The 69,260-nt window shown below is 49.0% G+C and overlaps 4 protein-coding genes across 7 annotated transcripts in view; 3 read left to right on the top strand and 1 right to left on the bottom strand.

Moving 5' to 3' along the window:
* Positions 1–17,847, bottom strand: part of kdm5a (lysine (K)-specific demethylase 5A) — a 24,660-nt gene extending 6,813 nt beyond the window's left edge. The window contains exons 1-23 of one of the 3 annotated variants that reach the window (XM_047023067.1): positions 16,309–17,847; positions 15,290–15,367; positions 14,562–14,684; positions 13,392–13,562; positions 10,512–10,724; positions 10,302–10,371; positions 9,904–9,992; positions 8,538–8,705; positions 8,080–8,199; positions 7,078–7,236; positions 6,691–6,872; positions 6,448–6,610; positions 4,510–4,629; positions 3,447–3,641; positions 3,180–3,361; positions 2,973–3,097; positions 2,605–2,755; positions 2,408–2,522; positions 1,910–2,086; positions 1,647–1,825; positions 1,423–1,561; positions 1,153–1,332; positions 184–729 (exon numbers count right to left, since the gene is read on the bottom strand). In XM_047023067.1, the coding sequence (XP_046879023.1) occupies positions 184–729; positions 1,153–1,332; positions 1,423–1,561; positions 1,647–1,825; positions 1,910–2,086; positions 2,408–2,522; positions 2,605–2,755; positions 2,973–3,097; positions 3,180–3,361; positions 3,447–3,641; positions 4,510–4,629; positions 6,448–6,610; positions 6,691–6,872; positions 7,078–7,236; positions 8,080–8,199; positions 8,538–8,705; positions 9,904–9,992; positions 10,302–10,371; positions 10,512–10,724; positions 13,392–13,562; positions 14,562–14,684; positions 15,290–15,367; positions 16,309–16,455 (3,792 nt within the window). In that variant the 5' untranslated portion in view covers positions 16,456–17,847. The remainder of the gene's footprint in view (positions 1–183; positions 730–1,152; positions 1,333–1,422; positions 1,562–1,646; positions 1,826–1,909; positions 2,087–2,407; positions 2,523–2,604; positions 2,756–2,972; positions 3,098–3,179; positions 3,362–3,446; positions 3,642–4,509; positions 4,630–6,447; positions 6,611–6,690; positions 6,873–7,077; positions 7,237–8,079; positions 8,200–8,537; positions 8,706–9,903; positions 9,993–10,301; positions 10,372–10,511; positions 10,725–13,391; positions 13,563–14,561; positions 14,685–15,289; positions 15,368–16,308) is intronic. The other 2 variants (XM_047023066.1, XM_047023065.1) reach the window with 2 other exon arrangements.
* Positions 17,848–22,974: 5,127 nt separating this feature from the next.
* Positions 22,975–30,995, top strand: trim24 (tripartite motif containing 24; the record flags this gene model as incomplete). Its single annotated transcript, XM_047023096.1, has 19 exons — positions 22,975–23,057; positions 23,442–23,767; positions 24,046–24,164; positions 24,505–24,652; positions 24,758–24,890; positions 24,988–25,104; positions 25,530–25,644; positions 25,889–26,035; positions 26,220–26,334; positions 26,692–27,080; positions 27,194–27,316; positions 27,937–28,048; positions 28,150–28,207; positions 28,415–28,547; positions 28,624–28,979; positions 29,174–29,303; positions 29,398–29,472; positions 30,308–30,481; positions 30,726–30,995. Coding segments are annotated over exons 2-19 (2,985 nt in total), but the record flags the coding sequence as incomplete, so codon positions are not given.
* A 1,912-nt stretch (positions 30,996–32,907) lies between these two features.
* atxn10 (ataxin 10) lies at positions 32,908–37,055 on the top strand. 2 transcript variants are annotated; one of them, XM_047023060.1, is made up of 11 exons: positions 32,908–33,049; positions 33,396–33,605; positions 33,707–33,792; positions 33,986–34,085; positions 34,528–34,695; positions 34,983–35,063; positions 35,318–35,459; positions 35,538–35,646; positions 36,078–36,250; positions 36,430–36,493; positions 36,689–37,055. In XM_047023060.1, the coding sequence occupies exons 1-11, from the start codon at positions 32,919–32,921 to the stop codon at positions 36,880–36,882; spliced, it is 1,458 nt and encodes a 485-aa protein (XP_046879016.1). In that variant the 5' UTR covers positions 32,908–32,918; the 3' UTR covers positions 36,883–37,055. The 2 variants fall into 2 exon arrangements, with proteins under 2 accessions (XP_046879016.1, XP_046879017.1); XM_047023061.1 differs by having other exon boundaries at positions 33,989–34,085.
* A 363-nt stretch (positions 37,056–37,418) lies between these two features.
* On the top strand, positions 37,419–41,648 carry cdpf1 (cysteine rich DPF motif domain containing 1). Its single transcript, XM_047023062.1, has 3 exons — positions 37,419–37,577; positions 40,962–41,073; positions 41,195–41,648. The coding sequence occupies exons 1-3, from the start codon at positions 37,468–37,470 to the stop codon at positions 41,330–41,332; spliced, it is 360 nt and encodes a 119-aa protein (XP_046879018.1). The 5' UTR covers positions 37,419–37,467; the 3' UTR covers positions 41,333–41,648.
* Positions 41,649–69,260: the final 27,612 nt, after the last annotated feature.

Raw genomic sequence — 69,260 nt, forward strand, 5'->3', positions numbered from 1 at the left:
AACAAATCCATCTCTCTCTCTCACTCTCTCACACTACAGACTCATCTGTGAACATCCCTCCTATCTCAGGGCCTTTTCCGATAATCGGCAGGAGAATCAATCCAGAGTTTACGAACGGTTACCAGTGTTTCCGCTATGTTCTATACACACACACTCGCGCGCGCACACACACACACACAGTACCTGCCAGCCCATGGCTCTCTCCGTGAGGCACTGCAGGGCCTCTCCCTCCGGCAGGCGGACCGGCAGCTTCTGCAGGGACACCAGCAGGGAGAGGATGGTCTCCAGGCGGGGCCGGCGCGAGCGCTGGCACAGGGGGCACAGGAACCTGGAGTCCTTGCTGCTCTGCCAGCCCTGCTTCTTCTGGGCGCCCGTCTTGGGCAGCGGCACGCAGGCACCGTGGAACCAGTCCTTGCAGAGTTCACACTGCAGCATGAAGCCCCCGGCCGTGCGGCGGCACAGGCAGAACCTCACCTCCTCAATGCGCTCGGCCAGGGCCATCTTGGCCAGGTTGGCGGAGCGCAGAGCGTGAATGGCGTGGGCCTCCTGCTGCTCCTGGGCCCTGAAGGCTGCCACCACAGAGGCCTGGTCTGGGGCCGGCTCCTCCATGCTGTCGTCCTGCTGGCTCTCCAGCGCCGCACTGCCATCCTTCTCCTGCAGCTCCTTTACACGCCGACGCTTGTTCTTGCTGTTGCCATAGACCCCAATGTCCACACGAGGGCTCAGGACCTAGGGGGGAGGAAAGGGGGAGAGATTTGGGTGAGAACCTTTGTTTGGACCATCCAGGTGAGCAGCAGGATGAGTGTGTTCTAACCTGCAGCAGGATGAGTGTGTTCTAACCTGCAGCAGGATGTGTGTGTTCTAACCTGCAGCAGGGTGTGTGTGTTCTAACCTGCAGCAGGATGTGTGTGTTCTAACCTGCAGCAGGATGAGTGTGTTCTAACCTGCAGCAGGATGAGTGTGTTCTAACCTGCAGCAGGATGAGTGTGTTCTAACCTGCAGCAGGATGAGTGTGTTCTAACCTGCAGCAGGATGAGTGTGTTCTAACCTGCAGCAGGATGAGTGTGTTCTAACCTGCAGCAGGATGTGTGTGTTCTAACCTGCAGCAGGGTGTGTGTGTTCTAAGCTGCAGCAGGATGTGTGTGTTCTAACCTGCAGCAGGGTGTGTGTGGAGTTCTTCTTGAGGAAGGTGCGAGCGGTCCTCTCCCTCCATGCCCGGGCTGAGGACACCTGGCTCTCCAGCTGCACCAGGGCATCCAGACGGACCGGGAGACTCCGCCCCCGAGACACCAGACCCTCCAGCTGCTCCAGGTAACCATAGCTGCTGCCACTCTACTCACACACAGTAGGAATGATATACTGCAGAGGTGTGTGTGTGTGTGTGTGTGTGTGTGGGGGGGGGGGGGGGGTTAGAGGTGCTACCTGTATGGCCTCAACCTTGCCAGCCCAGTCCCGGGCCTTGAGCAGGGCTGCCCTCAGAGCCAGCACGTTGGGCAGGTAAGCCGGGATGTTTCTAGCCTCCACCACGATGCTCTCCAGGGTCGCCATGCTGTGCCGGGGCCTGGGGGTACAGGTGTGTGTTACTCTATGTGTGTGTGCGTCTATGTATAGTGTGTGTGTATATCTATGATGTGTGTGTGTCTCACCTGGCCTGCAGGCATGCACGGGCCTTGTCCTCCCATCTCTCAGACACCGTGAGCAGCTCCTGCAGGTCGGCCATGGCCTTCTCCAGCGCTGGGTGCGGAGGCAGCCCAACCCCCGAGTCTATCAGACGCTTCATCATCTCCAGGGTCACACGCTGGGGGTCTGCCAGGGTCACACGCACCTGGGGCAGGGGGCAGTGTTACACCCCGGGTACAGCTCACTGGGTGGACAGAAACATACTTCATACATGCAGACACACACACACCTCGTCCAGCCAACGAGCCTGCTGCAGGTCTTGTTTGAGGCGGGGGAGCTGGGGCAGGTCCAGGTCCAGACTGCTGCCCAGGTCCAGCAGAGCCTGCAGCGTGACCGAGTCTGGCAGCGGCTCGTTCAGTGCCAGCTGGGACCGCTCCCGGAAGTCCTCCACCCTCTCCAGCAGCTCCTGGGAGGCACAGATCATCACTCAGTATGCACTGACCCTGCAATGCTAGTATGCACTGACCCTGCAATGCTAGTATGCACTGACCCTGCAATGCTAGTATGCACTGACCCTGCAGGGCTAGTATGCACTGACCCTGCAGGGCTAGTATGCACTGACCCTACAGGGCCAGTATGCAAGTCTTTGCAAGGACATTACGTAATCCATAATTCCTCCTAATATTCATGGATTTCGGGCTGGGCAATCATGGCCTAGTGTTGGAAAGTTAGAAATAAGTCTTTTCCACTGGCAATCGTGGATTTGTGAGTTAGGGGTCAGGGTTACCTTGACCTGCTGAGTCTGGTTTATGACGCAGGGCAGGCGGTCCAGCTGGTCTACGAAGCCCTTCAGCTCCTCCACTGTCAGCCTTGAGCGACCCCTGCTGGCCTGGCCCCCACAGCTACACACACACAGATATACTGAGACAGAGAAAGAGTGTGTGTGTGTGTCTTTCTGAGTGTTTGTGTGTCTTTCTGAGTTACCTGTGTCGGTGCTTGTGGCTGAGCAGCAACTGTGCTACAGAGGAGCAGGTCTCTGCATCCTTCACTGTGTCCCTAAGGTGACGCAGCACGCTGTTATCTGGATACCTGCGTTCCTCTGCATCCTCCAGCAGCACCCGCAGCTCCATCAGGTCTGGAGACAATGAACCCTCGGCATGAACCCACGGCATGAACCCTCGGCATGAACCCTCGGCATGAACCCTCGGCATGAACCCTCGGCATGAACCCTCGGCATGAACCCTCGGCATGAACCCTCGGCATGAACCCTCGGCATGAACCCTCAGCTGTTTCAGTGAGGGGAGATGGGAGGAGTGGGGGGAGGAGTGAGGAGGGAGGGAGGGGAACCCTACCTCTCTTATTTCGGGTATCTGCGGCCAGCGCCTCGCTCACACGCCTGGACCAGGAGTCATAGGACTGGGCCCTGGACCCCACCCCTAACACCATGGTGGGAAGGTCCTCCAGGGCATACCTGTACCTGCACACACACACACAACACGATCAAATCTGCATGATTTCTGGAGGCCCACAGCTCAGAGCATTTGGGATGAGAAGACTACCTGAGACACTTGCGGTCCATGCTGCAGTCACACAGCTGGGCGGCGTGGTGTAGACACGCCAGGCGCTCAGCACTGCAGGAGCACGTCACAGCAGACAGGAAGCAGGTGGTCTTACACCTCACACACTGCCGCTCATCATCAGGAAGCAGCTCAAACACCTCCTGCTCCGAAGACACCACCCCCTGGAAGAGAGGAGGAAGAGTCCACTAAATGACGCTTTCATCTACACAGCTCAACATGAATACCAGGCCAGCCGTCATCCCTCACCATCTGTGTGAGGGCGAGCCGCAGCCTGCTCTCCTCCTCCATGGTGCGGCTGAGCTCTGAGAACACAGCAGCCGCCAGCTCCACGTCCAGGCGCTCTGGCTCAGACGCCATCTTGCAGAGCAGCTCGTCATGGGAGAACACACAGTAGCGCTGCAGTCGCCGGTAGTGGGACACACACTGACGCCCCATTGGGAGCTGGGCACACACACACACAGTATGAACACACACACACAGCATTTACACACACAGCAAGCTAATAATAATACTACTAATAAAAGTATTATCATGCAGTGTTTCCGCTTTGTTTAATTTTCCGTGGTGCCCCGCCACGGTTACATTTCTGCCGCCACGGTAACAGAAATAGGGCTATACAAAAATGTTGGCAGTCTATCAGCAGTGATTTTTAGAAAGCATATCGGAGAATAGCACGGTCATAAGCTTCACAGCGCAGTTGAGATTGCGTGTGTGCGACCTTGAGAACTGTAGAGCTAAGTCGTATCACTTATGTTGTCAGTTAATTTAAGCCTGTTTTTGTATTAGTCTATAGTTCTTGCTCATTTAAATTAAGTTAACTGGTGATTTTCGTTGTTTGTAGGCTATTCTTCCCCTGCTAGCGAAATTGCACATGTCAATTCGATTGCTGCCCTGACTCACGTTTGTATTTTAGGTGCATTATTATGCTGAAGTAGTTAGTTAATAAATAGTGTGTATACTGTTGTTATTAGTTACAGAATGCTTAGCCTATCAAGATCAAATGAAGCAGACAGTGTACATGCTTCCCAGTGCCCCCTTAATCGATAGGCTAGGCTACTGACCATAAGAAGTTATTACGTCAATTATTAATTGGCAGCATTTATGCCATTAAGAACATACTTTATGACTGTAAGGTGTCATTGAGTAGCCTAACTTGATTTATTTAGGAGAAATAGGACAACAATATGTGCAATATTAAATGGGGGGGGGTGGTTTCGGACAGACCTGCCGCCACTGCTAAAAGAAATCCTAGAGGAAACACTGTAACGGTAATAATCATATACATTTTAATACTAGGAATGTTGCATACCCAGTCAGCAGTGCAGAAGTTGACAGCTTCAGCAAAGTTATATCCCTGGTTGAAGCCGCTGTGGTAGGCTCTGGGGAACGTGACCACAAACTCCCCAGCACACTGGTTAGTCCTGAACACCTGTTCACAGACACACACAGGTTAGTCCTAAACACCTGTTCACAGACACACACAGGTTAGTCCTGAACATCTGTTCACACAAACACACAGGTTCGTCCTGAACACCTGTTCACACACACACAGGTTAGTCTCGAACACACACACACACACACACACAGATTATACACACATACATATATAGTGACGAGCATAGTAATGAGTACAGTGGCGAGTATAGTGATGAGTGTAGGTAGTGATGAGTATGCCGAGTATTGAGTATGGTGGTGAGTATAGTGATAGAGTACAGGGTTGAGTACAGAGCAATGAGTAGAGAATGCAGTGCTGAGTATACAGTTTAGTGTTGTGTGTAGAGCAGGGATGGAAATTAGCACCCGGCACCAGACAAATGCGGGTGATTTTGTGTTGTGGCGGTTAAACTCGCTTCACCTACCGGCCACCGTGGCGGGTAAATTAAAATATTACACGGCTGTTCTTAATGCTGTAGCCCCACTCACTTGAATGGGGCTTCCCAACATTCTGCGGTCAATTATTTTTTGATAACAGACCGTTGCTATGCATAACTGACCGTTGCTATGCATAACTGACCGCTGTCAAGAGAAGTGGCCTTTTGCCTCAGATTCACGTCTTACGTAGCACTCCGCAACTTTTCAACCCCAGCGTACTCCGTTGCTTAGCGATGTCAGCTAATTTGAAGCCCAAAGAATGTTCAACGTCTATGAAGTTCAACGTCTTTGGTGAACTATTTCTCTGCTGATCAACACTACGAATGGTAACATATACATTTTAAAAAGACACACTGTGTTCAGTAATTTTTTGGGCAAGTAGCCGTGTAATAAGCGGGATAATGTTTAGAACGCCATTGTCATTATTGGCAAAATAAGCCCCTTCAGAGCAAAGCTACACCCATCCGCTTTGGGTGCTGTTCGCCCTGTATTGGAAGAAGAATGCTCAGGAAAGCACCTCTGAAACTTACTGGGGGTGGGGAGGATGGGTGGAGGAATGTAAGTTTGTTGTTTAATCTGAATTCTTAATGAAATGTATTTCAGTTTGTGGTTTGTGTAAGAGAGAAAGAGATAGTGTGAGTGTTTCATTGAGACTTGAGATTAAATATACTGCTAAAGTATTGTAGATCTTGTAGTATTAATTTTCACATGCAGTTACACATTGTCGGTTAAAAACAAGAAAGTGTCTGGTAAAAACATTGAGTGGCCGGTAGATTTTGAAATCCACCAGCCACAGTGGCCGGTAGATTTTGAAATCCACCAGCCACAGTGGCCGGTGGACAATTTTTTTTATTTCCATCCCTGGTGTAGAGTATAGTATGAGTGTAGAGTATAGTATGAGTATAGAGTATAGTATGAGCATAGTATGAGCATAGAGTATAGTACGAGTATAGCATGAGTATCGTATAGAGTATAGAGTATAGTATGAGTATAGAGTATAGTATGAGCATAGTATGAGCATAGAGTATAGTGCGAGTATAGCATGAGTATCGTATAGAGTATAGTATGAGTATAGAGTATAGTACGAGTATAGTACGAGTATAGAGTATAGCACGAGTGTAGAGTATAGCACGAGTGTAGAGTATAGTACGAGTGTAGAGTATAGTACGAGTGTAGAGTATAGTATGAGTATTGAGTATAGTACGAGTGTAGAGTATAGTATGAGTGTAGAGTATAGTATGAGTATTGAGTATAGTACGAGTATAGTACGAGTGTAGAGTATAGTATGAGTGTAGAGTATAGTACGAGTGTAAAGTATAGTATGAGTATTGAGTATAGTACGAGTATAGAGTATAGTATAAATGTGGGGCCGTACGGGGACTCCGTGCTGCATGAGCACGTTGGGGTTCATGATGGTGACCAGCTGGTGCAGCAGGTCTGGCTGGGAGTCAAACAGCTCTGGAGCCAGCTTCTTCATCACTGCCTCCAGCTGCTCCGCCGCCTGTGCTGGCACGCCATACCACGTCTTGGGCTCCCCCCTGCACAGGGAGGTCAGCGTTAGGATGTGTAAGTGTAGGTGTGTGTGGGTGTGTTTGTGTGTGTGGGTGTGTGTGTGTACCAGTGCAGGAAGTTGATGGAGTAGCTCCAGTGGTCCTCTATGTGCCAGCAGAAGGAGGAGAAGCACATGCCCACATACAACCAGGGAACCTTCATCCCAGAGATGTCTACGTTGATATGGGTCAGGACAGACTGCTCCAGTACTGGCATGTTGTTCAGGTTCCAACCAGAGTTAGCATACTCCTGGAGAGGGGGAGGGAGGAGGGGTGGAGGAGGGAGAAGGTGGAGATGGAAAAGGGTGGAGGGGATGACATACACTGCCAGCTACTGTCACGGTCAGTCCTGTGTGTGATAGTAAACATGTTGTTTGTGTGTGTACATGTATATGTTTCAGTATGTGTGTGTATATACAGTATATGAGTGTGTGCAGTTTGTGCGTGTGTGTCACCTCTTCGTCTCCAAGCAGCCTCCTCCTGCCGTCTCGTACTGGGAAGCCGCTGCCCACATCCTTGGAGCTGATATCAGCTCCGTACTCAACAATCACGTCCTCCTCGATAGAGCTCACCACACGCCAGAACTCCTTCTCCACCAACTCTGTGGGCACCATCTGAGGGCAGAGGTTAGGCAGTGCTTTACCATTTTGGTGCTCATTCAAGAACATGTTGTGCATTTGAAAGCTAAATCCATAAATCTGGTAAACATTTTTATCAAACACATCGGTCACATGGGTGATGAAAAAAGTCACACCTACACATATGCTTAAAGAGACAGTTTATCGTAGTTCACATATGGTGGAAACACAAAATTGATTAGAGCATACAGTATACCAAAAAAACATCTAATGGTAAACTATGCACCCTGAGTTCTGACATTTTATTTTTCTAGGCTCAAAAAGAACAGTTCTGATGCCCTTTCATATTGGAATGATTCTGGGCTGTGACCCTATAACCCTTGGCCCAGTGATCCTCAGGCAGGTGCCTCCTTGCAGCCTGTTAGAAAGTCTGATTTGACCTGGAATGTTCCAATCATGAGCCAAGTAGGATATTTTAAATAGAACAAAATCCAACAGTGCCACCAGTGAGAAAACTAACTTTGTTAGCAGTCATACCATGTGTCCGCAAAATGACTTGCTGTTGGACGCAGGCAGCCAAGACTGCTTCCAGTGCGTGTGACTGAGTGTGCACACAAACCGCAGGGGGACAGAGGGGGTGACTGACTGGGAGTGACAGATGCTTTGCTAAAGAGACGTTAGCGATATTTTATGTAATGAGAAGTGTACTCATAATTCCGGTTCATTTTGAAACTTTATGAAACTATGGTAAGACAAATTAGACTATGGCGGGCGCCACAGTCTAGCCAATGAATGGGAAACACTAACTTGGGTCGGGGACGTCCCCCCCTTGGGTCGGCCCTGCGTGTGGAAGATGCTGACAGACACTGAGACACATACGTGCACGGGCATGTTGAAGTAATCAGACTTGAAGTGGTCGGCCATCTCTCCGAAGCCCTGAAGGCTGTACTCCCGGACCGCCTGCTCAAACCCGAACGCCTCGCGAGGCTTGCTGCACTCCTGCACAACACAACACATTTATACAGGATATATACACACAGACACACAGTGTATACCAGCACCACAGTGTATACCAGCACCACAGTGTATCCCAGCACTACAGTGTATCCCAGCACCACAGTGCATACCAGCACCACAGTGTATCCCAGCACCACAGTGCATACCAGCACCACAGTGTATCCCAGCACCACAGTGTATACCAGCACCACAGCGCATACCAGCACCACAGTGTATCCCAGCACCACAGTGTATACCAGCACCACAGTGCATACCAGCACCACAGTGTATACCAGCACCACAGTGTATACCAGCACCACAGTGCTGCGATCGCCTCATACCTCGGCCACACACTTGGGGCAGCGCCAGTCCCCCCGGGGCACGTCCTGCAGGGGGGGAATCAGGCAGAAGGTGTGGTAGCTGTCGTCACAGCCGTCACACAGCAGCAGACGCTCCTCCTCGTCTCCACGGCCGCAGCTCAGACACATGTACAGGTCCACCTGGGGGACCAGCAGCAGCACAGGGACAGGTAAGCACACAAGTAAGCCTGCTATCACACAGGTAAGCCTGGCATGGGCGGATCTACAGGGGGGCAAGGGGGGGCAGCTGCCCCCCCCCCACTCCACCAAAAGTGAACAATTAAATGTTTTATTTTAAACGTGTTCTTAGCCCCCTGCCCCTCGTCTCTGCATCAAACGTGCAGAGCGGTGTTCACACAGTCTGGCTCGCACACAGCCAGCCTGCTGCGGTGCGTTGGCACTGCAGCCCGGCAAAGACTGGAGCCACTGAGCTGCCCCCGAACCTCTGAAGGTGAAGTCAGCTTCCCCAGGAGAAGTTTAAACATGTTTAACCTAAAGTTACATTGGTAGCCTAATGAATGTAACGTATGCTATAGACGATTCAGCATCAGCAAAAACAGCGAGTCTATTACGTTAGCCAAAAGTCAAATCGTTTCATTTGTAAGAGCACTCTGTCCTTTGAGTAGTATTGATTTTAGTAAAGACAAGAACAACTTAATATATAATATAAACTCTTGTTTGTATCCATAACGTTTACTGATGGTCGCTGTTTTGCCAACCTTATGTTACAACACACAATAATATAGTGCCAGTTTCTCACGTTTGTGAAATGTTAGCTGCAAAGTATAACAACTGTCGCCTTAAGCTTTCCTAAAAAAGATGGGTGATCATGGGTCATTTGTGGACTGTAATGATACGTTTTTAATTAGCCTATAATAAGTAAACCTTCTTGATTATTGTCTGCTGTTTTATACTTACAGTCTACTGCATCTTGGACACAAATATTGTACTTTGAATTTTCATTTTGCTTTTTATACTCTGACTTTTTAAAAGATGCAGTTTTGTCTCGTTTGAACATTGGGCTCAGGCCCATAGTGCCCGCTCATAAATTGGACCAGCAGATCGCCTGCTTTCTCTGTTTTTTTCACACACCGAATAAAACGTTATGTGTTAAGTTTGTTAACTACTATGTGACTGATAAGTAGGCCTAAGCTAATAAACACAGGTTAGCCTGCTAGCACACAGGTAACCATGCTAGCATACACCTAAGGCTGCTAGCACACAGGTAACCATGCTAGCATACACCTAAGGCTGCTAGCATACACCTAAGGCTGCTAGCACACAGATAAGCCTGCTAGCACACAGATAAGAGGTGCAGTGTTGACCCCACCCCCAGCTCAGTACTCACAAAGTTCACCTCCAGACTCTGCTTGCGAGGCTGCATCTTGATGGCGAAGGCCTTCAGGTGCCTCTGTCTCTTGTTGAAGGCATCGTCTCCTGACACAACAAAGCTTTACTTTGCTACTATGAAAATGTTTTCATCAAAACAGTCTAGTGTGTATTTCAGTGTCAGGATGCAGTGTGTCAGGCGCTGCATGCAGATCTCCCTCCCTTCGGGAGTTAGGGTGAGGGTCAGGGTGAGAGTCAGGGTGAGGGGTCAGGGTGAGGGGTCAGGGTGAGGGTCAGGGTGAGGGTCAGGGTGAGGGTCAGGGTGAGGGTCAGGGTGAGGGGTCAGGGTGAGGGGTCAGGGTGAGGGGTCAGGGTGAGGGTCAGGGGTCAGGGTGAGGGTCAGGGTCAGGAGTGTACCTGCAGGAAGGAGCTCCACCACTTTGTGTCTGGAGAACGACTGCAGGGTTTTGGGCTCCTTGTTTTCCCTCTGAGGAACCAGAGCAGCACACACACACAGAGATCCAGAGATAAACACAGAGAGATACACACACAGATACAGAGATACACAGAGAGAGAGAGAGAGATACACACACATACAGAGATATGCGAGCGCGCGCACACACAAACCTCAGACTTCAGCCTCCGAGACCTCCGCTCGGGGTGGGGGTCAGGGTGGGGGTCGGGGTGGGGGTCAGGGTGGGGGTGGTCCTTGTTCAAAGTCTGGTCACTCAGTCTCTCCGTCTCATCCTCATCTTCATCCTCATCTTCCTCCTCCTCTTCTTCCACCCTCTCGTTTAGCTCCTCCCCCTCCTCCCCCTCCTCGTACAGCCGCTGGATGCCCTGGACAGGATCAAACACAGAGATCACTCACCCTAACTGTGAGAGACAGCTGTGTTTTGGCCAGTGAGTGAACTCAGATTTCCTGTTACCCGTGTGTAATCTTGGGGAGCCCAAGGTTGCAGACATACTTTGTTTAGTGTGGTCATCTTACATCGTCATTGTGTTTAGTGTGGTCATCTTCCATCGTCATTGTGTTTAGTATGGTCATCTTACATCGTCATTGTGTTTAGTGTGGTCATCTTACATCGTCATTGTGTTTAGTATGGTCATCTTACATCGTCATTGTGTTTAGTATGGTCATCTTACATCGTCATTGTGTTTAGTATGGTCATCTTACATCGTCATTGTGTTTAGTATGGTCATCTTATATCGTCATTCTGTTTAGTGTGGTCATCTTACATCGTCATTGTGTTTAGTATGGTCATCTTACATCGTCATTGTGTTGAACGCTGAATCCAAAAGATTCCCCCAGATTTGAAAGACAGAGGTGCCTTTACAAACATGTTTCTTTCCATCTCACCACCATCACATTTCACAAGCGCTCACCACCATCACTGATGCGCGCCATCTTCACCACCATCACGTTGGAGATGAGAGAATAAGTATTGTTGTTAGTTTCCCCTCTCCTCTCCAGAACTGAATGTACAGCATGCATGTAGTCAGCGGTGCGCCATGGCATCCGGTTCATGTGTGTATTAACCCACAGTGGGCGTACCACACAGTTTGATGACATAGGGTTAGGGTTAGGGTTGTACCACACAGTTTGATGACATAGGGTTAGGGTTAGGGTTGTACCACACAGTTTGATGACATAGGGTTAGGGTTAGGGTTGTACCACACAGTTTGATGACATAGGGTTAGGGTTAGGGTTGTACCACACAGTTTGATGACATAGGGTTAGGGTTAGGGTTGTACCACACAGTTTGATGACATAGGGTTAGGGTTAGGGTTGTACCACACAGTTTGATGACATAGGGTTAGGGTTAGGGTTGTACCACACAGTTTGATGACATAGGGTTAGGGTTAGGGTTGTACCACACAGTTTGATGACATAGGGTTAGGGTTAGGGTTGTACCACACAGTTTGATGACATAGGGTTAGGGTTAGGGTTGTACCACACAGTTTGATGACATAGGGTTAGGGTTAGGGTTGTACCACACAGTTTGATGACATAGGGTTAGGGTTAGGGTTGTACCACACAGTTTGATGACATAGGGTTAGGGTTAGGGTTGTACCACACAGTTTGATGACATAGGGTTAGGGTTAGGGTTGTACCACACAGTTTGATGACATAGGGTTAGGGTTAGGGTTGTACCACACAGTTTGATGACATAGGGTTAGGGTTAGGGTTGTACCACACAGTTTGATGACATAGGGTTAGGGTTAGGGTTGTACCACACAGTTTGATGACATAGGGTTAGGGTTAGGGTTGTACCACACAGTTTGATGACATAGGGTTAGGGTTAGGGTTGTACCACACAGTTTGATGACATAGGGTTAGGGTTAGGGTTACCAAACAGTTTGATGACATACCAATGCCTCCCTGGTGTCTGTAAGTGCGAGTGTGTCTCTGAGTATATGCACTAATATGTGTTGGTGAGTGTGTGTGAGTGAGTGAGTATGAGTGAGTATCAGGGATGGAAATTAACATTTTTGTCCACCGGCCACTGTGGCTGGTGGATTTCAAAATCTACCAACCACTCAATGTTTTTACCAGACACTTTCTTGTTTTTAACCGACAATGTGTAACTGCATGTGAAAATTTATACTACAAGATCTACAATACTTTAGCAGTATATTTAATCTCAAGTCTCAATGAAACACTCACACTATCTCTTTCTCTCTTACACAAACCACAAACTGAAATACATTTCATTAAGAATTCAGATTAAACAACAAACTTACATTCCTCCACCCATCCTCCCCACTCCCAGTACAATTTACTCCTGCTCATCAGAAATAGATTCTGAAATTTCAGAGGTGCTTTCCTGAGCATTCTTCTTCCAAGACAGGGCGAACAGCACCCAAAGCAGATGGGTGTAGCTTTGCTCTGAAGGGGCTTATTTTGCCAATAATGACAATGGCGTTCTCAACATTATCCCGCTTATTACACGGCTACTTGCCAAAAAAATAAATGAACACAGTGTGTCTTTTTACAATTTATATGTTACCATTCGTAGTGTTGATCAGCAAAGAAATAGTTCACCAAAGACGTTGAACTTCATAGACGTTGAACATTCTTTGGGCTTCAAATTAGCTGATGTCGCTAAGCAACGGAGTCAATGGGGTTGAAAAGTTACCAGACTACTTGTGGAGTGCTACGTAAGACGTGAATCCGAGGCAAAAAGGCCACTTTTCTTGACAGCGGTCAGTTATGCATAGCAACGGTCTGTTATCAAAAAATAATTGACCGCAGAACGTTGGGAAGCACCATTCAAGTGAGTGGGGCTACAGCATTAGGAACAGCTGTGTAATAATTTAATTTACACGCCACGGTGGCCGGTAGCTGAAGCAAGTTTATCCGCCACAACACAAAATCACCCGCATTTCGCTGGTGGCGGGTGCTAATTTCCATCCCTGGTGTGTATGAGTGTGTGAGTGGATGAGTGTGTGTGTGTGGATGAGTGTGTGTATGAGTGTGTGTGAGAGTGAGTGTGCTCCACTCACGGTGAGCGTGGCCCCAGACTGGAACAGCTCGTATGGGTAGAGCAGCCTCTCGTAGTGGGAGCGCAGCAGAGAGCCACAGCCCTTCCCTGGAGGCAGGCCCATCCTGCAAGCAACCGCCGCCCAGCACTTCTGCTTACACACCGCCTCGAACCCCCCCTCCGCCTGCACCACCTGCAACACACAGCTAGGGTTAGGGCAGGGCTGAGCTGAGCTGGTCTGGGTTATGGCAGGGCTGAGCTGAGCTGGTCTGGGTTAGGGCAGGGCAGGGCTGAGCTGAGCTGGTCTGGGTTATGGCAGGGCTGAGCTGAGCTGAGCTGAGCTGGTCTGGGTTGGGTTAGGGCAGGGCTGAGCTGAGCTGGTCTGGGTTATGGCAGGGCTCAGCTGAGCTGGTCTGGGTTAGGGCAGGGCTGAGCTGAGCTGGTCTGGGTTAGGGCAGGGCTGAGCTGAGCTGGTCTGGGTTAGGGCAGGGCTGAGCTGAGCTGGTCTGGGTTAGGGCAGGGCTGAGCTGGTCTGGGTTAGGGCAGGGCTGAGCTGGTCTGGGTTAGGGCAGGGCTGAGCTGAGCTGGTCTGGTCTGGGTTAGGGCAGGGCTGAGCTGCGCTGAGCTGGTCTGGGTTAGGGCAGGGCTGAGCTGGTCTGGGTTAGGGCAGGGCTGAGCTGAGCTGGTCTGGGTTAGGGCAGGGCTGAGCTGAGTATTATTCTGTTATTCTGTAGCTAATAATAACAATATACCCACTATTTATTAACTAACTACTTTAGCATAATAATGCACCTAAAACACAAACGTGAGCAAGGGCAGCAATCGAATCGACATGTGTAATTTCGCTAGCAGGGTAAGAATAGCCTACAAACAACGAAAATCACCAGTTAACTTAATTTAAATGAGCAAGAATTATCGACTAATACAATAACAGCCTTAAATTAACTGACGGCCGCGTAAGAGCGTAACACGGCCAACATAAGTTAAACGACTTAGCTCTACAGTTCTCAATGACGCACACACGCAACCTGCGCTGTGAAGCGCGTGTCCGTGCTATCCTCCGATACGCTTTCTAACAATCACTGCTGATAGACGGCCTAAAATGTTGTACAGCCCTATTTCTGATACCGTGGCTAAAGAAATTTGGCCCGCCACGGAAAAATCTACATGGAGGAAACACTGGGCTATTTACCTTGCTAAGCTGATACAGATCCAGAATCTTCCTCTCCACATGAGGGACACGGAGCCTGGATCCCTGCAGCTCCCAGAACTTAGCAATCTGGTCCAGGAAGTTGAGCTTGACTCTGGTGAGAGCCTGGAGGGTTAGGGGAGACAGAAGACAAACCATCACTATTATTATTCATTTAGACGCTTGTGAGTGTGTGTGAGCGTGAGTAAGTGATGATTTGGGACTAGATGAGGGTTCACAGATAAATCAGGATGGGGACAGTATGAACACACTTCAGGTTCTCAGGGATGCTCACCAGGCTCCGACCAGCCTACCTCCAGGTGATACACCAGCCTACCTCCTGGTGATACACCAGCCTACCTCCAGGTGATACACCAGCCTACCTCCAGGTGATACACCAGCCTACCTCCAGGTGATACACCAGCCTACCTCCAGGTGATACACCAGCCTACCTCCAGGTGATACACCAGCCTACCTCCTGGTGATACTCCAGCCTACCTCCTGGTGATACACCAGCCTACCTCCAGGTGATACACCAGCCTAGCTCCTGGTGATACACCAGCCTACCTCCAGGTGATACACCAGCCTACCTCCAGGTGATACACCAGCCTACCTCCTGGTGATACACCAGCCTACCTCCTGGTGATACACCAGCCTACCTCCTGGTGATACACCAGCCTACCTCCAGGTGATACACCAGCCTGCCTCCTGCTGCTCTGGTAGCCTCTTACCTCCAGCTCGTTGAGCCTCTGAACTCGAGGAGTGAAGCGGAAGTTTCGTATGTCGCAGGCAAAGGGAGGCTGCCAGTCCTGAAGGGAGAGCAGGAAGGAGGGAGAGCAGGAGGGAGGGAGAGCAGGAGGGAGGAAGAGCAGGTGAGTAACTGAGCTCCAACATCATCCACACCACACACTGTGGTAACAACTATAGCAAGAATAATAATAATGTTTTCAATTAGAAGATGCTTTGATCAGAATCAACATACAGGTGGGGGCTTGAAACTGCGATCTCTTGATCTGCAATTAAATTTTCTACCACTTATCTATGCTTTATCAACTAGACCTAAATCCATCCCATAATTGTTCTATGTGGTGTCTAGGCAATGCACCATTACTCTGCACAAACCCCGGTCAAACTATTAAAAGATAAACAAAGGCTGCTTGTTGGATTTAATTGTTTTAATTTGAATCTACAAAGCATTAACAAACACCTAGAAAGTTATTCAATAATTTACTTTTACATGCATACCCATGTTTGCAACACAGGCCTTAACCCCTACTGTGGAATGAGTCTTATATTCTAGGTAGTTAGGTTTTGACATCTTGACTGAAGACATATGCAAGTGTTATTATCCATTGTCGCACTTCAACATGGACCACGAAGAAACATCAAGTTTAATACTCAATAATTATGTAGCAGTCGTTACAACATAGTCCCTATCGCGGTTCTGCTAGGAAATATCAGCAAGGCCAAAAAGAAAACAATAACAAAAGACTCTCCGTTGGTAATGTGGACCTAAAGCAGACGTTATATTATTTTCTATCATTTAAAGCAACCAACTAATTAAATATCAAATTAGATTTTTAGATTCGAATTTGGTCGTGTTTGACCTCCACAAGTGAAAACACAAAGCCGCACGTAAATTTCACGTAGGCCTAAAATCCCATGAATACACGAGAGGTAGGCAGGTCATGGAGACGTGTAATAAATGTATGAATTGATAAACGTTTCAAAAATACTAGTAAATGGTTACCTCTGGGGGTCTAATTTTGCAGATGCCAGTTTTCTCAGCAATTGGACGAATCTTGTTTATATATCCCAAAGGATCCGAAAAATCCTCCCAACTCGGCTCAAAAACTGGGCATTCAGGAGGTGGTACGAATTCAGCAAACCCTGACATGATGAGTCTCAGTTCAACAGTCCAGTTCACTTACAAAGAGAAGAAACTTACTGCCGTAATTTCTGTATGACATGGAAATATTGCTATTTAGCGTCTCGAGAAAAAAATAAACATAGTATTATAGCACTAGCACTATACTAAAAGGAAACAGCGGGCCAGGCCGACGGAGGCAGCCCCCAACACTCCCATGTACAGTAACGTCAAGAGGCTGATGGGCTACCTGGGACGCAGGGCTATTTCAGTCAAAAGCGCCATCATTCCCAGCGAAATTGGGACACAACTGGTGACATAATTATTCCAAGGAAACTTGACACGAAATCCTTTGTTACTGTTATTCAACGAACGAACTAATCATCCAGCGTAAATGTAAGGGTACTTTTGAAGTTTCCGTTGCAACATCAATTAGCTAGGTGCCAAGTAGCTCCTAGCCGATGTAGCTATTCCCACTGGTGCGTTCTTCAAAGAGCAGAGCATTTCTGTCAATTTTGAAGTGGCCCTCTTGCGTCAAGTTATCTGATAGATGTGTATGTTCCCGAAATTCTGCAGTCAAAATGTATTCTTATTCTCGTCCATTATGAAAAACGCAAGATGATGACGTCTCACAACAACTGGGTATAAAGCTAACGTGCTAAGTGTTAGCAAAGTCGGTCGCTAGCACACAATATTGATAGAACCTTGTCCGAACAGTCCATTCATTGAGGAACCTTATAGATCGCTAGCCTAGGTTAGCTACTATAGTTTCACGAATCAGGCTTGAACTAATTCAAAAAGTCGCATCTCCAATTCCACTGGCTGTGTACCAACAAGATAGACGACCCAAATGTATCGCCGTCCTTCCGCGTTTAGTTCCTCGATGCTACACTCCCGACAGCTGCCGACCGTGTGCTCGTTAGCTAGTTAGTCAAGATGTCTAAAGCTAACTGACGTTAGCTAGCATATAGCCACTTTATCACTTGCTAAGTAGCCTACTGACTGTTGTGTAGTTAGAACTAGCTAGACCAGCATGACCTCTCCACTCACTGTGTTGGTTTCGAAAGCGCAACTGGTACAACTTGTTCCAACATTTATGACTTGACTAGATAGCTATAATGTTCAAAGTAACAACTGTAATATATATGTATGAGCGTATATTCTCGCTGGCCAAAAATTTAGAACTTTATTTAAATGTCACGAGAGTTATTGTTTTTGCAGGAACCGCTTTACACCCATTGAATTATGTACATCGTCGGTCTTTCCGCCATTTGAACTATTAAAAAAGTAGAGCCAGATTAGGATTGCAAGATTACTATCTATTCATTGCTACGAATCTTAAACTGAGTAGGACCTAACTGCAATTTAACGCAACAATATTTTAATATGTATGATAATCACTAGAATACCACAATGGCAGCATTAATACAATATAAATAAAACCCTCACTGATGGCGTAAGGTCAAAGGGAACACTTCCTTATTGACAACCTGTTGTGGATCTCTTAAATTCGTAGATTCCCAACCTGTGGGCCGCTCGAGTAATACGTGGTCCGCCAAACCAATGAAAACTAAAGTATGAAAAATGAATAAATATCAAAATAATATTATGAACTGTTGGTAGGCTAAATGATTATTAAAATTCGTAAAAAAAAAAAAAAAAAAAGACATGTTGCCTTTAATTCATCACGACAGAAACGCCAATAGTTACGCTTCGCACGTTGACGAAAGACCAACTGATATTTCCACCTTAATTTGCATACGCCAACTTCACTATGCACGCATCACTTCCGCATATAGCATTATAAGCGAAGTCAATAACTTCCGGTAGCGAGCAGTTACGTTAGTTCTCAAACACAAAAAGCTGTTTTTTGGGGGGAGTTCTGGTTGTTTCCCCAAAATGACAATCAACAACAATGTACAAAGGATCAGTAGCGTAGCTTAATCATGACGAGCCCAGATGCTAAAAATATATATTCGGGCCCCTATTACCATCCATTGGCTATTTACCTTAAAAAGGAAATACTGTTGTTGGTAAGGCAGAGTGTTAATAGGTGTGTTCGACATCAACTGCGGCTGAATGGAACGACCGGCCAGAGTTGCCACTTGCTTTATGGCTCCGTAAAGTCGGACATTCCTGCTTCTCGGGGTTTGTGCCAGCTGCAGCCGGCTGTCGGCGCCACCGCGCTGCATGAAGTCGAACACACCTAATATTACTAAGTGTAGCAACACCGGTCTAATTAACAGATTGTCCACGCACGTTCTGCAACACAGATGTTCTCTGTAGTGAGCTCTCTCTGTTTCTCTTGCATCAGTGAACACAGTGAAAATTACAAGAAAATAAAAGTCAGGTTTTTGTTGTCCAATCACACTTTTTTATGCGTCATTACAGGAAGTGCATGCTTTGTATACTTTGTAACTGTCATCCTACTAACCGAAACTGGCGACAACATATAACATAACTTTTCAAAGGCAGCCTTCTTAATGCAAGAAAGCTTAGCTAAATAACAACAAAAAATAAAGGGAGATTGAGAGATCGTGGGAGATGGAGGGTTTGGCCAGGATGATGAGAAGGTCTGTTTTGGCGAGGTTCAGCTGGAGGTGGTGCTTGGTCATCCAGGCGGAGATGTCTGCGAGGCAGGCCTCGATCATAGCTGAGATCCCCGGATTAGTCGGAGGGAACGACAGGTACAGCTGTCGGTGTAACAGTGGTAGGAGAAGCCATTAGAGGTAATGATTGGTCCAAGTGAGGTTGTGTACAGGGAGAAGAGGAGGGGTTCAAGGATGGAGCCCTGTGGGACACCAATGGAGAGCTGGCGGGGGCCTGACACTTTGCCTTCCCAGGACACCTGGTAAGATCTTCCCGACAGGTAGGATGAGATCCACTGAAGTGCAGTGCCAGTGATGCCCATCTCAGAAAGTCTGGCAAGCAGGATCTGATGGTTAACCATATCAAATGCTGCAGAAAGGTCCAGCAGAATGATGACGGATGACCTTGAAGCCGCTCTGGCAGACTGGAGGGCAGTGATTACTGACAGGAGGGCAGTTTCTGTGGAGTGTCCAGTCTTAAAGCCCGATTGGTTGGGGTCAAGCAGGTTGTTCTGAGAGAGAAAGTTTGACAGTTGGTTCGATACAGTGCACTCAATTGTTTTGGAGAAGAAGGGTAGTAGTGATACTGGTCTGCAGTTCTGGAAGACGGCTGGGTTAAGGGAGGGTTTTTTGAGTAGAGGGCTAACTCTGGCCTGTTTGAAGGCAGAGGGAAAAGTCCCGGAAGTAAGAGAAGGGTTAAGGAGAATATAAATTATGATGGAGGGAGAGATGGTTTGAAAGAGAGGGGACTGGATCAAGGGGACAGGAGGTGGGGCGATGAGAGAGAATGAGGTCAGAGATCTCTGCCTTGGAAAGGGGAGAGAAAGAGTTCAGACATTTAGTTGGGTCAATCATAGAGGTGGGTTCAGGGAACCGATTGCTGATGTCGGCGACTTTTTTCTCTCAAAGAAGACGTCTACTGTCAGGGTGGAGGGGGTGGGGGAGGTAGAGAAAAGTTTGTGAGGGTTTGAGGAAGAGTTAATTTTGTTCAGGAAGTAGTGGGTTTTAGCACCAGTTATGCGAGCAGAGAAGGATTTACATTTAGCAAACACTCTTATCCAGAGCGACTTATAGTAAGTACAGGGACGTTCCCCCCGAGGCAAGTAGGGTGAAGTGCCTTGCCCAAGGACACAACGTCATTTTGGCATGGCGGGGAATCGATCCGGCAACCCTCTGATTACTAGCCCAACTCCCTCACCGCTCAGCCATCTGACTCCCACTTTAAGGAGGGAGTGATACTTATCAACGTCCAGACCGTCTTTGGACTTGCTCCATTTCCTCTCAGCTGCCCAAAGGATGGACCGTTATTCACGAATAACATCCGCCAAGGGCAATGTGGATAACAGGGTGTTGGTGGCAGTGTCAGTGGGGTGTGACGTAAACTCGTCAATGGGAGGGAGGATGATACAATGGAGGAGAAATGGGACGGTATAGGGAGCGGAGGTTGCGGCGGAAAGTTACGAGGGGAGGGGAGGTAGAAAGGGTTTTGGAGGGAGAGAGACAGAGAATTGGATAAAGAAGTGATCAGAAATGTGTAGTGTGGTTACAGAGGTTAAGTCAGTGATACAATTACGTGTCAGGATGAGGTTGAGCTGTTTGCCTGCCTTGTGGGTCGCCGGTGTGTTCAGCAGCGTCAGGTCGAAGGAAGTCAGGAGAGACATTAAGTCGACGGCCTGCGTTCCTTCAAGGTGGATGTTGAAGTCCCCAAGGATTATCAGCGGGGTTCCATCTTCCGGGAAGATGTTGAGGAGCTTGTCCACAAAGTCGGCTAGCGGTCCAGTGGAGCGTTAAAGTAATGTAACTTCATAAGGGGGCCCGAAACATTGCATTTTCGGGCCCGTCAGCGGGCCCGTGTACGTCAACGGGCCCGGGTGCGACCGCAGGCCCTGGTGCAGCAGCACCAGCTGCACCACCTAGCTCTATAGCCATAGAGTCCATAGCTATGCCCCAGTACCTAGGCTAGCGCTAGCTCTCTAGGATTTGAGCAGTAACGTTGGCTAGACTAGCTAGCTAAAATGTTTTAGCTACACTACAATGTACTCAATTATCTGTCAGCTTGCTTGCTAGTCGTTAATGTTAACTCACATAAAACATACATATTGTTCCCCATAAACATATTTGTTCCCTATGGGTAATCTAATGTAACATGTCTTTCTCAGTTTCTAACAGAAATCTGCCTTCTGGAAATGGGAGAGATCTCCGTGAGGACGACCTGTTATCGGTCGATGAATAAAAGCAAGAAGCCGCACAATCTGAGTGTAGGGTTGATAAGAGAGCAATAGCTAAGGGAAGGAGTCAGGTGGCTGCATGGGAGTCAGGTGGCTGAGCGGTTAGGGAATCGGGCTAGTAATCAGAAGGTCGCTGGTTTGATTCCTGGCCGTGCAAAATGACTGGATAAGAGCGTCTGCTAAATGAAAATGTAAGGGTTAAACCCTGGGTATGATCTTTCCCATGAATTTGCATCTGTGAATATGTTATTTGGCCATAATAATAAGATTAATTATATATACACAGATGTTTTCCCTGGAACCGTCTGATAGCCCAAACAGTACATCCTTCTAAAACAAACAAAAATATGTTTCAACTTCAATATTTTCAGTAACAATCTTATAAATATTTTGCCCAAATTATTTTACAATTGAACAATGCCAGAATAAATACACACTTTCATACCATTTACGAAAGTGTCTTGCTTCCGTATTTGTCACTACACATACAATCAAGCAAGAAAGAAGGCAGATTTGTGGAAAGGGATCATTTTTATTTGAAAGCCTTCTGCTTCATGTTGGTGCACTTCTTTAGGTAGATGGTTGGTTGGATGAAGGTCTAGTCATCATTGTTAAACGGGTACTCAGGGTAGTCGCTCCACCTGCGAAGTCACAGCAGCCCACGCTTAGTCTACCTTCCCGCAGATGTAACATTCTACAGTGTCATTTGTATCGATCTGTGTGAACAGGGTGGGCGTGTTCAAAATGTTTGTGCTACATGCCTATAGGCTACTGTGCAGGAGTTGTGAAACACCTGTTGTCTGTTCTTATGCACTCAAAAGCCTTTCTCATACATAGGAATGTTATTAATACTCACATGGCACAGAAGGATCCTTACATAAGAATCTTCACAAAACGGATGTTCTTGTTTATTCCTTCCATGGCCTTCATCTCTAGCTCCAAAAGAAATAAGTCAAATACCTGATTTTGTGAAGAAACACAAGATACAATCATATATTGTTACATGTATACAGCGTGTGCGTGTGTACAATTTCCACTGGCAACTCCCTCATTCACAATCAACACAATACCTGGTGGGTTTCTGCAATTCTTTTAAGCAGTTGCAAATACTGTATAAGTTTCTAGGGCACCTATACTGCTGAGACAGTAAGAACCATCTGGAGGAACCTGGACAGAGGGCTGGTCCAGATGCACCTGGACAGAGGGCTGGGACCAGCTGGTCTAGCTGTCAGCTCCATTCCTCTCCAGGACAGGCACCGGGTTAGGACCTTTGCCTAGCACTGACAAAGAGAAAGGCCCAATACAGAACAAAACAGGTGGAAATATTCCCTGCTTTTGAAGCTTCAAGACCAAGGACTTTTGTCCAATACAGTTCTTGTATTTAAATTCATTAACAATTTGACACGCTGTTACATTTGGTCTCTGTGCTTCCACGGCACTTGAGGGAGAGCAGGGGCGCCACCAGGAATTTTGGGCCCCATGTAAAAAAAAAAGGTTTATAATTTCTATTCGTTTGACATTTTTTGGGGGCCCCTGTCAGTCAATCTTAGAATCGTCCTAACGTTTCCTTTGTTTATTGGTTGAAGGAACAAGAATCACGTGCACAATGTTCCCTGCAGCGTCGAAAATAAGTTTCCGTCAGGTCCTGGCCTTGCCTCGCGTTTACCAAATATGTTTGACCTTCGACAGCCACTGTATCAAAACGTAACTGCGCAATGCTTTCTGGGTAATGAGTGTGTGAAGATAATAACGCACAGATGGCCGTTCTCATCGTAGCGAGCTACATTTTAAAAAACTGCATATGTTACCATATAACGTAAGTGTGATACAAAGGGTTGATACAGCATTACTCATATTATGTGTGTACGATCATTTTCGGGTGGCAGTATCGGTGGTTCCTATACAGTATTTCTTTACGTGATGTATTTTCTTTGTGGCAGGATGTGTGAGCTAGGTCCAGTACATGGCCACAGTTAGCTTTTCAAGAGAAACGGTTGAGTGCATTATTTAATACCTTTGGCTAACGGTGGCCAGTATGTCCTAGCTATGAATACATACTATCTGACTGTTACATTAACCTCTGTTTCTGGTTAGCTATACCTGTCAGCTGGTCATCAGACCTCGGCTATAGTTCAGTTGGTAGTTAGCGTAGCTAGCTAACAGCATAGCACAAACTACGATATCCTGCTTCATGTTAAAGGCTTGCCACGCACAGGCACATTAACAATCACCTTTGTGAGAATTGGATATAGACAATGGATAGCCCAGAAAATATTGACAACGATGACATTGTCATCATTGTGGAGAACGAAGCGGAAAGCTTGCCAGCCGAGGAAGAAAGGGCAAAGCAAGGTACCTTCGGCCTGATGGATACGTGTCCTGTCTGCAAGTTAAATTTCCACAATCGAGAGCCGAAGCTTCTGCCGTGTCTTCACTCTTTCTGCAAGCGGTGCCTGCCGCCGCCCTCTAGGACGTCTGCCGACCCAAGGCGAGATCCACAACTTCATATCGACAACGCAAAGCCACGTGAGACCCCCTAGTCTGTTATTTAGCGCATATATATTACTTACTACTACTATGTGTATATAGATATATTATTGTTATTTTATTTTTTACATGTGACTAATTTAGCAGACGTTGTATTTATGCTGTAGCGGAGTGCCCCATTAATATTTTATTAATATATGTAATTTCTTGATTTGCAGTCAAGACATGGAGCCTCACATACTCCCCACATACAGTGTAGATAGCAGGTAGTGTGTGTACTGGTATGTCTGTTCATTTGTGTTGTCTCCTGGTTCCAGTCAGTGCTTTGCGCTGCCCCGTGTGTCGGCAGGAGTGCTGGGACGTGGATGTGCTGGATAACTTCTTTGTGAAGGACTCGGTGGAGGTTCCCAGCAGCACTGTTGAGAAGAGCGGACAGGTGTGCTGCTCCACCTCTTAGACACCATCTTCTCTGCAACTCACATCACACCTTCCCCCTCCTCCCCTGGTCACGCCACACCTCCCCCCTCCTCCCCTGGTCACTCCACACCTCCCTGCTCCTCTCCAGGTCACTCCACAGCCCCCTCCTCCCCTGGTCACTCCACACCTCCCTGCTCCTCCCCCTTCTCTCCTGGTCACTCCACACCTCCCTCTCCCCTCCTCCTCCCCTGGTTGCTCCGCACCTCCCTGCTCCTCCCTCTCCTCTCCTGGTCACTCCACACATCCCTGCTTCTTTCTCAGCCTACTTGAAACCCCTTTCTCTCATGGCCTCTCTCCAGGTGTGTATGAGCTGTGATGACAACACTGAGGCCACGGGCTACTGTGTGGAGTGTGTGGAGTTCCTATGTGTGACCTGTGTGGAAGCTCACCAGAGAGTCAAGTTCACTAGAGACCATACCATCCGCCAGAAGGAGGAGATGTCACCAGGTGCGCGCTCTCCCTCCCTCCCCCCCACCCCCCCGTATGTGTGTCTGATGGGTGTGTGTGTCTGATGTGTGTGTGTGTGTCTGACGTGTGTGTGTGTGTCTCCAGATGCAGTGGGTCTGTCCACCCAGAAGCCCGTGTTCTGTGATATTCACAAGCAGGAGCCTCTGAAGCTGTTCTGTGAGACATGTGACCGCCTCACCTGCAGAGACTGTCAGCTGCTGAAACACAAAGACCACAAGTATGTTCACCTCCACCTCAGGGCCTCACCTTTCCTCCTCCCTCCACTCCTCAGATCTTCCTTCTCTTGTCCTCACATCTCCCCTCCTCTCCTCCAGCTACCAGTTCCTGGAGGATGCCTACAGGAACCACCGGCAGCATCTGGAGAACATGACGCTGCAGCTGCAGGAGAAGAGGAAGGCAATAGAGGAGGTCTCGAACTGCATCAACAGCGGGTAACTGCTCTCCCTCTGTGTCAGGGTTAACTCTACCTGCGTGTGTCAGGGTTAACTCTACCTGTGTGTGTCAGGGTTAACTCTACCTGTGTGTGTCAGAGTTAACTCTACCTGCATGTGTCAGGGTTAACTCTACCTGTGTGTGTCAGAGTTAACTCTACCTGTGTGTGTCAGAGTTAACTCTACCTGTGTGTGTCAGAGTTAACTCTACCTGCGTGTGTCAGAGTTAACTCGACACAAGAATACCTGCTTCAAACTGTTTCATCTGTCACTGGTGATCAGACCCCTCACAATACAGTTGAGACATAAAGCCAGTATTCATTGTAACAAACAACTGAGACTGACGTGGACAGTCCAGTTGGAATAGAGATTTGTAGACTGACTTGTTCTCAAGTCATTTACGTTTTCCATCTTTCTCCGTTCAGGCTGCAGCAAGTGGATGAGAACCGCAAGTCCGTCACCAACGAAATCAAGAAGTCCATCTGCAACTTGATCCTGGAGATCAACAGAAAAGGCAAGATCCTGGTGAATCAGCTGGAGGTTCGTCTGTTATATGATATAGATGTATATAGGAGGTATATATACTGATATAGGACATGCTGTCCCCCTGTGTACACATGCTGTATTTCATCCCTGTGCCTACCTGTATGTCATCATATTACTCATGTCATTGAGTGTACTGTGTTGTAATAGTGATGTTATTCGGCGTATGGTGTTGCTATGGTGATGTTATTTGGTGTAGGGTGTTGCTATGGTGATACCTGAGCAGGTGATGTTCCTCCAGACACTGACTAAGGACCACGAATCTGGCCTCCGCAAGCAGCAGGACGACGTCAGCTCCCTCACCAGACACCTCGACCATGTCATCAGCTTCACCAAGTGGGCCACAGCCAATCACAGTGGCACGGCTCTGCTCTACTGCAAGAGACTGGTACCTTACTGGCTATTCTATTATGAATTATTTAGGGAGTAATCCATTGTGGTAAATGTCTTAAAGGGGCAAATGTTAAGCCGTGTTAGGCGTAAAGTTGTCGGGGTAAATGTAGTGCTGGGGTAGGTGTTGAGTGTGTAGGGGTAAGTGTGGTCTTGAGCGAAGCATTGCCTGTGTGTTCCAGATCCTCTGCCAGATCCACTACCTGATGAGGGCCAACTGCAGCGCCTCCATCGTCCCTCAGAGCTCTGTCCGCTTCCAGTGCCGCTCAAGCTTCTGGGCCTCCAATGTGGACCTGGGTAAGAACCCCGGGTTAGGGTTAGCTAACCGGGGCGTGGGGGGGGGGGGGGGCAAGGGGGTCTCCGTAGCTACGACGGATAGTTAGAAAATTCAGGAGGTGCACGTCAACTTCTCCGAGGGCTGACGGAGAGCTCGTAGAGGTTGTTCCACGGAGACGAGGCGTTCCCATGTGTCCGTTTTTCAAAAAATGCAGAAGCATGTATCGGGCTATTAATCAGAAGGTTCCTGGCCGTACCAAATGACGTTGTGTCCTTGGGCAAGGCAATACACCCTACTTGCCCCGGGGAGATTGTCCCTGTACTTACTGTAAGTGGCTCTGGATAAGAGCGTCTGCTAAATGACTAAATGTCCTCCAGGCTCCCTGGTGGTGGAGCGTGTCCCTGGTCGCCAGGCCGGCCCCATGCAAGCATTCCCTCAGCCTCCCGGCCCCCCGGGCCCTCGGGCAGAGCCCCCCCACGGGGCAGCATTCTCCAGCGCGGCGCAGCAGAGGCAGAGCACCCTGGCCCAGCTGCAACTGCAGGTGGAGAAGCTGGCCCAGCAGCCCAGCCGGCCGCCCAACCACTGGTCCTGGTACCAGAGGCTGCCTGGTCCTGGGGCCCCCGCCCCCCCCAGCAGGCCCCTCCAGGGGGGCTCCCCCTCCCAAGGCCACCCCAGCCTAAGCCAGCAGGGACGGAGGTACGCCCCCCCCCACGCCAATGCCAGGAGCCCCCCCTCCATGCTAGGAAACTCAGGGTTCCCCCCTCAGGTAGGAGTCTCATTGGTCGGGTGGGGGGGGGGGGGGGGGGGGTGTATAGAGTGTGTGCAGTGTGCTTCCTGGTGTATAGCGTGTGTGTGTGAGATCTCTCCCTCCTACTGCAGTCTCTGAGAGAGCTGATCCATGGGTCTGGCTTCCCCCCCAAACCCCTGGAGACCCTGCAGGGGCCTGGGGCCTCGCGCTTCCCCCACTCCCTCACCAACACCATCAGCCCCTCGCTGCACCAGGTAGGCAGCACAGCCTCGGTCGGGGTGTGGAAGGTGTAAAACCTATAGCATTATCCCTGTACTACCTATAGCATTATCCCTGCACTACCTATAGCATTATCCCTGTACTACCTATAGCATTATCCCTGCACTACCTATAGCAGTATCCCTGTACTACCTATAGCATTATCCCTGTACTACCTATAGCATTATCCCTGTACTACCTATAGCATTATCCCTGCACTACCTATAGCATTATCCGTGTGCTACCTATAGCATTATCCCTGCACTACCTATAGCATTATCCCTGTGCTACCTATAGCATTATGCCTGCACTACCTATAGCAGTATCCCTGTACTACCTATAGCATTATCCCTGTGCTACCTATAGCATTATGCCTGCACTACCTATAGCAGTATCCCTGTACTACCTATAGCATTATCCCTGTGCTACCTATAGCATTATGCCTGCACTACCTATAGCATTATGCCTGCACTACCTATAGCAGTATCCCTGTACTACCTATAGCATTATCCCTGTACTACCTATAGCAGTATCCCTGTACTACCTATAGCATTATCCATGTACTACCCATAGCAGTATCCCTGTAAACCCTAACCTTTACCTGTCGGTGTTCCAGAGGGGCATGGTGGAGCCATCATCCTACTTGCGGAGGAGTGAGCCGTCGTCAGCCCCCACCATCTCCCTCCCCAGACCCTCCCACCTCCCCACGCTGGCCTCTGACAGGACTGGTACGTCTTGACAGTCTTCCTCTGATGTAGAACTGCATGAGAACCATGTAGAACTGCATGAGAAACATGTAGACCTGTTTCTAACCTGTCTGTCTCTGAAGCTCAAGGAAGACAGAACTCACCTATGTCTAAACCGTCGTCCTCGGAGGCCAATACTGGGTTGGTGTCCCTTTCTGTCCATCACATCTTACACACTTGTACACACAAACATGTTGTAAACCTGTTTAGGACACAAGTAGTAGTTGTGTTCAGAAGTATACTGCTGTCTAATCGCTATTTCAACCCTCCTTTACTCAAACTGTAACCTTTTGTGACCTCACTCACTCACATGCACTCACACACACACGGTTGTTGTCTAATCTGTAGGACGGTGTCGTGGAAGCGCTCCGAACCTGTGGCCCCGCCCCCAGCCCCACCCAGCAAGCGGCGGAGGAGGTCATCTCCTGGACCGATCATAGTGATCAAGGACGAGCCGGAGGATGATGAAGAAGTCAGCTATGTGAGTGTTGCTGGCAGAGCTACTACTTTAATTGATCTGCCTGTGTGTGTGACCGCCTGCCCCTTGCTGCCTGCAGGTGCAGTCCAGCGTGGGGGCCAGCCTGCCAGACAGCAGCACAGGGGTGCAGTCTCAACCCGGCCTGCAGGGGGCATCTCCCCCGGGCCCCGAGCCAGCAGAGCCGCAACCAGAACCGCGACCAGAGCCCGAGAAGGCTCCAGAGACCCCTAACGAGGCCAGCCCTAACGAGGAGGGCACTAACGAGGTTCCTAACGAGGAGGGAGCTAACAAGGTTCCTAATGAAGCAACTGAAGAAGACCCTAACGAGGACTGGTGTGCCGTGTGTCAGAACGGAGGAGAGCTGCTCTGCTGTGACAAGTGTCCCAAGGTGTTCCACCTGGCCTGCCACATCCCCAGCCTGAAGGAGTCTCCCAGGTGAGGAGGAGCCCAGAGTTCCAGGGTTTGGGGGGGGGGGGGGGTGTGTGTAAGCGTTTAGGTTCTAGATTAACGATGCCATGACTAAACCCTAATAGAGACACCCACAGCTTAGGAGCTCTGCTGTATACACCATGTCCTCCAACCATGTCCTCTAAACCATGTCCTCTAACCATGCTCCACCCCTGGACCAGTGGAGAGTGGTTCTGCTCATTCTGCCGGGACCTTGCTTCCCCGGAGATGCTGTACCCTGGAGACAAGCTGGATCCTGCGGGTGTGAAGGAGGAGCCAGGCACGGAGGCCTTCACCCCGCTGGAACGCAGGGTACGTGGCTCTGCTGAGGACGAGCATCGCTGTATCACCAGCTTCCTGTCGCACTCGGTCACCTTGAGCTAACTGGATATTTCTGTCTCTGTAGAAGTGTGAGAGGTTGTTACTGCGGATCTTCTGCAACGAGTTCAGTACTGACTTCCAGGAGCCAGCCTCGCCAGCGGTACACACCTCATCTTCCCTCCTGTCCTCTCTACCCTCCTCTCTTCTCTCCCCTCTTCTCTCCCCTCCTCTCCCCTCTTTTCTCTCCTCCTCCCTCTTGTCCTGTCTACCCTCTTCTCCTCTCTCTCCTCCATCCTCTTCTCTCTCCACCTCCCTCCTGTCCTCTCTACCCTCCTCTCCTCCAGGGGCGGTTTTAGGCACGGGCCGACCGGGCAGAGACTAACCCGGGGCGCCACGAAGTTAGGGGCGGCTTTTTCCGCAATTTGTGTGTTTGGCGCCCTCTGCTGGCCAAAGAAAGGTAGGGGGGGGTGTAAGTGAAAAAGTCGTCCGGGGCACCAAATGTGCTAGGACCGCCACTGCTCTCCCCTCTTCTCTCCTCCTTCCTCCTCTCTCTCCTCTTCTCTCCTCCTTCTCTCCTCCTGCCTCCTTTCTCTCCTCCTTCCTCCTCTCTCCCCTCTTCTCTCCTCCTTCCTCCTCTCTTCTCTCCTCCTTCCTCCTCTCTTCTCTCCTCCTTCCTCCTCTCTTCTCTCCTCCTTCCTCCTCTCTCTCCTTTTCTCTCCTCCTCCTCTCTCTCCTTTTCTCTCCTCCTTCTCTCCTCCTCTCTCCCCTCTTCTCTCCTCCTTCCTCCTCTCTCTCCTTTTCTCTCCTCCTTCCTCCTCTCTCCCCTCTTCTCTCCTCCTTCCTTTTCTCTCCTCCTTCCTCTTCTCTCCTCCTTCCTCCTCTCTCCCCTCTTCTCTCCTCCTTCCTCCTCTCTCTCCTCTTCTCTCTCCTTTCTTCCTTCCATTCTCCTTCATAGGCGCTAACCCTAACTCTTCCACCTTTGTCTCTCTGTTCAGGAGCTCCGTAGGTACAGAGACGTGATAGCCACGCCCATCGACCTATCTGCGGTGAAGCGCAAGCTGGATGTCCGGGAGAGGTCAGAGGTCAAGGACAGGGCTCACTACCGCAGCACAGAGGAGTTTGTTGCTGACGTCCGACTCATCTTCAAGAACTGCTCCAAGATCTATAAGGTATGGGTGGATGGAAGGATTGCTAACACTCAGAATTATACTTTAATCTCACATCAGTTCAGCATAAACAGTACATGGTGCATCAGATGTCATGGTGACCTGCCATTATGGGATGTTAGTGAGAGGGGTTTAGCTCAGCAGGTGTGTGTGTGTGTATATATATATATATATATATATATACACACATATAATATGATGCATATCAAATGTCATGGTTACCTGCTACTATGGGATGTGTTGCCAGGCGGAGTCGGAGGTGGGCAGTGCCGGCCTGTTCCTGCAGGAGTTCTTTGAGGAGCAATTGAAGCTCCTCTACCCAGACACCACCTTCCTGGGGGTGAAGGAGGAAGGGATGATTCCTCCCGTGGAGGATGAGATGGAGGAGGGGGACATGGCCCCTGTGGAGGACGACCTGCCCCCGTCTCCTGCTGAGGGTATCCCCCCTGTCGAGGAGGAGGAGGAGGAGGAGGACAGGAGTCCAGGAGAGGAGGGTAGTCTTGGAGAGAAGGAGGGGGAGGGGAGTACTGGGAAGGAGGGGGAGGAGGGGAGTCCTGGAGAGAAGGGGGGGGAGGGCAGGAGTTCAAGAGAGGAGAAGGAGGGAGGCGCAGAGGAGGAAGAAGGGGTTCATCCTGTAGGGGAAAAAGAGGAGGAGGAGGAGAGGAGGAGTGCTGGAAAGGAGTTAGAGGAGGAGAGGGGGATTTCACTGATAGAAGAGAAGAGAGGGGAGGAGAGGAGTCCTGGAGAGGAGAGAAGAAGGGAGGAGAGAAGAGGGGAGGAGAGGAGTCCTGGAGAGGGGAGGAGAGGGGAGGAGAGGAGTCCTGGAGAGGGGAAGAGAGGGGAGGAGAGGAGTCCTGGAGAGGGGAAGAGAGGGGAGGAGAGGAGTCCTGGAGAGGGGAAGAGAGGGGAGGAGGGGAGTCTTGCTGTAAAGGAGAGGAAGGAGGAGAAAACTTCTGCTGGTACAGAGGGAACAGCTGCAGACTCTGTAGGTTCTCCTCCGCCCCCCTCTCCCCCCAGGGGGGAGGCCCCTCCACTCATAGACCACTCCCCGCTCACCCCTGACCACCAGAGCCCCCCCAGCCCAGCCCCCACAGCCACAGAACAACAGAGGGGAGAGGAGGAGATGGAGACTGAGTGAAGGGGCGGGGATTTGATTCTTCGAGTTGACCTGTATGTCTCTCGCTGTAAACACACTCTCCTGGCCGCAAGGACACTTTTTATATTGTTTGCAATAAGGTTGTGTTACTTATCTGTGTACATGGATGAACAATGAGTGCAGTATGGAAACATTGTTGTTAATTTACCTTGCAATGTCTGGAGAGAGGTTACTATGTTTCTGTGAATTCCCATTACTTTTACAAGAACACAAACTATCATTTAGTAATGTCCAATATTATCTACTCTAATCATGTTGTCATCTGTAAATACGAATGTTCCGTGTGTCTGAACACACTTTTTACCATTTAAAGGAACATTCAGCTGGGGTCTGTACCTACTGCATGAAAACAATAAACAATTCTCTAACCCTTTGTTTTCTCTCACAGTGACTGTTTTTGTGTCGACTTGTATTTAGTCTGTATCCTATACAAACAATACAGAATAGTGGCACGAATGTCCCCGGACTAACCCTGGCCCCGGACTAACCCTGGCCCCGGACTAACCCTGGTAGTGACCCAGGAGGCAGCAGTCGGACCAGGCAGGCTGAGCGGCACAGATGTGACCTCTGACCCTGCGCACCTCCCCAGCAGGGAGGAGTCCTGACTCCAGTCTTCCTCACATGGGGAGGAGTCCTGACTCCAGTCTTCCTCACATGGGGAGGAGTCCTGACTCCTGTGTTCCTCACATGGGGAGGAGTCCTGACTCCTGTGTTCCTCACATGGGGAGGAGTCCTGACTCCAGTCTTCCTCACATGGGGAGGAGTCCTGACTCCAGTCTTCCTCACATGGGGAGGAGTCCTGACTCCAGTCTCCAGTCTCTGCCAGGATGATCCCCTCCCTCTGCTCCACATTCACAACACTAAACTCCACAATTATCTAGCAAAAACAAACACTGCAGTTAAAACAATTGTCTTATCAAAATAAAAGAATGTACAGAAACACCATCACATGGACAGACATTTCTATTTCAAGGTAATTTTGGGGGGTAAATCTGTCTTATAGTTGACTTATTTTTATGGTGTAGAGACAGGACTGACAGGACGCATACAGCAAAGCATCCAGGAGGGATTCGAACCTTGAAATCTGGCCTCTACATCACTAGAGGCAGTCAGCTTCTCCATGATCTCAATGTTTTTGTCATTTAGGTTATAATTTAAATTGACTGTTTTCTAATCAAAAACGTTCAACAACGCAGGTGACTCCGCCCTTCATATTTTTTTCATCCAATCCTATCACAGGAAACAACTGAAACCAGTAACCACGCCCCTTCTATAAAAACTAAGATGGCGCTGTGCTTGAGCAACATGTCGGAGCTCACAGCATCAATCAATGAAATAATCAAAGAAGAATTCAGTGTAAAAGATTTACGAGTTTTGACATCTCTTACAACGGCTCTGCGTGAACAGGAATACAGGTGACACACGAGATCGTGTTTTGGAGATGGAACACTGTGAACTTAAACTCGCCAACCTGTCAGCTTCGTTGTAGTCAGTTGATGTACTTATGTTCAGTTTGATAAACCGCACATTATGATGACATATTTTTTTTACACCGAATGCTGTTATAGACAACGCTGTCATAGCTAATAAGCAGTTATACTACTAAAGCTATGGAGGCGAGACCGAGTGCTGTGACAGATCCTGCGCTCCTATACAACGCCGCCCGTGTGTGTGTGAGAGCTGTCTGGACAGATAGTTTAGTTTTACTCTTGTAGAAGTTGGGCTGTTGTAACCGTGAATATAATCGTAATTCTTCCCCAGGGACAGCATTCCCGAGGACGTGTTGGCGAGTCTGATGCCGGTGTTGAACCGGTTAGCAGACGAGATAGAGGCGGGGGCAGGTAGCGGAGAGGCCGGGGCGGGGGCAGGGGGGAGGCAGGCAGGGCCTTTGTCTCTCCAGATGATGGCTGAGTGCTTTAGGGCCCAGAGGAACGCCTGCATACAGAACACACACAACCAGAACCGACTCAGGTACTGAAGAAGACATTTAATCATGTACATAGCTTAGCTTCTAACCACTGTTACAGAAAGTAAATGTTGCTACTTGGGGTGTATAACCTGTTGTGCTGTAGAGAGCTGGGCTGTTTGGAGCTGTGTGTTCGGGTTGTGGGAGGGCTGTCTCAGCTGAACCTGTACTCCACCCAGGCTGCTTCAGAAGGTCAGTGGGCTCCAGGCTACAAACAATGTCTTTTTAGATTTGATCCAAAGTCACCTACTGGGGGGAATTGAACCTCAACGATCTCTAGATCTGCAGGCAAATGCTCACTGAGCTAAACCCATCCTATATGATTCATCCGTCTGCTCCTTGTCTCCTGTGATGCTGCCTTTGCCCCTCCTGTTTCCCATGAAAGCAGCTCTGCGTTGTGGGCTCCAGTTCCTGGGGAACGTTGCCGTGGGTAACCAGCTCTGCAAGGACCACATCTGGAACCTCTGCTTTCCTGATAAGATGCTGTACGCCTTCTCACCCTGCAAACACACACACACCCTCGTACATACACACACACACACAAGTATTGCTATATCTCATTGGTGTTTTTATGTGTGTCTGTGCAGGGTGTGTGTGTGCTCCCAAAGTCGTATTTGCGCAACCTCAAAAAATATTAAGGAGCATTTATACGAGTGCAAAGAATTGTTATGATGCAACCTATTTTCATTTATTCACAAAACGCTTGCTGATGAGTCTACTCCACAGTATGTGTCTGCTGTAAGCTGTTACTGTTACCAGTCCACTGTTCTATCCAACGTTACATAACCAGTTAAACTTCATCTTTATGTTCTTAATTTTAATGCAGTTTAGATAGTTAAAATTAGCTGTTTTAAAGTTGGGAGCACCAGTGCTACCAAGAAAAAAAGTTAATTTCGAGCCCTGCTGTGTGTGTGTGTGAACGTGCAGAGCCCTGCTCAGTGTAACAGACAGCAAGGCGGTGGGATATGCATCCATGGTTCTGCACTGCTGTCTGGACCAGGATAAGCTGCAGCTGATGGCCCAGCAGCAAGGGGGCCTGGCCCTGGCTCGCAGGGTCATTGAGCTCTGCCGGACACATCCAGACCTGGACTGGACGTATGTCTTTTGGAATGTGTGTGCATGTGTGCACGTGTGTAGGCTGGAGGGTTCGTGATAGGATACATAAATATGATGGAGGCTGATCCCCCTTGTGACAGAGGTCATAACCCTAAGCAGGATTACACTGTGTTTTCAAGTTAATTATCATATGCACATAAATTATTAGCAATTAAATAATAGATTAATAGACTTCTCTAACAGTCCAAACACATTACTCTACAATTAGACTTGGATACAATATTTAAAACAGTTTGTATATTCAGTGTTCTCCCTGAGTTCTGCAGAATTCTGATTGCTACCCAGCATTTCCTGAAGTCGCCTGTTGTGGTTGAGAGTATTTACGCCTGCATGGAGCCCCTGGAACGGTAACTCCAGTAGCTATCACTCTTATTATGACCTTGCTTGCTCTGATAATGAGCCTCTGTCATTCCCAATGATTTATTTTCAATGCTACTAACCATTTCACTGCTAGTTAAAATGAGCTGAAGCTAATGTTATGAAGGCTAATGCTAGCAGATGCTATAGGCTAAATATCACTGATGCAACAACAGGCTAGTGCTGGCCACTGCTTGATGCTAACGCTAGGTATTGCTAGCTAGCCTGTGAGCTGGTGTTGCAGGGTGACGTTGCTGCAGCTGGTTTCAGCCCAGCTAGGGGATGACTGCGTCATCACGCCCGGTGTTGCTCGTTTCCTCGCCACTCACTTCCAGGAGGATGGTGCTGCGGTGCTCTCCCTCGCCACGGCCTCTGCTGACCCCCAGGTAGGACTACAGTCTGGGGGGGACCTCCAGGTAGCACTAGAGTCTGCTAACAGACTGCTGTTTTCCCCCCTCTTCTAGGAGGCGCTAGTGGTCATCAGCTTGCTGGATGTGCTGTGTGAGATGACCTCCGACCACAAGGAGTTCATGTTCCTCCAGGACCAGCCAGGCCTCCTCAAGTCCACTGTTGGTAATCATGACGACACGCCGGGGATGAGAGGGCTGTGAGCGTCTGTGTAGGAGAGAATGTGTATGAATGAGAGAATGTGAGTGTGTGTAAGAGAGAGAGAGAATGTGTAGGGGTAGGAGAGTGTGTGTGTGTGTGTGTGTGTATGTGTACCAGAGTGTATGTGTGTAAGAGTGTGTGTGTGTGTGTGTGTGTGTGTAGGAGAGAGTGTGTGTGTGTGTGTGTGTGGGTGTAGGAGAGAGTGTGTGCGTGTAGGGGAGAGTGTTTGTGTGTCTGCCCTCACAGATCGGAGGGTTGGAGATACTTTTACATGTTATTCAGTTGATCAGACACTTCCAATGCAACATACAAATAGTGCATGTAGAAAACTCAGTAGAAGATCTTAGTTCTAAACACTGTTGACCTGCCTGGTCCTACTAACCCTCCTCCCACAGAGCTTTTACACAGGGTGCATCAGCTGGGAAAGACAAGTCACAACGTCTTCACCCCCACCCAGGACTTCTCCTCCTCTTCCTCCTCCTCCTCTTCTCCCTCCATCAGTTTCAAGGCCCATCTCGTCCGCTTCATAGGGAACCTGAGTCACCACCACACACACAACCAGAACCTGGTACACACACACACAGTCACACACAACCAGAACCTGGTACACACTCACAACCAGAAGCTGGCACACACACAACTAGAACCTTGTACAAACACATAACCAGAAGCTGGTACATAGACACACACACACACAACCAGAACCTGGTACACACACACAGGTTGGTCAGCTGTGTGTGTTTTCAGGTCCGGGACCTGGAAGGAATACCTTTGATCCTGGACAACTGCAGCATCGACAGCAAAAACCCCTGTATCCTATTACACACACACACACCCACACACCTTAACCCTAATCCCTGTATCCTATGCTCTTATCCTAGTATCACACATACACACCCCTCTGTAGCCTGTTAACTTAACACACACACAACATACTAAACACCAAATGCACCCTCGCACACCAATCTTTGCTTTTCATTTGACCATAACGCACCCCTTCTGCCAGTTATCAGCCAATGGGTTTTGTTCACACTCCGGAACCTTCTGGAACAGAACCCAGAGAACCAGGAAGTGGTCGCAGCACTGGAGAAGCGTGGCCCGGCTGATGACTCCGCCCTCCTTAACCTAGGCTTCCGATTGGAGGAAAGGGATGGGAGCCTTCTGCTCAAACCTGTCAACAAGGATAAAGGAAATGATTAAGTGTGTGTGTGAGAGATGAGCAAGAAATTCATGAGTAAAGACAATGGTATTGTGTAATGTACATGATTTATGTTTAAATGTCCCCCCCCCAGCTCTAGCACAATGTTTCCCTCTGTAGATTACAAAGTACACTGATGAACAACATATTTCAATTAAATTAAGGTACCATTTAACTTCTTCTACAAGCTTGTGTCTTTTATAAACAACCTTAATGACAAGCTGCTTGGATATGTCTTACCGATATCATAGAAATATGAATTAGCTCAAATGTGCCCACTGTGCCTTGCAAATACAGACTGTTCTTTAACAAGGACCACCTCTCCTCCCAATGTCCTCCCACGGTTTTCAAGGAGCCATCAAGCTGCAGAAAGGATACAGGTGTTTGTTTTAAGATTGATCGATTTTGTATGTGATATTGTTATGAAATTTGATGCCAAAGAAAAATGCCCATCCTGGATGGAAAGTGTTAAATTAGTGTATGCCACTGGCCATCACACTCCCAACAGTAGGAGGCGTTAATGCGCCTCTCAATGCTACTAATCTGTCCATGTAAAGTGGAAAGAAGAACTATATCAAATTTAGAAGATGGAATCTAACACTGATGTCCTGCAGACACAGTTTACATGTCGCCTGTGTGGTCTGTCTACCCCCTTCACGTACTACGGACAGAAACCACCGAACACCAGATCTATAATGTAGGTAAACATTAATTCTGAAAGGGTTAGCTGTGGAGCTTCACGTGGGAGCGGATGTAGCTGCGAATTGCTGTCCGATTTCATGACGATAGTTTTCATGTGACATACTCGGTGACCAGGAGGGGAGGAAGCTGCTGGCGATAGCGGCTCACACAGTTGAGACGCAGCAACAGCCCGCAAATTTAGATTCCCACGTTTCTTTGGATCACCTCTCAGCTAAAGAAAATATATGGACACAAACTGCAAGCAGTGGCGCCTTAATGCACGGGCTTACCTGGGCTTAAGCCTGGGGCCTCGACAAATCAGGGGCCTCTTAATAATAATAATACAAAATAATAATGATGATAAACGTCCGTATTCGCGGTGTCATTACTCTGCTCAACACCGCATTTGGTGGTCGATGTGGAGGGAGGCCCCCTCTACCCCTTATCAAAATGTAACAAAATGTAGCAAAAACTAGAGACGGTACAATTTCGGTGCTTGTGTGCGTCGGTTGCAGATTGGTCCATTAATATTCAACAAGCTGAACACCCCTTGAGACAAGCTATTCTAACAACGTTGTCACCGGCAGTATATTTTTCACATGTAATAGTGATTCAAACAGTAGCTGCCATCTGCTAACTGAAAATATACCCCAAAACGCGACTTTTTGGTCTCTGTCAAGAACCCTGCGTGGAGAAGCTAGCCTAGCTGCTGTTGCTAGCCAAATTACACTGAAGGGATTGTTTGAATGCAACAGAAATTAAAAACGTTTCTTTTGAATTAACTACATTTTAGGCTGTGACATTGAAGACAGCAACACACCACACAAGCTTGAGTTTAAATACATTATTTAATGTGACATTACTTACTGTACAAGCAAGTCTTGAATTGCTTAAATGTACAGCGTTAATGACGTTAGCCTACACCAAGGCACGATACGATACTTGCTCTAATGCACTTTGTATCCATGCGACGTTGCTAACGTGTGTTAGACGTCACAACGAAGTTCCCTTCGTTGACCCAATGCACTTTTTACCACAAAAACTGATTTCAGCGTAAACCGTGCAACGGAACGTAAAAAAAATACAAGCAACTCAATTGCTACCAAGAAGATACTTTTGACATTTGCGATTAACGGGAGGGGGGCCTCAAAAAATGAGGGGGGGCCTCAAGTGATATTAAGACGCCCCTGACTGCAAGTGTTGGCGTCTAACAACAACCCAACTATTTAGTTAACTAGCTAACTTTAACTTACTATTACCACTGCAGTTGGTCGCCTCGATACACAACAAACTATGTAAAACCGATTATTTAAAGATGTATTTTATGGCAAGAAATACGACAATTAATATACCTGTATATATATTTGTGTAAAACTGGGGGGGGGAGGGTCAGATGGCTGAGCAGTTAGTCGGGCTATTAATCAGAAGGTTGTTGGTTCGATTTCCAGCCGTGCCAAATGACCTTGTACCCTTGGGCAAGGCACTTCGTCCTACTCGCCTCGGGGTGAATGTCCCTGTACTTACTGAAAGTCGCTGGATAAGAGCGTTTGCTAAATGTAATATAATGTTACTTGTGATTAGCTTTGATGAAGTGTTCATAAGTGTATATTTGGACGGCTGACACAAGGTGCGTTCGACATGGACTGACTTCATGCAGCGCTGCAGCCGGCTGCAGGCGGCTGACTTGAAACAGTGAATTCTGGTTATGCTTTTACGGTGCGTTCACACTGCAGCGTTTTTTACCGCTCTGCACTGCTGGCCTTCCCACAGTGCACCACGCTCGGGGGCGTCAGACAGATTAATTCAGAGCTGTAGTTCTCTTAAATCATTGTTGTGGTTCGTATAATGTCATGGCAAATGTGCAGACAAATACAACTTTTACACACATTAAGCAAAAATCCAATACGCTTTCTACATCTGACATGATCTTATCTACAGCACACAATAGGTTATCTTTTTCCACACTTTTTTTTAGGCAGAGTGAAAGATTAATTTCCACCCGCACTCTATGGAACGGGTCTTGTTCCGGCAGGAAAAAAAGATGCATCAGACATAAATGTTGACATGTGTAACCTTTTATTATATTACTCGAAATCTCTGCAAATCAATGGCTAGATTATGACTTGCCACTGCACATTCACTGTATGAATAGCGAGTGGCTGCCAGCCAGCATTTCAGAGTTGAATGTCAATCGTGTGCCGGGTGAGCTAGCTAGACTATGCAGCTAGCACTGAAGAAAGTTACGTAATGTGAAGAAACTGAATTAAAGTACAAAATACAACACACCAGGGACGCCGACAACCTCAGCAACCCTGCGCCAGGCATCATTTTTTTGACAATGCCTGGTTTCATTGAAAATGAATTGGAAGCCGACGCCCCGCTCTGCCCGCCCCGCTGCAGTGTGAACTGACCGTTAGTCCGACTTGAGACGGCGCCGAGGCTAGGTCGCTGTAATGTAGCCATCAAAGAACCGTGAGATCGATTTGGGAACTGCCGGCTGTGTAGCCGAGCGCATTTTCTCAAGCGCAACTGCACGGGTTCTAGTGACGACACAGCTATTTCATGATTGGCCAGACTTGCACATGACAACTTTGATGCGTGTTTTGTGATTATTCTGATACTTTCAGTTTCGCCAATGCTCAAATCCGGACCAAACTGTTTAATTTAATTTAAAAAAATTGGTGAAAGGGTTTTAGTCCGCCTCTTCACTAACGGAAAGACTACGTTTAATTATATAAAGTAAAGTCAGCAAACAGTGGTTAATCGGCCGTAACTGACGTCAACGCAGCAAACCACGAGAAGCTGGAATGTCCGACTTCACAGAGCCGTTTTTAATTCCTCCCCGACTGCAAGCGGCTACTCTCGCCGGTCGTTTCGTGCAGCCGCAGTCCATGTCGAACGCACCTAATTTGTTTGTCCTCCCGGGAGACAGAGATAGCGTTACGTTTAATGGGACATATCCACAATCATCTCCTCTCTGGGTTTTCTTTATCCTCTTCGATGAGTGCACCCGATAGCACAACAACTCTCCGGCATTTCGGCAACACAAAAGCAACAGACTGAAAGTAAATGTATGACTTTCTAATGGTTGGCGGGCAGCAGAAAGTATTTTTTTGCCCTCTAAGGGGGCGTACCCCTTGGAACATGATGTCATGTCAAAACTATGAATATAACCATAGCCAGTCTAAGGCCATGTTCACACTTGACTTCTTTTTTTTTGAAAAAAGCCCTGAAGGCAGTGCTTTTTTACAAGCAACCTATGGGAAAAGGAAAAAAGCGGCCGCCTTTTAAAAACTTCTAAAAAAGCGCAGCACCCGATGGGCTTTATAAAATGTGTCACCTTTTTCAGCCCTTCAGAGTTGCAGGTATGACTTAAGATTTTGTTTAAAATGCGTTGCAGATTGCTGGAAGAGTGCTATGTGACTAAAGACCCGTTCAGCCCAGACAGGGAGAGGTTCCTGGTGTTGGGGTCTCACTGCAGCAGCTGCAACTCTCCTGTCTGTGTTGGAAGTGTAAGGCCAACTACACCACATGTCACATGATGCATTTCTCCCTCTCTGTCCTATCTTCCTTTCCTCCCTCTTCTCCCCCCTCTCCCTGTCCAGGGACACTAACCTGCTGTTTTCTGTGCAGGACTGCAGCCTGTTCTACACCAGGAGGTTCTGTCTGGCCTGTGTGAGTCAGAACCAGAGCCAGTTGCCTCCACAGATCCAGGTTGAGCTGAGCAAGAAGAAATCCAGAAGCACAATTCCCCAGACAGCTCTGTCCTGACCCATATACCGGTTCTTACCCACACCCCCCCCTCCTCGTCCAGAACCCCCTCCCCTCGTCCAGACAGCCCTGTCCTTACCTCTCTCGTCCAATCAAAGACTGCATCAAGTCAAAAGGTTCAACACAGATTTTGCTTTTCCAGTTGACCCTTGACCTTTCTGCAACTAGACCAAGACTACCCTGAGGGGAGGACAGAGACCAGGAAGTGACATGTTGCGGTGACAGGGCAGCTGTGGAACACTGAAATGATCTGAAATTTATAATAAATGTAACATATCTTAAAATTCAAATAAACAATGTAGTATGTTTTACAATACATGTATGACTGCTGTAATTTATCAGTACTGTGTATATTCAGAGTTATTGGAAGTAGTAAACAGTTATAGCACATTGACTTTCATTAGAATTCAGAATTTGCTTTTATCCAATGCGACATCCAAAAAGAACTACAGCAGTACCAGGATCAGAAGAGATGTAACCCTAATACACCCAGCCCTGCAGCCCTGAGCCCTGCAGCCCTGAGCCCTGCAGCCCTGCAGCAGTACCATCTCCTCCAGCCTTGTAGCAGTACCATCTCCTTCCAGTCCTGCAGCAGTACCATCTCCCTGCAGCTGGACCCTCTCCTCCACCCTGGGTGGGGATGAGGGCTGGGGATGAGGGTGGGGATGAGGGTGGGGATGGGGTGGGAATGGGGATGACGGTGTGGATGAGGATGAGGGTGGGGTACTGTTCTCCAAATCCGATGGCCCGTGTGGAGGAATTCTGCAGAAATTAAGTCGCTCTTCCACAGGTAGCTGAACTTTAACTAGTCCAGCCAGATTTACTCGATATGGCAATGCATCTGTGAAAAGATTTATGGCATCATCTTGTCTTTTGTTTTAAGTTTTGACCGTAAGAGTCTTGATGAGATATTTTCCCCTTATAACCCATAGTGTGGGATTAAAATGTTTCACATTATTTGTGTATAATGAAAAGTTGTCAGAAAATCTGTCTCAAGGACACAAAAATCTCAAAATCCAATCCAAAACACGAGCCAAGCCAAGTATGGGGCAAGGCGAATATGGTAAAAAAACTAAAACAAATCCAATGGAAAATATGACCGTAGGGGGGACCCTGATGAACAGGCCAGGCCAACTTTGGGGCCTCTAGGGCCTTCCTAGGCAGAGTTATGGGCCGTGCAAAAGGGCAAGGCGAATATGGCTCAAAAAAAGTCCAAATCCAATGGAAAATATGACCGTAGGGGGGACCCTGATGAACAGGCCAGGCCAACTTTGGGGCCTCTAGGGCCTTCCTAGGCAGAGTTATGGGCCGTGCAAAAGGGCAAGGCGAATATGGCTCAAAAAAAGTCCAAATCCAATGGAAAATATGACCGTAGGGGGGACCCTGATGAACAGGCCAGGCCAACTTTGGGGCCTCTAGGGCCTTCCTAGGCAGAGTTATGGGCCGTGCAAAAGGGCAAGGCGAATATGGCTCAAAAAAAGTCCAAATCCAATGGAAAATATGACCGTAGGGGGGACCCTGATGAACAGGCCAGGCCAACTTTGGGGCCTCTAGGGCCTTCCTAGGCAGAGTTATGGGCCGTGCAAAAGGGCAAGGCGAATATGGCTCAAAAAAAGTCCAAATCCAATGGAAAATATGACCGTAGGGGGGACCCTGATGAACAGGCCAGGCCAACTTTGGGGCCTCTAGGGCCTTCCTAGGCAGAGTTATGGGCCGTGCAAAAGGGCAAGGCGAATATGGCTCAAAAAAAGTCCAAATCCAATGGAAAATATGACCGTAGGGGGGACCCTGATGAACAGGCCAGGCCAACTTTGGGGCCTCTAGGGCCTTCCTAGGCAGAGTTATGGGCCGTGCAAAAGGGCAAGGCGAATATGGCTCAAAAAAAGTCCAAATCCAATGGAAAATATGACCGTAGGGGGGACCCTGATGAACAGGCCAGGCCAACTTTGGGGCCTCTAGGGCCTTCCTAGGCAGAGTTATGGGCCGTGCAAAAGGGCAAGGCGAATATGGCTCAAAAAAAGTCCAAATCCAATGGAAAATATGACCGTAGGGGGGACCCTGATGAACAGGCCAGGCCAACTTTGGGGCCTCTAGGGCCTTCCTAGGCAGAGTTATGGGCCGTGCAAAAGGGCAAGGCGAATATGGCTCAAAAAAAGTCCAAATCCAATGGAAAATATGACCGTAGGGGGGACCCTGATGAACAGGCCAGGCCAACTTTGGGGCCTCTAGGGCCTTCCTAGGCAGAGTTATGGGCCGTGCAAAAGGGCAAGGCGAATATGGCTCAAAAAAAGTCCAAATCCAATGGAAAATATGACCGTAGGGGGGACCCTGATGAACAGGCCAGGCCAACTTTGGGGCCTCTAGGGCCTTCCTAGGCAGAGTTATGGGCCGTGCAAAAGGGCAAGGCGAATATGGCTCAAAAAAAGTCCAAATCCAATGGAAAATATGACCAGAATGGTAGGGGGGACCCTGATGAACAGGCCAGGCCAACTTTGGGGCCTCTAGGGCCTTCCTAGGCAGAGTTATGGGCCGTGCAAAAGGGCAAGGCGAATATGGCTCAAAAAAAGTCCAAATCCAATGGAAAATATGACCGTAGGGGGGACCCTGATGAACAGGCCAGGCCAACTTTGGGGCCTCTAGGGCCTTCCTAGGCAGAGTTATGGGCCGTGCAAAAGGGCAAGGCGAATATGGCTCAAAAAAAGTCCAAATCCAATGGAAAATATGACCGTAGGGGGGACCCTGATGAACAGGCCAGGCCAACTTTGGGGCCTCTAGGGCCTTCCTAGGCAGAGTTATGGGCCGTGCAAAAGGGCAAGGCGAATATGGCTCAAAAAAAGTCCAAATCCAATGGAAAATATGACCGTAGGGGGGACCCTGATGAACAGGCCAGGCCAACTTTGGGGCCTCTAGGGCCTTCCTAGGCAGAGTTATGGGCCGTGCAAAAGGGCAAGGCGAATATGGCTCAAAAAAAGTCCAAATCCAATGGAAAATATGACCGTAGGGGGGACCCTGATGAACAGGCCAGGCCAACTTTGGGGCCTCTAGGGCCTTCCTAGGCAGAGTTATGGGCCGTGCAAAAGGGCAAGGCGAATATGGCTCAAAAAAAGTCCAAATCCAATGGAAAATATGACCGTAGGGGGGACCCTGATGAACAGGCCAGGCCAACTTTGGGGCCTCTAGGGCCTTCCTAGGCAGAGTTATGGGCCGTGCAAAAGGGCAAGGCGAATATGGCTCAAAAAAAGTCCAAATCCAATGGAAAATATGACCGTAGGGGGGACCCTGATGAACAGGCCAGGCCAACTTTGGGGCCTCTAGGGCCTTCCTAGGCAGAGTTATGGGCCGTGCAAAAGGGCAAGGCGAATATGGCTCAAAAAAAGTCCAAATCCAATGGAAAATATGACCGTAGGGGGGACCCTGATGAACAGGCCAGGCCAACTTTGGGGCCTCTAGGGCCTTCCTAGGCAGAGTTATGGGCCGTGCAAAAGGGCAAGGCGAATATGGCTCAAAAAAAGTCCAAATCCAATGGAAAATGTGACCGTAGGGGGGACCCTGATGAACAGGCCAGGCCAACTTTGGGGCCTCTAGGGCCTTCCTAGGCAGAGTTATGGGCCGTGCAAAAGGGCAAGGCGAATATGGCTCAAAAAAAGTCCAAATCCAATGGAAAATGTGACCGTAGGGGGGACCCTGATGAACAGGCCAGGCCAACTTTGGGGCCTCTAGGGCCTTCCTAGGCAGAGTTATGGGCCGTGCAAAAGGGCAAGGCGAATATGGCTCAAAAAAAGTCCAAATCCAATGGAAAATGTGACCGTAGGGGGGACCCTGATGAACAGGCCAGGCCAACTTTGGGGCCTCTAGGGCCTTCCTAGGCAGAGTTATGGGCCGTGCAAAAGGGCAAGGCGAATATGGCTCAAAAAAAGTCCAAATCCAATGGAAAATGTGACCGTAGGGGGGACCCTGATGAACAGGCCAGGCCAACTTTGGGGCCTCTAGGGCCTTCCTAGGCAGAGTTATGGGCCGTGCAAAAGGGCAAGGCGAATATGGCTCAAAAAAAGTCCAAATCCAATGGAAAATGTGACCGTAGGGGGGACCCTGATGAACAGGCCAGGCCAACTTTGGGGCCTCTAGGGCCTTCCTAGGCAGAGTTATGGGCCGTGCAAAAGGGCAAGGCGAATATGGCTCAAAAAAAGTCCAAATCCAATGGAAAATGTGACCGTAGGGGGGACCCTGATGAACAGGCCAGGCCAACTTTGGGGCCTCTAGGGCCTTCCTAGGCAGAGTTATGGGCCGTGCAAAAGGGCAAGGCGAATATGGCTCAAAAAAAGTCCAAATCCAATGGAAAATGTGACCGTAGGGGGGACCCTGATGAACAGGCCAGGCCAACTTTGGGGCCTCTAGGGCCTTCCTAGGCAGAGTTATGGGCCGTGCAAAAGGGCAAGGCGAATATGGCTCAAAAAAAGTCCAAATCCAATGGAAAATGTGACCGTAGGGGGGACCCTGATGAACAGGCCAGGCCAACTTTGGGGCCTCTAGGGCCTTCCTAGGCAGAGTTATGGGCCGTGCAAAAGGCCAAGGCGAATATGGCTCAAAAAAAGTCCAAATCCAATGGAAAATGTGACCGTAGGGGGGACCCTGATGAACAGGCCAGGCCAACTTTGGGGCCTCTAGGGCCTTCCTAGGCAGAGTTATGGGCCGTGCAAAAGGCCAAGGCGAATATGGCTCAAAAAAAGTCCAAATCCAATGGAAAATGTGACCGTAGGGGGGACCCTGATGAACAGGCCAGGCCAACTTTGGGGCCTCTAGGGCCTTCCTAGGCAGAGTTATGGGCCGTGCAAAAGGCCAAGGCGAATATGGCTCAAAAAAAGTCCAAATCCAATGGAAAATGTGACCGTAGGGGGGACCCTGATGAACAGGCCAGGCCAACTTTGGGGCCTCTAGGGCCTTCCTAGGCAGAGTTATGGGCCTTGCAAAAGGCCAAGGCGAATATGGCTCAGAAAAAGTCCAAATCCAATGGAAAATGTGACCGTAGGGGGGACCCTGATGAACAGGCCAGGCCAACTTTGGGGCCTCTAGGGCCTTCCTAGGCAGAGTTATGGGCCTTGCAAAAGGCCAAGGCGAATATGGCTCAGAAAAAGTCCAAATCCAATGCTAAATATGGCTGTAGGGGGGACCCTGATGAACAGGCCAGGCCAACTTTGGGGCCTCTAGGGCCTTCCTAGGCAGAGTTATGGGCCGTGCAAAAGGGCAAGGCGAATATGGCTCAAAAAAAGTCCAAATCCAATGGAAAATGTGACCGTAGGGGGGACCCTGATGAACAGGCCAGGCCAACTTTGGGGCCTCTAGGGCCTTCCTAGGCAGAGTTATGGGCCGTGCAAAAGGCCAAGGCGAATATGGCTCAAAAAAAGTCCAAATCCAATGGAAAATGTGACCGTAGGGGGGACCCTGATGAACAGGCCAGGCCAACTTTGGGGCCTCTAGGGCCTTCCTAGGCAGAGTTATGGGCCGTGCAAAAGGCCAAGGCGAATATGGCTCAAAAAAAGTCCAAATCCAATGGAAAATGTGACCGTAGGGGGGACCCTGATGAACAGGCCAGGCCAACTTTGGGGCCTCTAGGGCCTTCCTAGGCAGAGTTATGGGCCGTGCAAAAGGCCAAGGCGAATATGGCTCAAAAAAAGTCCAAATCCAATGGAAAATGTGACCGTAGGGGGGACCCTGATGAACAGGCCAGGCCAACTTTGGGGCCTCTAGGGCCTTCCTAGGCAGAGTTATGGGCCTTGCAAAAGGCCAAGGCGAATATGGCTCAGAAAAAGTCCAAATCCAATGGAAAATGTGACCGTAGGGGGGACCCTGATGAACAGGCCAGGCCAACTTTGGGGCCTCTAGGGCCTTCCTAGGCAGAGTTATGGGCCTTGCAAAAGGCCAAGGCGAATATGGCTCAGAAAAAGTCCAAATCCAATGCTAAATATGGCTGTAGGGGGGACCCTGATGAACAGGCCAGGCCAACTTTGGGGCCTCTAGGGCCTTCCTAGGCAGAGTTATGGGCCGTGCAAAAGGGCAAGGCGAATATGGCTCAAAAAAAGTCCAAATCCAATGGAAAATATGACCGTAGGGGGGACCCTGATGAACAGGCCAGGCCAACTTTGGGGCCTCTAGGGCCTTCCTAGGCAGAGTTATGGGCCGTGCAAAAGGGCAAGGCGAATATGGCTCAAAAAAAGTCCAAATCCAATGGAAAATGTGACCGTAGGGGGGACCCTGATGAACAGGCCAGGCCAACTTTGGGGCCTCTAGGGCCTTCCTAGGCAGAGTTATGGGCCGTGCAAAAGGGCAAGGCGAATATGGCTCAAAAAAAGTCCAAATCCAATGGAAAATGTGACCGTAGGGGGGACCCTGATGAACAGGCCAGGCCAACTTTGGGGCCTCTAGGGCCTTCCTAGGCAGAGTTATGGGCCGTGCAAAAGGGCAAGGCGAATATGGCTCAAAAAAAGTCCAAATCCAATGGAAAATGTGACCGTAGGGGGGACCCTGATGAACAGGCCAGGCCAACTTTGGGGCCTCTAGGGCCTTCCTAGGCAGAGTTATGGGCCGTGCAAAAGGGCAAGGCGAATATGGCTCAAAAAAAGTCCAAATCCAATGGAAAATGTGACCGTAGGGGGGACCCTGATGAACAGGCCAGGCCAACTTTGGGGCCTCTAGGGCCTTCCTAGGCAGAGTTATGGGCCGTGCAAAAGGGCAAGGCGAATATGGCTCAAAAAAAGTCCAAATCCAATGGAAAATGTGACCGTAGGGGGGACCCTGATGAACAGGCCAGGCCAACTTTGGGGCCTCTAGGGCCTTCCTAGGCAGAGTTATGGGCCGTGCAAAAGGGCAAGGCGAATATGGCTCAAAAAAAGTCCAAATCCAATGGAAAATGTGACCGTAGGGGGGACCCTGATGAACAGGCCAGGCCAACTTTGGGGCCTCTAGTATGGAAGCAAATCGTGACCAAAATTCAAATGAAAATGCATTTCCAGAAATGCATTTTCATTTTAAGAATGTGGCTGCATTATTTGACTCATAAATCAAATTAGTATTCAATCATCCTATTTGCATTTTCATTTTCTTCTTTAAGACTGCTCATTCTTTCCCTTAATTAAAATGAAAACGAAAAAGACATTTGAAATGTAATTTTCAAAATATGCCCCAGCAAATAGATACCAAAATTCAATTTGAAATGTAAAATTTGAAAATGAAAATGCATTTCCAGAAATGCATTTTCATTTTAAGAACGTGGCTGCAAAATCGTGACCACAATTCAAATTCAAATGCATTTCCAGAAATGCATTTTCATTTTCAAGAACGTGGCTGCAAAATCGTGACCACAATTCAAATTCAAATGCATTTTCAGAAATGCATGTTCATTTTAAGAACGTGGCTGCAAAATCGTGACCACAATTCAAATTCAAATGTATTTCCAGAAATGCATTTTCATTTTAAGAATGTGGCTGCATTATTTGACTCATAAATCAAATTAGTACTGATTAGTACTGAGCGGACATTGCATTTTCATTTTCATGTTCTGCCCGCAAAGAACTGCCCATAATTCGAAAACGAAAATGCATTCTGAGCGGCGCAGTAGAGTGACGTCAGTAGCCGCTCTTCTTCAGGTCCCTGCTGACCGAGCTACCCATCTTGTTCGGTAGGGGGCGGTGTGCACATACGCATTGCATTACATGGCAAATGTGCCGGGAAATTGATTGAATTGCCGGGTCTTTAGAGGACGCATCACAGATCATGGCGCTCCCTCAAATTGTGCAGACACTGATAGAATTAGCTGAGCTGGTAGAAACTAATAATATATCTGAGTCTGATGCCCGTGACCGAGTAGAACAAGTCACAGAGAGCTTGGCTGCATACTCTGCCGTCACAGACGTACACATTAATGAGGTTGCCATAGTAAACCTCTCTTCAGTCCTGGAACGGCTGGATGCTGTGGTGGAGCCTCAAATGGGACGGGGACGACCAACCATCCACATCCCGTTCGAGTCCATCGAAAACTATTTATTAAATGGTCTACTTTTTCCTGTGAAAGCAAGCTGTTTCACCTTTGGCCTGGTTCAGACAAAATCTGAATTTCCGCAATCTGAATTTGAATTTCCGCAATCTGAATTTCATGAATCTGAATTCCTGCAATCTGAATTTTAGAATGTTTTATTTTTGGATCAAAATAATTCAGTTGTATTAAATTTGGCATACAAATAATTCAGATATTATATATTCAACAGCAATATATTTCAGTTTTATGAAATTCGACACACAAATATTTCAGATCTTTCATATTCAAATTCAGATACTTTTGTCAGCTTTCTAGCTCCATAAATAATGCAGCCACATTCTTAAAATGAAAATGCATTTCTGGAAATACATTTGAATTTGAATTGTGGTCACGATTTTGCAGCCACGTTCTTAAAATGAAAATGCATTTCTGGAAATGCATTTTCATTTTCAAATTTTACATTTCAAATTGAATTTTGGTATCTATTTGCTGGGGCATATTTTGAAAATTAAATTTCAAATGTCTTTTTCGTTTTCATTTTAATTAAGGGAAAGAATGAGCAGTCTTAAAGAAGAAAATGAAAATGCAAATAGGATGATTGAATACTAATTTGATTTATGAGTCAAATAATGCAGCCACATTCTTAAAATGAAAATGCATTTCTGGAAATGCATTTTCATTTGAATTTTGGTCACGATTTGCTTCCATACTCTAGGGCCTTCCTAGGCAGAGTTATGGGCCGTGCAAAAGGGCAAGGCGAATATGGCTCAAAAAAAGTCCAAATCCAATGGAAAATGTGACCGTAGGGGGGACCCTGATGAACAGGCCAGGCCAACTTTGGGGCCTCTAGGGCCTTCCTAGGCAGAGTTATGGGCCGTGCAAAAGGGCAAGGCGAATATGGCTCAAAAAAAGTCCAAATCCAATGGAAAATGTGACCGTAGGGGGGACCCTGATGAACAGGCCAGGCCAACTTTGGGGCCTCTAGGGCCTTCCTAGGCAGAGTTATGGGCCGTGCAAAAGGGCAAGGCGAATATGGCTCAAAAAAAGTCCAAATCCAATGGAAAATGTGACCGTAGGGGGGACCCTGATGAACAGGCCAGGCCAACTTTGGGGCCTCTAGGGCCTTCCTAGGCAGAGTTATGGGCCGTGCAAAAGGCCAAGGCGAATATGGCTCAAAAAAAGTCCAAATCCAATGGAAAATGTGACCGTAGGGGGGACCCTGATGAACAGGCCAGGCCAACTTTGGGGCCTCTAGGGCCTTCCTAGGCAGAGTTATGGGCCGTGCAAAAGGCCAAGGCGAATATGGCTCAAAAAAAGTCCAAATCCAATGGAAAATGTGACCGTAGGGGGGACCCTGATGAACAGGCCAGGCCAACTTTGGGGCCTCTAGGGCCTTCCTAGGCAGAGTTATGGGCCGTGCAAAAGGGCAAGGCGAATATGGCTCAAAAAAAGTCCAAATCCAATGGAAAATGTGACCGTAGGGGGGACCCTGATGAACAGGCCAGGCCAACTTTGGGGCCTCTAGGGCCTTCCTAGGCAGAGTTATGGGCCGTGCAAAAGGGCAAGGCGAATATGGCTCAAAAAAAGTCCAAATCCAATGGAAAATGTGACCGTAGGGGGGACCCTGATGAACAGGCCAGGCCAACTTTGGGGCCTCTAGGGCCTTCCTAGGCAGAGTTATGGGCCGTGCAAAAGGCCAAGGCGAATATGGCTCAAAAAAAGTCCAAATCCAATGGAAAATGTGACCGTAGGGGGGACCCTGATGAACAGGCCAGGCCAACTTTGGGGCCTCTAGGGCCTTCCTAGGCAGAGTTATGGGCCGTGCAAAAGGGCAAGGCGAATATGGCTCAAAAAAAGTCCAAATCCAATGGAAAATGTGACCGTAGGGGGGACCCTGATGAACAGGCCAGGCCAACTTTGGGGCCTCTAGGGCCTTCCTAGGCAGAGTTATGGGCCGTGCAAAAGGGCAAGGCGAATATGGCTCAAAAAAAGTCCAAATCCAATGGAAAATGTGACCGTAGGGGGGACCCTGATGAACAGGCCAGGCCAACTTTGGGGCCTCTAGGGCCTTCCTAGGCAGAGTTATGGGCCGTGCAAAAGGCCAAGGCGAATATGGCTCAAAAAAAGTCCAAATCCAATGGAAAATGTGACCGTAGGGGGGACCCTGATGAACAGGCCAGGCCAACTTTGGGGCCTCTAGGGCCTTCCTAGGCAGAGTTATGGGCCGTGCAAAAGGCCAAGGCGAATATGGCTCAAAAAAAGTCCAAATCCAATGGAAAATGTGACCGTAGGGGGGACCCTGATGAACAGGCCAGGCCAACTTTGGGGCCTCTAGGGCCTTCCTAGGCAGAGTTATGGGCCGTGCAAAAGGCCAAGGCGAATATGGCTCAAAAAAAGTCCAAATCCAATGGAAAATGTGACCGTAGGGGGGACCCTGATGAACAGGCCAGGCCAACTTTGGGGCCTCTAGGGCCTTCCTAGGCAGAGTTATGGGCCTTGCAAAAGGCCAAGGCGAATATGGCTCAGAAAAAGTCCAAATCCAATGGAAAATGTGACCGTAGGGGGGACCCTGATGAACAGGCCAGGCCAACTTTGGGGCCTCTAGGGCCTTCCTAGGCAGAGTTATGGGCCTTGCAAAAGGCCAAGGCGAATATGGCTCAGAAAAAGTCCAAATCCAATGCTAAATATGGCTGTAGGGGGGACCCTGATGAACAGGCCAGGCCAACTTTGGGGCCTCTAGGGCCTTCCTAGGCAGAGTTATGGGCCGTGCAAAAGGGCAAGGCGAATATGGCTCAAAAAAAGTCCAAATCCAATGGAAAATATGACCGTAGGGGGGACCCTGATGAACAGGCCAGGCCAACTTTGGGGCCTCTAGGGCCTTCCTAGGCAGAGTTATGGGCCGTGCAAAAGGGCAAGGCGAATATGGCTCAAAAAAAGTCCAAATCCAATGGAAAATGTGACCGTAGGGGGGACCCTGATGAACAGGCCAGGCCAACTTTGGGGCCTCTAGGGCCTTCCTAGGCAGAGTTATGGGCCGTGCAAAAGGCCAAGGCGAATATGGCTCAAAAAAAGTCCAAATCCAATGGAAAATGTGACCGTAGGGGGGACCCTGATGAACAGGCCAGGCCAACTTTGGGGCCTCTAGGGCCTTCCTAGGCAGAGTTATGGGCCGTGCCAAAGGCCAAGGCGAATATGGCTCAAAAAAAGTCCAAATCCAATGGAAAATGTGACCGTAGGGGGGACCCTGATGAACAGGCCAGGCCAACTTTGGGGCCTCTAGGGCCTTCCTAGGCAGAGTTATGGGCCTTGCAAAAGGCCAAGGCGAATATGGCTCAGAAAAAGTCCAAATCCAATGGAAAATGTGACCGTAGGGGGGACCCTGATGAACAGGCCAGGCCAACTTTGGGGCCTCTAGGGCCTTCCTAGGCAGAGTTATGGGCCTTGCAAAAGGCCAAGGCGAATATGGCTCAGAAAAAGTCCAAATCCAATGCTAAATATGGCTGTAGGGGGGACCCTGATGAACAGGCCAGGCCAACTTTGGGGCCTCTAGGGCCTTCCTAGGCAGAGTTATGGGCCGTGCAAAAGGGCAAGGCGAATATGGCTCAAAAAAAGTCCAAATCCAATGGAAAATATGACCGTAGGGGGGACCCTGATGAACAGGCCAGGCCAACTTTGGGGCCTCTAGGGCCTTCCTAGGCAGAGTTATGGGCCGTGCAAAAGGGCAAGGCGAATATGGCTCAAAAAAAGTCCAAATCCAATGGAAAATGTGACCGTAGGGGGGACCCTGATGAACAGGCCAGGCCAACTTTGGGGCCTCTAGGGCCTTCCTAGGCAGAGTTATGGGCCGTGCAAAAGGGCAAGGCGAATATGGCTCAAAAAAAGTCCAAATCCAATGGAAAATGTGACCGTAGGGGGGACCCTGATGAACAGGCCAGGCCAACTTTGGGGCCTCTAGGGCCTTCCTAGGCAGAGTTATGGGCCGTGCAAAAGGGCAAGGCGAATATGGCTCAAAAAAAGTCCAAATCCAATGGAAAATGTGACCGTAGGGGGGACCCTGATGAACAGGCCAGGCCAACTTTGGGGCCTCTAGGGCCTTCCTAGGCAGAGTTATGGGCCGTGCAAAAGGGCAAGGCGAATATGGCTCAAAAAAAGTCCAAATCCAATGGAAAATGTGACCGTAGGGGGGACCCTGATGAACAGGCCAGGCCAACTTTGGGGCCTCTAGGGCCTTCCTAGGCAGAGTTATGGGCCGTGCAAAAGGGCAAGGCGAATATGGCTCAAAAAAAGTCCAAATCCAATGGAAAATGTGACCGTAGGGGGGACCCTGATGAACAGGCCAGGCCAACTTTGGGGCCTCTAGGGCCTTCCTAGGCAGAGTTATGGGCCGTGCAAAAGGGCAAGGCGAATATGGCTCAAAAAAAGTCCAAATCCAATGGAAAATGTGACCGTAGGGGGGACCCTGATGAACAGGCCAGGCCAACTTTGGGGCCTCTAGTATGGAAGCAAATCGTGACCAAAATTCAAATGAAAATGCATTTCCAGAAATGCATTTTCATTTTAAGAATGTGGCTGCATTATTTGACTCATAAATCAAATTAGTATTCAATCATCCTATTTGCATTTTCATTTTCTTCTTTAAGACTGCTCATTCTTTCCCTTAATTAAAATGAAAACGAAAAAGACATTTGAAATGTAATTTTCAAAATATGCCCCAGCAAATAGATACCAAAATTCAATTTGAAATGTAAAATTTGAAAATGAAAATGCATTTCCAGAAATGCATTTTCATTTTAAGAACGTGGCTGCAAAATCGTGACCACAATTCAAATTCAAATGCATTTCCAGAAATGCATTTTCATTTTCAAGAACGTGGCTGCAAAATCGTGACCACAATTCAAATTCAAATGCATTTTCAGAAATGCATGTTCATTTTAAGAACGTGGCTGCAAAATCGTGACCACAATTCAAATTCAAATGTATTTCCAGAAATGCATTTTCATTTTAAGAATGTGGCTGCATTATTTGACTCATAAATCAAATTAGTACTGATTAGTACTGAGCGGACATTGCATTTTCATTTTCATGTTCTGCCCGCAAAGAACTGCCCATAATTCGAAAACGAAAATGCATTCTGAGCGGCGCAGTAGAGTGACGTCAGTAGCCGCTCTTCTTCAGGTCCCTGCTGACCGAGCTACCCATCTTGTTCGGTAGGGGGCGGTGTGCACATACGCATTGCATTACATGGCAAATGTGCCGGGAAATTGATTGAATTGCCGGGTCTTTAGAGGACGCATCACAGATCATGGCGCTCCCTCAAATTGTGCAGACACTGATAGAATTAGCTGAGCTGGTAGAAACTAATAATATATCTGAGTCTGATGCCCGTGACCGAGTAGAACAAGTCACAGAGAGCTTGGCTGCATACTCTGCTTTCACAGACGTACACATTAATGAGGTTGCCATAGTAAACCTCTCTTCAGTCCTGGAACGGCTGGATGCTGTGGTGGAGCCTCAAATGGGACGGGGACGACCAACCATCCACATCCCGTTCGAGTCCATCGAAAACTATTTATTAAATGGTCTACTTTTTCCTGTGAAAGCAAGCTGTTTCACCTTTGGCCTGGTTCAGACAAAATCTGAATTTCCGCAATCTGAATTTGAATTTCCGCAATCTGAATTTCATGAATCTGAATTCCTGCAATCTGAATTTTAGAATGTTTTATTTTTGGATCAAAATAATTCAGTTGTATTAAATTTGGCATACAAATAATTCAGATATTATATATTCAACAGCAATATATTTCAGTTTTATGAAATTCGACACACAAATATTTCAGATCTTTCATATTCAAATTCAGATACTTTTGTCAGCTTTCTAGCTCCATAAATAATGCAGCCACATTCTTAAAATGAAAATGCATTTCTGGAAATACATTTGAATTTGAATTGTGGTCACGATTTTGCAGCCACGTTCTTAAAATGAAAATGCATTTCTGGAAATGCATTTGAATTTGAATTGTGGTCACGATTTTGCAGCCACGTTCTTGAAAATGAAAATGCAATTCTGGAAATGCATTTGAATTTGAATTGTGGTCACGATTTTGCAGCCACGTTCTTAAAATGAAAATGCATTTCTGGAAATGCATTTTCATTTTCAAATTTTACATTTCAAATTGAATTTTGGTATCTATTTGCTGGGGCATATTTTGAAAATTAAATTTCAAATGTCTTTTTCGTTTTCATTTTAATTAAGGGAAAGAATGAGCAGTCTTAAAGAAGAAAATGAAAATGCAAATAGGATGATTGAATACTAATTTGATTTATGAGTCAAATAATGCAGCCACATTCTTAAAATGAAAATGCATTTCTGGAAATGCATTTTCATTTGAATTTTGGTCACGATTTGCTTCCATACTCTAGGGCCTTCCTAGGCAGAGTTATGGGCCGTGCAAAAGGGCAAGGCGAATATGGCTCAAAAAAAGTCCAAATCCAATGGAAAATGTGACCGTAGGGGGGACCCTGATGAACAGGCCAGGCCAACTTTGGGGCCTCTAGGGCCTTCCTAGGCAGAGTTATGGGCCGTGCAAAAGGGCAAGGCGAATATGGCTCAAAAAAAGTCCAAATCCAATGGAAAATATGACCGTAGGGGGGACCCTGATGAACAGGCCAGGCCAACTTTGGGGCCTCTAGGGCCTTCCTAGGCAGAGTTATGGGCCGTGCAAAAGGCCAAGGCGAATATGGCTCAAAAAAAGTCCAAATCCAATGGAAAATGTGACCGTAGGGGGGACCCTGATGAACAGGCCAGGCCAACTTTGGGGCCTCTAGGGCCTTCCTAGGCAGAGTTATGGGCCTTGCAAAAGGCCAAGGCGAATATGGCTCAGAAAAAGTCCAAATCCAATGGAAAATGTGACCGTAGGGGGGACCCTGATGAACAGGCCAGGCCAACTTTGGGGCCTCTAGGGCCTTCCTAGGCAGAGTCATGGGCCTTGCAAAAGGCCAAGGCGAATATGGCTCAGAAAAAGTCCAAATCCAATGGTAAATATGGCCGTAGGGGGGACCCTGATGAACAGGCCAGGCCAACTTTGGGGCCTCTAGGGCCTTCCTAGGCAGAGTTATGGGCCGTGCAAAAGGGCAAGGCGAATATGGCTCAAAAAAAGTCCAAATCCAATGGAAAATGTGACCGTAGGAGGGACCCTGATGAACAGGCCAGGCCAACTTTGGGGCCTCTAGGGCCTTCCTAGGCAGAGTTATGGGCCTTGCAAAAGGGCAAGGCCAATATGGCTCAAAAAAAGACCAAATCCTATGGAAAATATGACCGTAGGGGGGACCCTGATGAACAGGCCAGGCCAACTTTGGGGCCTCTAGGGCCTTCCTAGGCAGAGTTATGGGCCTTGCAAAAGGGCAAGGCCAATATGGCTCAAAAAAAGTCCAAATCCAATGGAAAATATGACCGTAGGGGGGACCCTGATGAACAGGCCAGGCCAACTTTGGGGCCTCTAGGGCCTTCCTAGGCAGAGTTATGGGCCTTGCAAAAGGGCAAGGCGAATATGGCTCAAGAAAAGTCCAAATCCAATGGAAAAATATGACCGTAGGGGGGACCCTGATGAACAGGCCAGGCCAACTTTGGGGCCTCTAGGGCCTTCCTAGGCAGAGTTATGGGCCGTGCAAAAGGGCAAGGCGAATATGGCTCAAAAAAAGTCCAAATCCAATGGAAAATGTGACCGTAGGGGGGACCCTGATGAACAGGCCAGGCCAACTTTGGGGCCTCTAGGGCCTTCCTAGGCAGAGTTATGGGCCGTGCAAAAGGGCAAGGCGAATATGGCTCAAAAAAAGTCCAAATCCAATGGAAAATGTGACCGTAGGGGGGACCCTGATGAACAGGCCAGGCCAACTTTGGGGCCTCTAGGGCCTTCCTAGGCAGAGTTATGGGCCGTGCAAAAGGGCAAGGCGAATATGGCTCAAAAAAAGTCCAAATCCAATGGAAAATGTGACCGTAGGGGGGACCCTGATGAACAGGCCAGGCCAACTTTGGGGCCTCTAGGGCCTTCCTAGGCAGAGTTATGGGCCGTGCAAAAGGGCAAGGCGAATATGGCTCAAAAAAAGTCCAAATCCAATGGAAAATGTGACCGTAGGGGGGACCCTGATGAACAGGCCAGGCCAACTTTGGGGCCTCTAGGGCCTTCCTAGGCAGAGTTATGGGCCGTGCAAAAGGGCAAGGCGAATATGGCTCAAAAAAAGTCCAAATCCAATGGAAAATGTGACCGTAGGGGGGACCCTGATGAACAGGCCAGGCCAACTTTGGGGCCTCTAGGGCCTTCCTAGGCAGAGTTATGGGCAGTGCAAAAGGGCAAGGCGAATATGGCTCAAAAAAAGTCCAAATCCAATGGTAAATATGGCCGTAGGGGGGACCCTGATGAACAGGCCAGGCCAACTTTGGGGCCTCTAGGGCCTTCCTAGGCAGAGTTATGGGCCGTGCAAAAGGGCAAGGCGAATATGGCTCAAAAAAAGTCCAAATCCAATGGAAAATGTGACCGTAGGGGGGACCCTGATGAACAGGCCAGGCCAACTTTGGGGCCTCTAGGGCCTTCCTAGGCAGAGTTATGGGCCGTGCAAAAGGGCAAGGCGAATATGGCTCAAAAAAAGTCCAAATCCAATGGAAAATGTGACCGTAGGGGGGACCCTGATGAACAGGCCAGGCCAACTTTGGGGCCTCTAGGGCCTTCCTAGGCAGAGTTATGGGCCGTGCAAAAGGGCAAGGCGAATATGGCTCAAAAAAAGTCCAAATCCAATGGAAAATATGGCCGTAGGGGGGACCCTGATGAACAGGCCAGGCCAACTTTGGGGCCTCTAGGGCCTTCCTAGGCAGAGTTATGGGCCTTGCAAAAGGCCAAGGCGAATATGGCTCAGAAAAAGTCCAAATCCTATGGAAAATATGACCGTAGGGGGGACCCTGATGAACAGGCCAGGCCAACTTTGGGGCCTCTAGGGCCTTCCTAGGCAGAGTTATGGGCCTTGCAAAAGGGCAAGGCCAATATGGCTCAAAAAAAGTCAAAATCCTATGGAAAATATGACCGTAGGGGGGACCCTGATGAACAGGCCAGGCCAACTTTGGGGCCTCTAGGGCCTTCCTAGGCAGAGTTATGGGCCTTGCAAAAGGGCAAGGCCAATATGGCTCAAAAAAAGTCCAAATCCTATGGAAAATATGACCGTAGGGGGGACCCTGATGAACAGGCCAGGCCAACTTTGGGGCCTCTAGGGCCTTCCTAGGCAGAGTTATGGGCCTTGCAAAAGGGCAAGGCCAATATGGCTCAAAAAAAGTCCAAATCCAATGGAAAATATGACCGTAGGGGGGACCCTGATGAACAGGCCAGGCCAACTTTGGGGCCTCTAGGGCCTTCCTAGGCAGAGTTATGGGCCTTGCAAAAGGGCAAGGCGAATATGGCTCAAAAAAAGTCCAAATCCTATGGAAAATATGACCGTAGGGGGGACCCTGATGAACAGGCCAGGCCAACTTTGGGGCCTCTAGGGCCTTCCTAGGCAGAGTTATGGGCCTTGCAAAAGGGCAAGGCGAATATGGCTCAAAAAAAGTCCAAATCCTATGGAAAATATGACCGTAGGGGGGACCCTGATGAACAGGCCAGGCCAACTTTGGGGCCTCTAGGGCCTTCCTAGGCAGAGTTATGGGCCGTGCAAAAGGGCAAGGCGAATATGGCTCAAAAAAAGTCCAAATCCAATGGAAAATGTGACCGTAGGGGGGACCCTGATGAACAGGCCAGGCCAACTTTGGGGCCTCTAGGGCCTTCCTAGGCAGAGTTATGGGCCTTGCAAAAGGGCAAGGCCAATATGGCTCAAAAAAAGTCCAAATCCTATGGAAAATATGACCGTAGGGGGGACCCTGATGAACAGGCCAGGCCAACTTTGGGGCCTCTAGGGCCTTCCTAGGCAGAGTTATGGGCCTTGCAAAAGGGCAAGGCCAATATGGCTCAAAAAAAGTCCAAATCCTATGGAAAATATGACCGTAGGGGGGACCCTGATGAACAGGCCAGGCCAACTTTGGGGCCTCTAGGGACTTCCTAGGCAGAGTTATGGGCCTTGCAAAAGGGCAAGGCCAATATGGCTCAAAAAAAGTCCAAATCCTATGGAAAATATGACCGTAGGGGGGACCCTGATGAACAGGCCAGGCCAACTTTGGGGCCTCTAGGGCCTTCCTAGGCAGAGTTATGGGCCTTGCAAAAGGGCAAGGCCAATATGGCTCAAAAAAAGTCAAAATCCTATGGAAAATATGACCGTAGGGGGGACCCTGATGAACAGGCCAGGCCAACTTTGGGGCCTCTAGGGCCTTCCTAGGCAGAGTTATGGGCCTTGCAAAAGGGCAAGGCGAATATGGCTCAAAAAAAGTCCAAATCCTATGGAAAATATGACCGTAGGGGGGACCCTGATGAACAGGCCAGGCCAACTTTGGGGCCTCTAGGGCCTTCCTAGGCAGAGTTATGGGCCTTGCAAAAGGGCAAGGCGAATATGGCTCAAAAAAAGTCCAAATCCAATGGAAAATATGACCGTAGGGGGGACCCTGATGAACAGGTCAGGCCAACTTTGGGGCCTCTAGGGCCTTCCTAGGCAGAGTTATGGGCCGTGCAAAAGGGCAAGGCGAATATGGCTCAAAAAAAGTCCAAATCCTATGGAAAATGTGACCGTAGGGGGGACCCTGATGAACAGGCCAGGCCAACTTTGGGGCCTCTAGGGCCTTCCTAGGCAGAGTTATGGGCCTTGCAAAAGGGCAAGGCGAATATGGCTCAAAAAAAGTCCAAATCCAATGGAAAATATGACCGTAGGGGGGACCCTGATGAACAGGTCAGGCCAACTTTGGGGCCTCTAGGGCCTTCCTAGGCAGAGTTATGGGCCGTGCAAAAGGGCAAGGCGAATATGGCTCAAAAAAAGTCCAAATCCTATGGAAAATGTGACCGTAGGGGGGACCCTGATGAACAGGCCAGGCCAACTTTGGGGCCTCTAGGGCCTTCCTAGGCAGAGTTATGGGCCGTGCAAAAGGGCAAGGCCAATATGGCTCAAAAAAAGTCCAAATCCTATGGAAAATATGACCGTAGGGGGGACCCTGATGAACAGGCCAGGCCAACTTTGGGGCCTCTAGGGCCTTCCTAGGCAGAGTTATGGGCCTTGCAAAAGGGCAAGGCGAATATGGCTCAAGAAAAGTCCAAATCCAATGGAAAAATATGACCGTAGGGGGGACCCTGATGAACAGGCCAGGCCAACTTTGGGGCCTCTAGGGCCTTCCTAGGCAGAGTTATGGGCCGTGCAAAAGGGCAAGGCGAATATGGCTCAAAAAAAGTCCAAATCCAATGGAAAATGTGACCGTAGGGGGGACCCTGATGAACAGGCCAGGCCAACTTTGGGGCCTCTAGGGCCTTCCTAGGCAGAGTTATGGGCCGTGCAAAAGGGCAAGGCGAATATGGCTCAAAAAAAGTCCAAATCCAATGGAAAATGTGACCGTAGGGGGGACCCTGATGAACAGGCCAGGCCAACTTTGGGGCCTCTAGGGCCTTCCTAGGCAGAGTTATGGGCCGTGCAAAAGGGCAAGGCGAATATGGCTCAAAAAAAGTCCAAATCCAATGGAAAATGTGACCGTAGGGGGGACCCTGATGAACAGGCCAGGCCAACTTTGGGGCCTCTAGGGCCTTCCTAGGCAGAGTTATGGGCCGTGCAAAAGGGCAAGGCGAATATGGCTCAAAAAAAGTCCAAATCCAATGGAAAATGTGACCGTAGGGGGGACCCTGATGAACAGGCCAGGCCAACTTTGGGGCCTCTAGGGCCTTCCTAGGCAGAGTTATGGGCCGTGCAAAAGGGCAAGGCGAATATGGCTCAAAAAAAGTCCAAATCCAATGGAAAATGTGACCGTAGGGGGGACCCTGATGAACAGGCCAGGCCAACTTTGGGGCCTCTAGGGCCTTCCTAGGCAGAGTTATGGGCAGTGCAAAAGGGCAAGGCGAATATGGCTCAAAAAAAGTCCAAATCCAATGGTAAATATGGCCGTAGGGGGGACCCTGATGAACAGGCCAGGCCAACTTTGGGGCCTCTAGGGCCTTCCTAGGCAGAGTTATGGGCCGTGCAAAAGGGCAAGGCGAATATGGCTCAAAAAAAGTCCAAATCCAATGGAAAATGTGACCGTAGGGGGGACCCTGATGAACAGGCCAGGCCAACTTTGGGGCCTCTAGGGCCTTCCTAGGCAGAGTTATGGGCCGTGCAAAAGGGCAAGGCGAATATGGCTCAAAAAAAGTCCAAATCCAATGGAAAATGTGACCGTAGGGGGGACCCTGATGAACAGGCCAGGCCAACTTTGGGGCCTCTAGGGCCTTCCTAGGCAGAGTTATGGGCCGTGCAAAAGGGCAAGGCGAATATGGCTCAAAAAAAGTCCAAATCCAATGGAAAATATGGCCGTAGGGGGGACCCTGATGAACAGGCCAGGCCAACTTTGGGGCCTCTAGGGCCTTCCTAGGCAGAGTTATGGGCCTTGCAAAAGGCCAAGGCGAATATGGCTCAGAAAAAGTCCAAATCCTATGGAAAATATGACCGTAGGGGGGACCCTGATGAACAGGCCAGGCCAACTTTGGGGCCTCTAGGGCCTTCCTAGGCAGAGTTATGGGCCTTGCAAAAGGGCAAGGCCAATATGGCTCAAAAAAAGACCAAATCCTATGGAAAATATGACCGTAGGGGGGACCCTGATGAACAGGCCAGGCCAACTTTGGGGCCTCTAGGGCCTTCCTAGGCAGAGTTATGGGCCTTGCAAAAGGGCAAGGCCAATATGGCTCAAAAAAAGTCCAAATCCTATGGAAAATATGACCGTAGGGGGGACCCTGATGAACAGGCCAGGCCAACTTTGGGGCCTCTAGGGCCTTCCTAGGCAGAGTTATGGGCCTTGCAAAAGGGCAAGGCCAATATGGCTCAAAAAAAGTCCAAATCCAATGGAAAATATGACCGTAGGGGGGACCCTGATGAACAGGCCAGGCCAACTTTGGGGCCTCTAGGGCCTTCCTAGGCAGAGTTATGGGCCTTGCAAAAGGGCAAGGCGAATATGGCTCAAAAAAAGTCCAAATCCAATGGAAAATATGACCGTAGGGGGGACCCTGATGAACAGGCCAGGCCAACTTTGGGGCCTCTAGGGCCTTCCTAGGCAGAGTTATGGGCCGTGCAAAAGGGCAAGGCGAATATGGCTCAAAAAAAGTCCAAATCCAATGGAAAATGTGACCGTAGGGGGGACCCTGATGAACAGGCCAGGCCAACTTTGGGGCCTCTAGGGCCTTCCTAGGCAGAGTTATGGGCCGTGCAAAAGGGCAAGGCGAATATGGCTCAAAAAAAGTCCAAATCCAATGGAAAATGTGACCGTAGGGGGGACCCTGATGAACAGGCCAGGCCAACTTTGGGGCCTCTAGGGCAGGGGTGTCAAACTCATTTCGCATCGTGGGCCACATACGGCCTAGGGAGATGTCAAGTGGGCCGGACCATTAAAATTATACCATACTCTGCTATAAATAACCAAAATATCATGTCTTTCTTCTGTGTTATCTAGTTTAATTGATATAAAGACCATATCGTATAAAGTCCGTCCAACCGCTTTAACAAGTAATGATCTCTTCGGTGGTGTAGTTGGTTAAAGCGTTGTACAGTTACATATTGTTAATGCGAATCTGGGATCCCAAGTTCGCGCCCCAGTCCAGTGAATCTCGTACGATATTCTTTAACTTTTACTGTGAGAAAATGACATAATTCTAAAGGCCTACGGATGTATCACAACATTTTAATGTGTGAGCACTAATATCAGATCAAAATGAACACATGTAGCCTTAATTAAATATTGAATAACGTAGGGTAGTCTACCGTCGGAGACAACCACTACGCCTCATTCAGCCAGTTTAAACGGCTGCTAGATGACGCTGTTCATTTTCAAAGCGCCGATAGTTCGGCTCTTTGGGCCGGCACAATCCGGAAGAAACCACCAAAGCTTCACAAGGCATCGTTCGCCCATCCCTAGTAGAGACCAAGGTATTAATTGATACCGTCTGCTGTTTTCAGTCTGTCTCAGTGATGCGGCTTGTCTTCTACTCTGATGGAAAGAGTGCGCCCCTTAGCGGATAATCCATGAATTACAGCGATTTAAAAATATTAATTCCATGTCTTTTATGCATTTTTTCCACTTTCAAATTATCCTGCGGGCCTGATCGAACCTCCTTGGGGGCCGGTTCCGGCCCGCGGGCCGTATGTTTGACACCCCTGCTCTAGGGCCTTCCTAGGCAGAGTTATGGGCCGTGCAAAAGGGCAAGGCGAATATGGCTCAAAAAAAGTCCAAATCCAATGGAAAATGTGACCGTAGGGGGGACCCTGATGAACAGGCCAGGCCAACTTTGGGGCCTCTAGGGCCTTCCTAGGCAGAGTTATGGGCCGTGCAAAAGGGCAAGGCGAATATGGCTCAAAAAAAGTCCAAATCCAATGGAAAATGTGACCGTAGGGGGGACCCTGATGAACAGGCCAGGCCAACTTTGGGGCCTCTAGGGCCTTCCTAGGCAGAGTTATGGGCCGTGCAAAAGGGCAAGGCGAATATGGCTCAAAAAAAGTCCAAATCCAATGGAAAATGTGACCGTAGGGGGGACCCTGATGAACAGGCCAGGCCAACTTTGGGGCCTCTAGGGCCTTCCTAGGCAGAGTTATGGGCCGTGCAAAAGGGCAAGGCGAATATGGCTCAAAAAAAGTCCAAATCCAATGGAAAATGTGACCGTAGGGGGGACCCTGATGAACAGGCCAGGCCAACTTTGGGGCCTCTAGGGCCTTCCTAGGCAGAGTTATGGGCCTTGCAAAAGGCCAAGGCGAATATGGCTCAGAAAAAGTCCAAATCCTATGGAAAATATGACCGTAGGGGGGACCCTGATGAACAGGCCAGGCCAACTTTGGGGCCTCTAGGGCCTTCCTAGGCAGAGTTATGGGCCTTGCAAAAGGGCAAGGCCAATATGGCTCCAAAAAAGACCAAATCCTATGGAAAATATGACCGTAGGGGGGACCCTGATGAACAGGCCAGGCCAACTTTGGGGCCTCTAGGGCCTTCCTAGGCAGAGTTATGGGCCTTGCAAAAGGGCAAGGCCAATATGGCTCAAAAAAAGTCCAAATCCTATGGAAAATATGACCGTAGGGGGGACCCTGATGAACAGGCCAGGCCAACTTTGGGGCCTCTAGGGCCTTCCTAGGCAGAGTTATGGGCCTTGCAAAAGGGCAAGGCCAATATGGCTCAAAAAAAGTCCAAATCCAATGGAAAATATGACCGTAGGGGGGACCCTGATGAACAGGCCAGGCCAACTTTGGGGCCTCTAGGGCCTTCCTAGGCAGAGTTATGGGCCTTGCAAAAGGCCAAGGCGAATATGGCTCAGAAAAAGTCCAAATCCTATGGAAAATATGACCGTAGGGGGGACCCTGATGAACAGGCCAGGCCAACTTTGGGGCCTCTAGGGCCTTCCTAGGCAGAGTTATGGGCCTTGCAAAAGGGCAAGGCCAATATGGCTCAAAAAAAGACCAAATCCTATGGAAAATATGACCGTAGGGGGGACCCTGATGAACAGGCCAGGCCAACTTTGGGGCCTCTAGGGCCTTCCTAGGCAGAGTTATGGGCCTTGCAAAAGGGCAAGGCCAATATGGCTCAAAAAAAGTCCAAATCCTATGGAAAATATGACCGTAGGGGGGACCCTGATGAACAGGCCAGGCCAACTTTGGGGCCTCTAGGGCCTTCCTAGGCAGAGTTATGGGCCTTGCAAAAGGGCAAGGCCAATATGGCTCAAAAAAAGTCCAAATCCAATGGAAAATATGACCGTAGGGGGGACCCTGATGAACAGGCCAGGCCAACTTTGGGGCCTCTAGGGCCTTCCTAGGCAGAGTTATGGGCCGTGCAAAAGGGCAAGGCGAATATGGCTCAAAAAAAGTCCAAATCCAATGGAAAATGTGACCGTAGGGGGGACCCTGATGAACAGGCCAGGCCAACTTTGGGGCCTCTAGGGCCTTCCTAGGCAGAGTTATGGGCCGTGCAAAAGGGCAAGGCGAATATGGCTCAAAAAAAGTCAAAATCCAATGGAAAATGTGACCGTAGGGGGGACCCTGATGAACAGGCCAGGCCAACTTTGGGGCCTCTAGGGCCTTCCTAGGCAGAGTTATGGGCCGTGCAAAAGGGCAAGGCGAATATGGCTCAAAAAAAGTCCAAATCCAATGGAAAATGTGACCGTAGGGGGGACCCTGATGAACAGGCCAGGCCAACTTTGGGGCCTCTAGGGCCTTCCTAGGCAGAGTTATGGGCCGTGCAAAAGGGCAAGGCGAATATGGCTCAAAAAAAGTCCAAATCCAATGGAAAATGTGACCGTAGGGGGGACCCTGATGAACAGGCCAGGCCAACTTTGGGGCCTCTAGGGCCTTCCTAGGCAGAGTTATGGGCCGTGCAAAAGGGCAAGGCGAATATGGCTCAAAAAAAGTCAAAATCCAATGGAAAATGTGACCGTAGGGGGGACCCTGATGAACAGGCCAGGCCAACTTTGGGGCCTCTAGGGCCTTCCTAGGCAGAGTTATGGGCCGTGCAAAAGGGCAAGGCGAATATGGCTCAAAAAAAGTCCAAATCCAATGGAAAATGTGACCGTAGGGGGGACCCTGATGAACAGGCCAGGCCAACTTTGGGGCCTCTAGGGCCTTCCTAGGCAGAGTTATGGGCCGTGCAAAAGGGCAAGGCGAATATGGCTCAAAAAAAGTCCAAATCCAATGGAAAATGTGACCGTAGGGGGGACCCTGATGAACAGGCCAGGCCAACTTTGGGGCCTCTAGGGCCTTCCTAGGCAGAGTTATGGGCCGTGCAAAAGGGCAAGGCGAATATGGCTCAAAAAAAGTCCAAATCCAATGGAAAATGTGACCGTAGGGGGGACCCTGATGAACAGGCCAGGCCAACTTTGGGGCCTCTAGGGCCTTCCTAGGCAGAGTTATGGGCCGTGCAAAAGGGCAAGGCGAATATGGCTCAAAAAAAGTCCAAATCCAATGGAAAATGTGACCGTAGGGGGGACCCTGATGAACAGGCCAGGCCAACTTTGGGGCCTCTAGGGCCTTCCTAGGCAGAGTTATGGGCCGTGCAAAAGGACAAGGCGAATATGGCTCAAAAAAAGTCCAAATCCAATGGAAAATGTGACCGTAGGGGGGACCCTGATGAACAGGCCAGGCCAACTTTGGGGCCTCTAGGGCCTTCCTAGGCAGAGTTATGGGCCGTGCAAAAGGGCAAGGCGAATATGGCTCAAAAAAAGTCCAAATCCAATGGAAAATGTGACCGTAGGGGGGACCCTGATGAACAGGCCAGGCCAACTTTGGGGCCTCTAGGGCCTTCCTAGGCAGAGTTATGGGCAGTGCAAAAGGGCAAGGCGAATATGGCTCAAAAAAAGTCCAAATCCAATGGTAAATATGGCCGTAGGGGGGACCCTGATGAACAGGCCAGGCCAACTTTGGGGCCTCTAGGGCCTTCCTAGGCAGAGTTATGGGCCGTGCAAAAGGGCAAGGCGAATATGGCTCAAAAAAAGTCCAAATCCAATGGAAAATGTGACCGTAGGGGGGACCCTGATGAACAGGCCAGGCCAACTTTGGGGCCTCTAGGGCCTTCCTAGGCAGAGTTATGGGCCGTGCAAAAGGACAAGGCGAATATGGCTCAAAAAAAGTCCAAATCCAATGGAAAATGTGACCGTAGGGGGGACCCTGATGAACAGGCCAGGCCAACTTTGGGGCCTCTAGGGCCTTCCTAGGCAGAGTTATGGGCCGTGCAAAAGGGCAAGGCGAATATGGCTCAAAAAAAGTCCAAATCCAATGGAAAATGTGACCGTAGGGGGGACCCTGATGAACAGGCCAGGCCAACTTTGGGGCCTCTAGGGCCTTCCTAGGCAGAATTATGGGCAGTGCAAAAGGGCAAGGCGAATATGGCTCAAAAAAAGTCCAAATCCAATGGTAAATATGGCCGTAGGGGGGACCCTGATGAACAGGCCAGGCCAACTTTGGGGCCTCTAGGGCCTTCCTAGGCAGAGTTATGGGCCGTGCAAAAGGGCAAGGCGAATATGGCTCAAAAAAAGTCCAAATCCAATGGAAAATGTGACCGTAGGGGGGACCCTGATGAACAGGCCAGGCCAACTTTGGGGCCTCTAGGGCCTTCCTAGGCAGAGTTATGGGCCGTGCAAAAGGGCAAGGCGAATATGGCTCAGAAAAAGTCCAAATCCAATGGAAAATATGACCGTAGGGGGGACCCTGATGAACAGGCCAGGCCAACTTTGGGGCCTCTAGGGCCTTCCTAGGCAGAGTTATGGGCCTTGCAAAAGGGCAAGGCCAATATGGCTCAAAAAAAGACCAAATCCTATGGAAAATATGACCGTAGGGGGGACCCTGATGAACAGGCCAGGCCAACTTTGGGGCCTCTAGGGCCTTCCTAGGCAGAGTTATGGGCCTTGCAAAAGGGCAAGGCCAATATGGCTCCAAAAAAGTCCAAATCCAATGGAAAATATGACCGTAGGGGGGACCCTGATGAACAGGCCAGGCCAACTTTGGGGCCTCTAGGGCCTTCCTAGGCAGAGTTATGGGCCTTGCAAAAGGGCAAGGCCAATATGGCTCAAAAAAAGTCCAAATCCTATGGAAAATATGACCATAGGGGGGACCCTGATGAACAGGCCAGGCCAACTTTGGGGCCTCTAGGGCCTTCCTAGGCAGAGTTATGGGCCTTGCAAAAGGGCAAGGCCAATATGGCTCAAAAAAAGTCCAAATCCTATGGAAAATATGACCGTAGGGGGGACCCTGATGAACAGGCCAGGCCAACTTTGGGGCCTCTAGGGCCTTCCTAGGCAGAGTTATGGGCCTTGCAAAAGGGCAAGGCCAATATGGCTCCAAAAAAGTCCAAATCCAATGGAAAATATGACCGTAGGGGGGACCCTGATGAACAGGCCAGGCCAACTTTGGGGCCTCTAGGGCCTTCCTAGGCAGAGTTATGGGCCTTGCAAAAGGGCAAGGCCAATATGGCTCCAAAAAAGTCCAAATCCTATGGAAAATATGACCGTAGGGGGGACCCTGATGAACAGGCCAGGCCAACTTTGGGGCCTCTAGGGCCTTCCTAGGCAGAGTTATGGGCCTTGCAAAAGGGCAAGGCCAATATGGCTCAAAAAAAGTCCAAATCCTATGGAAAATATGACCGTAGGGGGGACCCTGATGAACAGGCCAGGCCAACTTTGGGGCCTCTAGGGCCTTCCTAGGCAGAGTTATGGGCCTTGCAAAAGGGCAAGGCCAATATGGCTCAAAAAAAGTCCAAATCCTATGGAAAATATGACCGTAGGGGGGACCCTGATGAACAGGCCAGGCCAACTTTGGGGCCTCTAGGGCCTTCCTAGGCAGAGTTATGGGCCTTGCAAAAGGGCAAGGCCAATATGGCTCAAAAAAAGTCCAAATCCTATGGAAAATATGACCGTAGGGGGGACCCTGATGAACAGGCCAGGCCAACTTTGGGGCCTCTAGGGCCTTCCTAGGCAGAGTTATGGGCCTTGCAAAAGGGCAAGGCGAATATGGCTCAAAAAAAGTCCAAATCCTATGGAAAATATGACCGTAGGGGGGACCCTGATGAACAGGCCAGGCCAACTTTGGGGCCTCTAGGGCCTTCCTAGGCAGAGTTATGGGCCTTGCAAAAGGGCAAGGCGAATATGGCTCAAAAAAAGTCCAAATCCTATGGAAAATATGACCGTAGGGGGGACCCTGATGAACAGGCCAGGCCAACTTTGGGGCCTCTAGGGCCTTCCTAGGCAGAGTTATGGGCCGTGCAAAAGGGCAAGGCGAATATGGCTCAAAAAAAGTCCAAATCCAATG

The sequence above is a fragment of the Hypomesus transpacificus genome, chromosome 7 (genome assembly GCF_021917145.1).
Source record: "Hypomesus transpacificus isolate Combined female chromosome 7, fHypTra1, whole genome shotgun sequence".
NCBI lineage: Eukaryota > Metazoa > Chordata > Actinopteri > Osmeriformes > Osmeridae > Hypomesus > Hypomesus transpacificus.

Coding starts and splice junctions, on each gene's coding strand:
- atxn10 (XM_047023060.1), top strand. CDS start 32,919: ATGGCGCTGTGCTTGAGCAACATGTCGGAGCTCACAGCATCAATCAAT. Junction 33,050..33,395: donor CTGCGTGAACAGGAATACAG/GTGACACACGAG, acceptor ATTCTTCCCCAG/GGACAGCATTCCCGAGGACG. Junction 34,696..34,982: donor CATCCAGACCTGGACTGGAC/GTATGTCTTTTG, acceptor TGAGTTCTGCAG/AATTCTGATTGCTACCCAGC.
- cdpf1 (XM_047023062.1), top strand. CDS start 37,468: ATGGAATCTAACACTGATGTCCTGCAGACACAGTTTACATGTCGCCTG. Junction 37,578..40,961: donor CCGAACACCAGATCTATAAT/GTAGGTAAACAT, acceptor AATGCGTTGCAG/ATTGCTGGAAGAGTGCTATG. Junction 41,074..41,194: donor CTCCTGTCTGTGTTGGAAGT/GTAAGGCCAACT, acceptor TTTTCTGTGCAG/GACTGCAGCCTGTTCTACAC.